Below are 72089 nucleotides of genomic sequence, written 5' to 3' on the forward strand. Positions count from 1 at the left end.
AGTAGGGAAATTCAAAGTCACGCTCACCATAGTTGCTTCTTACGTATATCAAAATAAAATCCAAAGCAAAGATTTACACATTAAAAAATATACCACAAAAGGATTAGAAGAAAATGTGATTGATTCTTTTAGTAGAGAATGAGGAAGGTCTTTTGTAAGATAGCCGGTCTACCCCTGCCCCATGCTGCAACATGGATAAACCCCGGGCACAGGAAGCTAAATGAAAGAAGATGGTCACAAAGGAGCACCTGATGTATGATGCCATTTATATGAAACACTCAGAATAGGCAAGTCTACAGAGATAGAAGGTAGGTTCATGGTTGCCTAGGACTGGGGTGGAGGTAGAAATTTGAGAGGTGAATGCTAAGAGGTACAGGATTTGTTTTTGGAGTAATAAAAATATTCTAAAATTGATTATGGGGATGGATACACAACTCTGAGAAAATACTAGAAGCATTTGAAGTGTACATCTTGAATGAGTCAACTTCATGTGAATTATATCTCAATAAAACTTTTTTTTTAAATGGAGGGATATAAGCCAAATTATCTATAGTGGTTACCTCTGGGTAGAGGGCCAATGGATGATTTTCACTTTCCTTTTACTTATCAGTATCTTCAGAATTTTTCTCCAATAAAGAGGTGTTTCTTTAGAAAGGAAGGAAGGTTCTTTTCCTAAGAAGCAAGAGGCAGAATCCATGATCTGAGTCTGCACATGGCTCTGATGACTACTTGCTTATTATAATGAAGAACATGTCTCTTCAACCATGTAAATAAAGAGCAGGGTTATTACATGATACTAGATTGGTTTCTGTATCAAATTGATAATATGATTTAAGAAGATGTTTGTCTGAATGAGTTACTACTTGTGGGAAGAGTAAGTGTGACCTCCTTGAGCGCACCTGCTCAGATCAAGTGGTGAAACTTTGGAATGATCCCCTGTTCAGTCCAAATCCTTTGGATTGTACTTAATCTCTCTTCTTCTAAGTGTAAGCTTCTGTTAGATCTTTTGTTAGACTCCAGAGAGAATGTCATTCCCTGCTTACAGAGATGTTCTTCCCATGTCTTGTGCTTAACTGTATTTACTTTCTACTGGTATCCCAACTGGGTTTCATAATGGAAATCGTGGTTGTATGGATGGCAATCTAGTCATATATGATCCCTGCCCTCAAGGACCTCACAGTGTGATGGAGAAGACATGAAAATGCAGGGCGGTGTGGGTTAGGGAGGCAGGAACCCAATCAACAAACACCACAAGTGCTAGGGTGAACATGTGGACTTCATCCTTTGCCAACAGGGCTGTGGAACCCCGTAGAAAGGGTTTCGAGCAGAGAAGACTTACTTATATTTGAAAAGACCACCTTGACTACTGGGTAGAGAGAGGGACTGGTGTGGGGGGAGCCTGGAGGCAGGGAAGAAGGGAGACCACTTGGGGGTTTCAGCACTGAGATCAGATTGCAAATTGCCAGGAAAACACCACATATTCAACAGCTGAAAGTTGTTGGTTCCTCTCCCCAGGAATATAGGACTCCACCAAGTGTTCTCATAGCACTTAGCACCTTCCAACATTCTCTGCCCCACTGCATTTATAACACCCTATTGGCTGAGGCCTGGGTTGCCTGCTTGACCCTGGCAGCTTGGGTAAAGCTCTATTTAGGCTTTTAGTTCTGAGAGTGGGTCAGGGCCTTATTGCCCAGAAAGAACTCTGGGTGCTGTTTCTGAAAAGGGGGCAATCACAGCTGGTTAACCAAAAAAAGATAAGTATTCACTATAGAGGACATAAGAAACTGCTATTCTGCCCTAAAACAAACCTTTTTTAAAATAAAATCCTGGAGCACCTGGGTCGCTCAGTCGGTTAAGTGTCTGACTCTTGGTTTCAGCTCAGGTCACGGTCTTGTGGTCGTGGGATCGGGCCCTGCATTGGGCTCCATGCTCAGTGTGGGGGTCTGCTCTGCTTCAGATTCTTCCTCCCTCCCTTCCTGCCCCTCCCCACTTGTGCTCTCTGTCCCCCCTCTAATAAATAAATAAAATCTTCTTTAAAAATAAAATAAAAAATAAAATCTTGTTGTCATCTGGTCTTCATGAGCCTCTCCCAAGTGGGGATGTCTTGGTTCCCATATATCCAGCCAGAGCTGTTGGAGGGCGTTACCCTCAGTGTCCCCCAGCCATCAGCCATTCCAGGGTTTCTTCAGAGAACTTCGAAAATTCTGGGGTTGGTCAAGTGGGCACTGGCCCTCTCTATGCCTCGCAGTACAGTTCTAGCCCTTGGTGGCCCCCTGAGGGAACTTAGAAAATCTCCCAAGGCTCAGACAGAGGTCCTCTGTGCTCATGTCTGTGGGCAATGGCTGTTCTCAGGCTCCTAAATTGACTTGGAAAAAAAATCTGGAGGCTCTGGTGGAGGGTAAAACCACCTTCTGGCATTCTAGGTAGAAAGGAGTGGTCCCAGGGCGCCTGGGTGGCTCAGTTGGTTAAGCGACTGCCTTCAGCTCAGGTCATGATCCCAGGGTCCTGGGATCGAGTCCCGCATCGGGCTCCCTGCTCTGCAGGGAGCCTGCTTCTCCCTCTCTCACTCCCCCTGCTTGTGTTCCCTCTCTCGCTGTGTCTCTCTCTGTCAAATAAATAAATAAAATCTTTAAAAAAAAAAAAAAAAGAAAGAAAGAAAGGAGTGGTGCCTCTGCCTTCAAGCTTATTTAGAAAAAATATAGAGTCTCAGGAGGGCCAAGGACACCATTCATGACCCCCTTGGGCTTGCAGGAATGGTTCCCAGGCCCCAAGTTGACTTAGAACACTGTGTGTGGGACAGGTTTCTGTCCTAGGAGGGCCTGGCTGTAACCTGCAGGCCTGCATATGTGGTTGGTAGGATGAGGAGGGGAGGCTTCGACATGTTTCCATAGGCTCAGGAAGGCCCAGGCACCCTCCCTAAGTGTCTTCTGCAAGCCTGGGCTGGTCTCCCTGCCTCTGGAGGGACCTGGAACATTTCAGAAGCCTCAGCCTTCAAAGAGGTATGTGAGGGTCACAGTGACAGCCAGCGATGGGTGATACGTACTTATGTCTTTAGGGGAACTCTCCGAACCCTCTTTGTTAAATCAGACACCATGTGTGAATAGAGAAACTCTATTCAGTGTTGCACCACAACAAATTTCATTGATGATCCACGATAAGAGTGATCATCGTAAAAACAATGATGAATAACAACAGTAATGATCGTGATGATCCTCATCACGACATAAGTAATAACAATCATCATGGCAATAATATTAGACCGTGGGGAGGAGATGGAAAATAAACAAGTGCCCAGTGGTAGCTCTCCCTGGGTATCAGGATTCCTTTGGTTGAGGAGTTATTCTTTGCCTGTGGGCTCTGTGACGATTTCTTCATTCTCTGCCTTGATCCGGCTTCGCACTAATTAAGGAGGAAACTTGTATTTTTAGAAACCATTTAAAATTGTTTGCCTCTGTATTGTATTATGTGGAAACCCGGATTGAGGCTAACAGACTCCAGAGGTCTGGCTGAGGCCTGCCGGGAAGCTGAGGGTCAGCCGGGTCGGGGAAGCTTCTGGTTTCGGAGCCAGGAGGGACAGGGGATCTGAGTTCTCCGGTCCTGACGAGGAAGCTGGCTTTTCACGAGGAACATCCTGAGGAAGTTGACAACTGAAGGCCGGGGGAGAGGACGAAAGCTGATAGCGGGGGGCTTTGCCAGCTGGAGGCAGGAGGCCGGGCAGCCAGCAGAGGCTGGGTCAGCCAGGGCCTGGCCGCCCCCCCAGGCCCTCGGTGACCCGGAACGGCTCCGTCCAAGCTGCCAAAGATGACATGAGGCCTGGGCCGCCGAGGTCCCGCCTGATCCTCCCGCAGATTCCAAACTGAGGAGCCTTAGCCTCTTGTGGGGGCTTTGGCGTAAACTGACTTCAGGGGACACTCGAATTTGGCTTTGGCTCAACAGGGAGCCCCCCGCTTTCACCAGCAGGCCTCCTGTGCCTCCCTTCTTCCATTGACGTGAACCTGTAAACTGGGGATTGGAAACACCAGGTGGCTCGGGTTTCAGTGGGTGGAGGTGTGGTCCTACCCACGGCACGGCCCTGGGAGCAACTGCTGGGGGTCCCTTGGCCTGCTTTCTGTGTGAGCAGGATCCCTCTGCGGTCCCGGGGGGCTGTGTCCATGGAGATCCCAACACGCCGGCATTCCCGATTGTCCCGAGCACTGGCCTGGCCCTTTCCTCTGGTACAGCTTGGACAGCTCGTGATAAAGAAGGAGTCCCTCTCAGAAACCTCCAGCAGATTTGCTCTCGAATCTTCATGGAATTGGGGCAGATGTCTATTGTTGAAGCCCAGGCGGGCAGAGTGGAATTCCCGTCTAATTTGGCTAACTAAGGACCACACCTGGGGGGCGACAGCGAGGCTCCGTCCCTCCTGACGCACAGTCACCTGATACTGGGAGGGGAGCAAATGGGTGTTGGATGGGTTCCCAATGGCATCTGCCCCACCTCGCTGCTAATCATCAGAGTTTCCAAAAAGATGAGTGTCCAGGGATAGCCAAAGCACCGGTATCTGAGCCCAATGGGGTGCATGGACTCCGAGGAGCTGTGAGCCCCCCCCCCACAATCAAAAGGAGAATAGATCCAGCAGTTGTTGGAGAAGAAAGTTCACAAATACCACGGGTTTCCCACGAAGTCCGGGCCTCTGCCAGGGGGCCTCCCGCACGTGTTCAGGACTATCTCAGCTTCCACACACATCACAGGCCGATTCCACGGGCCTCCGCGGGAAGATGGGGACCTCTTGGAAAGGGAGCAGGGTTTAGTGTTAGATGGACCTGAGTTTGAATCGTGGCTCTGCCGTTTCCTGCTTGCGTGACCTCAGAAACGCTATCAGCTTCTCTCAGCTTCAGTGTAAAAGTGCAGATGACAGGTTCTATTTCATACGATTGTTGTGAGGATTTTTTTCTAACCAGGATCGAGTCCCTAGCACATAATAGGTCTTGACTGATCAGTGACTCTTCAACTTTGGAATGCTTAAGAATCACTGGAGAGGCTAAGCTAAGCATGCAGATTCCCCGGGCCCCTCACCTCAGGCATTCCGATTGCCTGCATCTGAGCCCCGTAATCTGCATTCTCAACAGCCACCCCTTCCCACTGCAGTGATTCTGACGCCAGTGAATCACCAGCCACACATTGAGACACTCTGCATTACGCTGCTGCTGGTGTGTTATACTGTGCTGTTAACAGGCGAAATCGGAGGACGACAAATATTTCACGCAACAGGAAAATTCCTCTCGATTTTTATTATCTATCTATAATTAGCTGTGTTCCATTAAAAACAATGAAATCTGCAGTTTCTGCGGTATACGGCGGGATGCCGAATAATTCTGGTGGCATTCTCCTTCCACAGATGAACCAAATGCACCAACCTCAAGGCGAGGAAGGCCTCCCCCAGGGAAGGAAAGCACCCCCTCTACCTTCGCAGCCAAAATAAGGCTCTTACTAAAAATACCAAGTGTCACATTTCCAGCAGACAGCATCCTTCCAACCTCCAGCCTGGATTAGTGAAGAGTCAGGCCCCACCTGGCTCTAGAGCTCTGTCTGTTCACCTGACTTCCTGCCTCAGGAAAGGTAATACACCCAGAAGACCAAAGGTGAACCTCCCTCTTCCCCTCCTCCCTCTCCCAAACAATTTGGCCTCGCTGACTGGTCTCAGGAGGATCTAACACCGTTTATTTCCTGTTTCTGGTCTCTTGGCTTTTAGCAATTACAGCAGTCTCACCCGGAAATCCCTGCTACTGCCCGTTATTGCAAAACTGAAATAGAAAACATTTTGCAGCAACTGGGACTTGGAGCAAGAGAGCAAGGAAGACAAAGATGTTCCAGCCGGCATCTGAGAGTTCAGAAGGAAATTCAAGGACAGTGCAAAGAATGAGGCTTGGTAGGGGGTGGGGAGGAGGTGCTGGGACATGAGTTCTTACAGATGGGGAGAAGTTTGAGAAGGAAAGGGCTGAAGACGGAGCCATGTTTGATTGTGTTGTGAATGGCCTTGGGCTTATCCTGCCTGGCTAAGAAAGACTTGGCAGCAGTCAAGTTCATGAAGAAATGTGGTGGAGAGGAGGGTGATCCGCTGTTCTTTTCCAAGAAGGCGAACCAAGAGCAAAATGAAATGAGAGGAGATAGGAGGAGCTCTGATTATAGTCCAGTGGTTCCCAAATCTACCCAGCTGCCAGACTCACTTGGGGCGCTGGTTAGAAGACCCATTCTCAGGCACAACCCTGACGCTCTTCCCCGGCAATTTGAATGATCCAGTAGAATTCAGAAACACTGTTTAACCAGACATGCCTGGCTGGTGGCCTCTTGGGACAATGGCATTTGTTTTAGATATTTTTCATAGTAGTTAATGCATTTTTCTGTAATTCACTAGTTACCTATATAAAGCCCTTAATCCAGGGGCATTTTAAGGTCTCCCTGAGTCCTCGGCCTCTGATTTTTGTGGCCCCCACATCACAGCAAACCCACTGAAATGTGCCCACATCTCACTTTAACTAGAATATTATTGTATTACTTTGAAATTTTTTGTTTTGTTCAAGTAACCAATTTAGGGTCAGCAGTCATGTCTTGGAGATAATCTAGATATTCAGGAATTTTTACAAAGTAAAAAGAAATTTAATTCACAAATCATTTTCTGACATAATGAAAGTTTCATAAACACTGAATTTAACAACTAAAAGAGTTTCAAACATTTGGTTAAATTCTTATTAATTTTGACTTTGAAGCTTCATAGAAGCCCTAAGCACTGTGCTAGTAATGTCTAATAGACCAAACACCATGCCAACAAAAGCTCTGTGAGGTAATATTACTTTCGAGGTGAAAAAAGCCACCATCCATGTAAGTGATTTCTCTACACACAGCAAAGAAACACCTCCAGGACCAAACATTAAGTCTTCGAATTCCCAGTGCCGTACTTATTCCACTGGCAACAGAGAATGTACTAGATGGCTCTGAGCACACTCACTTCCTTCGACAACTATTACTTCCTACATCGTAAAAGATTCATGGGAGTTGGTGTCAGAGGCCAAAGGCCTGGGCAAAAGGCAGGCTTGAAAATTGGAGAGAAGTCTAAGAGTCAGTAAAAACAGTAGCAGGCGAACTCAGAGCTCACTGATCTGGTGGTTTCAGCCAAAGTACATCATACACTGTTCACAATAGGAATTGATCTCACAGGATCCACAACCAAAGGTATGCACATTCAAAGTTTGTTAGAAATGGAAAAGTTACTATCCAACCAAGACACTCAAACAAAATAAAGCAAAATATAAAACAAGTAAGAAGGAAACACAACTTAGGAGCTACATTATGCCTTCCTTGGATGGGAATGGGATGCAGATGGTAGGAGTATGGATGGGGGCAATGTGAGAGTTTCAAGGAGGAGCCAGCCAAATTCTCCTTGAAAGGTCAGGAGAGGCTTCAGACCACACTGGAGCTCAGCCTTCATGGCTGAGAGTGGGTCCTCAGGCAGCCAGGAAGGGGGCAGCCTGAGTTCTGATAAGACACCTGCCCAGATCCCAAGAGACAGCCCTGTGGAGATGTCCAGTAGATAGTAGGTTATTAGTGCTGGGGTCTTCCCTCCAGGGTCATAGACTCCATGTTCTCCTATGTCACAGAGGAAACAGAGCAATCTAGTGTGTCCTTTTAGAATTTGACACCTGGCAACTGTCAGTGTCGTGGCCGTATGAGATGTAAAGTCCCAGGCTTGAGGTCCACGGAGACATCTGACTAAGGGTGACACACAGTAAGCATCCCCCTCTTTGCAACACCTTCACGGTTCTCTCCAGATTCAGCAAACCCCCACCATCACCCCCAAGTAACCCATCCCGTAATAAGTAAAAGGAGCCTTACTCTGCCAAACTTGCATATGAGAATTTCATCACCAGTTTGAAGGCGTTTGCCTTAGAAGTCACCTCCATAAGCACCATCCCATGAACCTCTGAAAAGTCTTAAGAGGGATCCAGGTGCATCTGAGATTTGGGGTTTGAGAATTTCACCTAAATCCTGTAAATCCCAGCTTGGACTTCTAACAAAATCTTGATTTCAAGAGGATACTGGAAAATGGTAGGCCTGGGATGGTTCTGCTCATGGATAGGGAGATGCCAGATGGTAGAGAGTCGTGGCAGCCCTGCCCGGGCACAGGGCAGAGGTACGATGAGGGAGTCATCAGCATAGGGATGGCAGCAAAGTCAGTGGGATGCGCGGGTTGCCCGAGGAGAGTAGGCACCCTGAGCAGCCAAGGTCCGACCCTGGGAACAGCAGCACTGTAGCAAGGGGAGGACAGTAGAGGATCCCTCCTCAGGGGAGACTCAAGACAGTCGCTCAGACAATAGGAAGAGGACATGGAGAGTTTTTTTAAAAGTCAAAGGAGTTAATGTTTCCAGGAAGATCTGTTTCTTACTCTCTCTATCTTTCTTCCACTGCAATTACATTTTTAACAAGGCACATTGCCACCCAGAATACAGAATGCATTTCCAAGCTTCTACTGCAGCTAAATGGTGCTTTGTAATTTACGATTGCTTTCTGGCCAGTGGGAAAGAAGCAATCGTGGTGGCATAGCAATCGGCAATATCTATCAAAATCAAAAATACATAAATCCACTGATCCTGTATATGTTTAATAATGTAAGATTAGGAACAATGTAAATATATGCATCGTTAGGGGACCAGATAAACAAATTATGGCACATCCATACAAAAACATACTTTGTGGCAATTTTTTTAAATGAAGTATATTTGTATGTACTAATGTGGAATGATTGCCAAGTGTTGACATTTAAATGAAAAAGCAAAGACCTGAGGAGAACGTATAGTATGCTACCATTTATATACAAATGTGTGTATACATGTACTTATGTACTTCGGAATGCATTAAAAATCTCTGAAAGGTGGGGCACCTGGGTGGCCCAGTCAGTTAAGCACCTGACTCTTGATTTCAGCTGGGGTCATGACCTCAGGGTCATGAGATCGAGCCCCTCATTGGGCTCTGCGCTGGGTGTGGAGCCTGCTTCGGATTCTCTCTCTCTCCCTCCCCCAACCCCACACGTGCGCTTGCGTGCTCTTTTTCTCTCTCTTAAAAAAAAAAAATCTCTGAAAGGACTCACAATAACATATGGGAGAGAGACACTTAGCAGCTGGGGGACAGGAATGGATGCAGACTTACCTTTTATTCTAAACGCTTTTGGGCTGTTTGGCTTCTTTCCTACCATGGACATGAATTACCTATTTTATTTCTTTCTCTTCATTTTATTTAATAGCAGGTTTATTAAGATACAATTTACATACCATAAAGCACACCCTTTAAAAATGTATATAATTCAGGGGCACTTGGGTGGCTCTGTTGGTTGGGCAACCAACTCTTGATTTCGGCTCAGGTCATGATCTTAGGGTTGTGGGATTGAGGCCCGCATCAGGCTCCGTGCTCAGCGTGGAGTCCGCTTGAGATTCTCTCTCTCTCCCTCTGCCCCTCCTGCTCGTGCTCACTCTCTCTCAAATAAATAAAATCTTTTTAAAATGTATATAATTCAGTGTCTTTAGTATATTAATGGGGTATGCAGCCATCACCACTGCCTGATTTCAGAACATTTTCATCATCCCAAGGAGTACCCCAATACCTCTTGGCAGTCGCTCCCATTACTCCTCACCCTTGGCCCCTGCCAACCAGTCACCTGCTTTCCGTCTCTATGGAGTTGCGTGCTCTGAGCATTTCACATGGAAGGAATCACACAATGTATGGTCTTCTGTGTCTGGCTTCTTTCACTTGGCATACTGTTTTCAAGGTCCATCCCCGCTGTTGCACATGTCAGTGCTCCGTTCCTGGTTACAGCTGAATAATATGCCGCCGTATGAATAGTTGCAAGTCTACGGATCCTCAAGGCTCCTGAGGAGCTAAGGGGAGAAGGGGCTGGAATCGGGCCAGTTGAAACTCCACAAAGATCACTGTTCTTACCAAGATCCAGACATTTTTCTTGAATGAAAGTTTCTGATATTGTTGTAAGCCTTTGGTTAGCTTTCAGAGCTCTGAAAGAGTGGATTTTGACCATTTTTGACTGTGTTTTTGTTGCTTTAATGGAGACTGGATTCTCAGAGGTTTTTACCCTGCCTGAAATACCTGTTTTAATCATAAGTAAATCTCTTTCTTTTAAGAGTGAGTTGGAGGAGGGGTCATGCGAATTAAATGATGGATTGTATATAAAACAACTAATATAACCCCTGCAATATGGTAAATGCTCCATATGGAAAACAGAAGCTATTCTTTTTATATTGTCATGATTACTCCTGGCTGGCCCTGAGTAGTTGAGAGGCGGAGCAGAGACTAGACCACCCATCTGACTCCCAGGCCAGGGCCTTTGTGCACACACACCCCACCTCTCCCTCTTCCCCACAAATGATCTATATATTTAAGAGGCTCTGATAGCCCCTCTACTATATTGCATTAGTCTCCAGGTATAATCTTTAATATAATTTTAGGACATGACTCATGGAATCTGTAAGAAAATGTGTAAGAAAATTTAATTCCACTGACCATTTGCAGATTGGTGGGGGGTAATAATTAGCAGAAAATTTATTTCTCCTGCTTCCAGGATTCTCTCAAATGCAATCAAATACCCCATGGGAGCAGTCCTGACATCCCAGTTCCTTATTCAGTCTCCCTACGCCACAGAAGATTCATGGCATCTCCCCACCACTTGGGACCGAGAAGGACCTGGAAGACCGTCCATCTGAGCACTTCATTCCATTGAATCCTCACTAGTGTCCCAATGGGGTAGCAATGGCACTTTCTTGGCTCCATCTGGATTGTCTTTCTTTGCAAGTTCAAGGAAAACAAGAGTCTCTGCAATAAGCAAAAACAGAATGCTAAATAGAGAGCAAGTTTTGCGGTGCCTGAGTGGGTCAGTTGGTTGGACGTCTGACTCTTGGATTCAGCTCGGGACATGGTCTCGGTGGCCTGAGATCAAGCCCTACATCAGGCTCTGCACTCAGCTGGGAGCCGCTTGTCCCTCTCCTTCTGCTCCCCTCCCCACTCTTGTTCGCTCGCTCTCGCTCTCTCCCAAATAAATAAATAATTTATCTTAAAAAAAAAAAGAAAGAGCAAGTTTTGAGTCAGGCAGAGGTAAGTTCAAAGCCCAATTTTCACTATTTACTGGTTTTATGATTTGGACACGTTCAAACTTCTCTGAGCCTCTGTCCCCCTCATCTATGAAGCGTTTATTTGAGGAATAGAAATTATATATGTCAAAGGCCAGGTATACAGTAGTTGCTCAATTAGTGGCAGCAATTATTATAGCTGCGGCCAGGTGTTTGTGAAGTCTGCAGCAGGCAGGTAAAGATGCCATTTTCCCAGGACCTAGATTTTTATATTTGGCTTTAGAAACTTTTCTTCCTTCTCTTCTCCCTTATCCAGCCTAGTAAAGTCCTCTGTGGGCACAGAAGCATTTCCCGTATATAAAATGATATTGTTGTTGCTCCCTCTATGATTTGTTGATCCAAGAAAAGAGGATTTGATCCTCCCCAGCCCCTGTTTGGTTCAGGAAAAGCTGACTTGGAAAGTTCCGTGTTTCCATTCTACCCGGTGGTGAGTTTAGCCTAAAGTAGGCGAGCTAAGAAAAGGCGAGTCACTGAAGGAGCAACCACTTCAGTGAATCCAAGAACAAGCATATGAAAGATGTGAGGGGGCAAGTGGAATTAAGAAATGTGTGACAAGTGGATCCCATGCTAGATGCTTGTCCCAGGTGGGGAATCAGGGAGGCTTTTTAACTACAAGAAAAACCTGTAATGAAAAGCTTTTCTTTTATTAATTCCAGCAGTAATTGTGTTCATTACTCATTGACAGCAAATTTCAATACCGCTGCAAACTTCAGCTTATCTTCAAATGACAAGGCTGTCTCATCTGATTGTGACACCTCATCCACTGTTACTTTCAACGACTGCTTGCTCACAGCGTTTGCTTAAATATAAAGCTTGTTCACCTTGACCTTGGACACAAAGTATGGAAATTATTAATCCCATTCAAATCACACTTACGGAGAATAGGAATCCTCTTAATTAGTGTAATTAGTGTTAATGAAGTAAAACAAGTAATATTAGGGGCGCCTGCATGGCGCAGTCCATTGAGCGCCTGACTCTTGGTTTTGGCTCAGGCCACGATCTCAGGGTCGTGAGATCAAGCCCCACATTGGGCTCCATGCTTGATGTGTAGTCTGCTTGAGATTCTCTCTCCCTCTCCTTCTGCCCCTCCAACTTGTGCTCTCTCTCTCTCTCTCAAATAAATAAAATAAATCTTAAAAAAAAAAAACAAGTAATATTAGTAGTAGCAGTACTACTTTTTTTGGCATACTAACATTTATTGAGCCCCTATTATGTCCTAGGCACTGTGCCAGCTAATTGACAGATAGTACCATCTTCCTAAAACTCCTTCTAGAACTCTCGAGATGAGTGCTATTATTATCTCCATTTTCCTATTAGGAAACCAAGTCTCAGAGAGGTTAACTAACTTGCCCACAGTCACACAGCCAGTAAGAGGCAGAGCTGGGATTTTAATCCTCAAACTGGAACCTGTAAGTAAAGGACCAAACAAGAGTTTCGCTCTATATATTATTAAACCCAACTTACTTTATTTCGACAAAACAGTATCACCCATCCTATTAAATTAATTTTACTAGTCTGAACTTTCTTGGTTTTGTCATTATGTTTTTATCTAATTTATAAATTTATCTTAGTTCTATAATGGTATTTGATCTATAAGGACTGGTAGACCATATTAATTTTAGTTTGTAAGTTGTACCTAGTCTTAGTTTGTTCATATTTAAATAACATAAAATATAATTTAGGTTGACATCAGATATCTGCAAGAAATTTTTCCTTGAAAAAAGGGCCCATTCTTTCCATGTTTTATAAACACCAACGTAAAATAGGAACAATGTCCCCTTACTTAACACAACCTTACCTTCTGTCCATTGTAAAATCTTGAGCATTAAAACATATTTGATGGGTAGCTGCCAATTCATCTGATTTCTCATGTATATTTCCACAAAGCCTTTTCTCCTCAGACTTTAAGGAGCAGTATGGAAAATTTTCAACAAATTATCATGTCCCATTGCACTATCAACACCCAGAGTTGGGAGGAATTATTAAAATCACATTAACAATGGCCTGGCTTTCGGTGTATTTTTCCTCGCAATATTGCAAAATGCTTTTAGATACATTATCATATGTATCTTCTCATATCCTGAGGAAGCAGCAGTGGAAAGTCTCTTTGTCATGAGCTCACAAATAGAGAATCTAAAGTACAGAGAGGTTAAATAAAACTCACAAGAGAATTCATGTCAAGCCGTGAGGTTTATATACTCCATTACCTTTAGAATCTAATTAGATTTCACCTCTCCCAGGGAACTCACGTATTGATTCTGAGACACCGTCAGGCAACGAGGTCTCTGCCCCATGTATATGTGCTGTTCCCGTGATGGTAGAGTTGCAAGGTCAGGGTGATGGGTAAGGGCGCGACCAGAGTCTGTCTTGACCCTTAGTTTCATCACTTGCTAGCTTTGAGACCTTGGGAAAACTACTTAAGTTTTGGGCCTTGGCTTTCTTACCTATCAAATGGAAATAACAAGAGTCCCCACTTCGTGGAGGCATTTCACAATGAAATAAGACAGTGTAGGCAAAGGGTTTGGTGCTGGCCTCACAGAGCGGATACTGAAGGGATGCGGGTGGTTACCATCAGCAATGAGTATTTCTGTCCTTCAAAGTGAGCTTCAGGCATGGAGAGCCTCCCCAGATCTTAGAAGGACTCCTGCTCAGATGGAGGGTAAAAGAACTGCTCTGGGGAGGAGGGGATACAGCACCCTGTGAACAGGGACAGTAGTTGGGTATGGATTATTGTTTAGGATGCTTTCAGATTAAACCCAACATGGTCTAAACAAGGGATTTAATCTGATGACAAGAAATTCCAGGGTAGAGCTGCTTCAGGGTTGATTCATTCAGCAACTCCAAAGTCTGCAAGGATCCAGGCAAGTTTATATTTCTTCAGTCTAGCGTGCTCAGTAAGTCAGTTTTGACCTTAGGCTAGTTCCCTTCATCATCACAAGATGGCTGCCACATCCCAAGATTACAAACAGCTATAACAAAGTCCAGAAGAGGATGAGGGGCTGTTCTCTTTCTTCTCTGTATTTTAAGAAACAAACCTTTCCCAGAAGCCTCAGATTCCCCCCACCATGTCTCATTGGCCAGAACTAGTCATATCTTCACTCTAAACCAGTCATCGGGACTACCAGTCCCAGAGTCATCAAGATTCTGCTTCTAGGGTTGGAAAGGAGAAACCCAGAGAGGACAGACACCTGCACAAAATCAGGGTTCTGTTAGCAAGGAAGATGTCCGAGTGCCTGTTGGGTAGACTACCAACAGTGTTTGCACTTACCGGATGCTACTGTGATTTGAGACATAAACATGCTTTCTTGAAACTGGGTCTACACATACATAACATTGTGTGAACTGGGCATGCATTTTCATAGTAAAAGTCGACATTAACACATCATAACTCTGCCTTACGCTTTTGGGTTTCCGCAGCAAATTTTCTGATTAAGAGCTCTCTCTTGTAACTACGCAGCTTTCAGAACCTCAAAGCATCCAATGTTATAGTCAGATAAAAGTGCAGGGGGGAAAGGGGATATGCAGCCATCCAGGAAGGTAGATATACTACTAGGGACATGTGTTAAAGGCTCATCCCTTAACAGATTGGAACCCAAGACCCCCAGAACTAAAAAGACCCAGAGACATAACTGAGGAGATCTCTTGCCTGTCTCCCCACTGGACACCTCACAAGCCTCACTTTTGCCCCAAAATTAAGCATCTCCCCTGGTCTGGCTGTTCTCCAGTTACAACTTCCAGGAAACTATTTCAGGATGCTAAGGTATTTCTGGAAAGAGCAACAATCTCAGGGAAAGGAAACTCTGCCCTGTACCTGTTGTTTCTGAACTTTAGGGACCCCGCTGGTCTCACAGGGAAGACAGATCCTAGAGAAAACAAACTCTAATTGTCCTGCATTCAGCGGCCAGCCCTCTGAAAGTAAGGTCAGAAGATCCATTTTACTTATAATGTTCTTCTGATTGCAAACCAGAAGACTTTAATTTTGGCTAACTGTATTTTCCCGGGGGTTGAGGTTATTTGGGCAATTTCACTGTGATTCCAGGGACTGCCCAGATGTCCTGAGGGGATCTCTCCACTGTCCTGGAGAGTCATGGAGAGACTCACATCATGGAGAGAGACCCAACAAACATCCCCTCCCCTGCTTGTTGATGGGACGGCTCCTGGAATTGAAGAATTTTTCCATGAGAACATAAGTTGTCTGCATGTACATAACAGGTATGCCCTGCTCTCCAAATTTTGAGTACAAATATAATTACATCTCTCTCTCTCTCTCTTTTTTTTTTTTTTTTTGCTTTCATTTAATCACTAAAGACCCTCTAAAGGAAGCAGCAAGGCCTCTGATCTGCCTTAAACCAGAGAACAGCTGGTCTGGCTATCAAATTTTCCAGAAACAGTATCCAAAGTGGTGGTTAACATCCCAATATCCATTCTACCTCCCCCGCCAAAGAATTGTCCAAACAAACTCCCTGGCCAGTGGGAGATGCAATCAACATGTGACCCAGCCCTGGCCACAGAAATGTGAGGGCAAGCTGGGAAAGATGCTTTGTCTCCTGAAAAAGAGTGTTTCACAATCTCCAGGGGGAAATTCTCTGATTTGTCTCTCTCTCTTTTAGTGGCTGCTCTTGGCACCATATTCCTGAGGGTTAGTCACTCCTCACTTCTTGGAGGGGAAAAGATTACATCTGGGATAGAAAAACACCAGCTCAACGTGTGTGGACGTTGAATGTTTGGAGCAATAGAGACTACTGATAGAGACTGTTCAGCATAATTTTGGAGATCCCTATCTTTTTTCTCAAAGATTAAAGGAAGAAAAGGACCCTTCGCCACTATTTGGTTTAACTCACTCAAATAGATTATGATGTGACAATGCCACTGTGATTTAAGCTTGAATGTGAGGGATTTTTTTTTTAAACCTTTTCTCCCTCTTTTTTTTTTAAAGATGTTATTTATTTATTTGACAGAGGGAGACACAGCAAGAGAGGGAACACAAGCAGGGGGAGTGAGAGTGGGAGAAGCAGGCATCCTGCCTAGCAGAGAGCCGGATGCGGGGCTCAATCCCAGGACCCTGGGATCATGACCTGAGCTGAAGGCAGACACTTAACGACTGAGCCACCCAGGCGCCCCTAATGTGAGGGATTTAAAAGCAATTGCTTGAGAGTTGTTTTGCATCTTTAAAAAACCTCATGACTTCAGAATAATTTTGATTTTCCATTCCTATGAATATATGAAGCTAAATGCTTTTAATATGGGGTGCCTGGGTGGCTCAGTCAGTTAAGCACCCGACTCTTAGTTTCAGCTCAGGTCATGATCTCATGGGTCATGAGATCCAGGCTCCGTGCTCAGTGGGGAGTCTGCTTAAAGATTCTCTCCCTCTGCCCCTCCCCCTGCTCATGCTCTCTCCCTCTCTCTCTCTCAAATAAATAAATAAATCTTTTTGAAAAAATAAATGCTTTTAATTCTAAAAGTGCCTTCTCATAATTTCTGAGATCACGGTTGCAAGGCAGAAATTGAAAATTATCCACGAAAGGCCTGTCCAGGCATCACATCTGTCTACCTCATGCTTTGATCTTTCCAGACGCTCCTGCAGACGCCAGAGGAGAAAGCTCAGGTACTACAGAAAAGTCATGTTGGTGAGTCATACTCATGGGGACTTTTTTTTCCCCTCTGAAACTACCCTTTTTTTCAAGTGTGACCTTTGCGATGAGACATAATATCGGTTGACTGTCTAGCAGTTGTCAGTAGTCACATCCAGGGCCAATGTGATGATATTAACTGTCGGTCTCCCAACAAAATGTTTATTTCATTAATACCATCGTCACTGGTGTGGTTGAAAGGGTCAAACAAGAAAATGCACGTCGCAGTTCCCTGTGAATTGCAAAGCTCTCTCTAAATACGATTGCTCGCCCTCGTTCATTGCAATCCCCGTCAGGGCACAATAACCCCTCTATTGTTGTACACAGAGTTCTTCAGCTTTCCAGTCCTGGCTGACGCTTTTCCAGATTTATCAAGGTGTCCAGTTCCTTGAAGGGAGGGGTCACTTCTGCACCCCTCTAGTTGCTGACACAGCACACAGATAGGCGAGCTCTAGCGAGCAAGTCAATCATCATTGAAAACTGGGCCTGATCCCTAGGGGGCAACATCGTCAAACACATCTGGGAGGTCGGACTCCAGCCGACTGTGGGCGGCGGCAGGAAGCGCACCTCCCACCCGGGAAGGCCGCGGAGCCAATATGCAAATGAGGCCAGCCTCCAAGCCCCGAGGCAGTTGGAATTGCCAGACAATCCGGAGGGTTCTGACAGCCCTTCCGTGGGGTTTTAGCTGGCATGGACGTGCGCTACCTTCGCTCCCACATCGCTCGTGGAGCCGAAATCCATCTCTCCCACCCACCCCCGCATCCCACCCCGCCCACTCCGACCCAAGAGCTGCCAGTCAAAAATACCTGTAACATCAGGATTATGCCGCTTCTCTAGTAAAAATCAGGAAGGTTAAAATAACAATAAAGCGATGGAGGGAGACCAGAAACGTGAACTGTAAAGCACAACAGAGAAGGAGCTTGGGCACCTGCAAATATTCCATCATTATAAGAGTTGCCAGTTCTTCGGTGTGTGCTGGCTGGAAGCTGGACAGCCACCCTCCTCCCTGAGGCCTCGCACTCATCACAGGAAGTGACTGCCCTGCGGAGTGACGAGCCCCAGCCGCATGACCGGGGAGAAGCAGCACTGGGTTTCGCTCGGGGGTCCGTGCCCTTGGCTACCCCTGTATTACGTTCACTCAACCAACATTTATGGACCATTTACTAGGGACCCTGCATACTCCTTGCTGTCAGGGATACAGACACGAAAGACCCCATCCCCTCCTTTAAGAGCTCGTTTTCCAAAGAACCTCCGGGACTAATCAACAGATGATTTCAGGATGGTATGACTCGGCCATGACTGACAAGAGCCTCCGAATGCGGATGGGGAGGCCCAGCAGACACTTCCCAGAGGACCTGACAGGAGCAGCCCTGTTGATGGTCTCAGTGGCACTCCGCACTTGACTACCATATACACTCGACTACCATATGCCTTAAAATTGTCCTGATGATCTGTGCCGACTACAGGTGTGCATGGCGCCCCTCCCTTGCTCTGCAAGGCCCCCTGCACAGCCATCCTGGCAGACTTGCATCAGAACAAGTTTTGAAAGATAAATGGGGAGCAGGGAGTCAAAGAAGGGAATGGGGTGGGGTGGGGTGGGAGGGTGGAGGGATTCTAGGCGAAGGGAATGGCCTGAGAAAGGTCTCTGTGACCAGAGCCTAAGTCCCAAGAAGAATGGGGACGAGAAGACCAAGAGGTAGACAGGAGCCGGGTAATACAGAAGACCCTTTCTATCATGCCAAGGGGCATAGATTTTGTTCTAAAGGTTAGGAGGGTGTTTAGGATAATGTTATACAGGGAAATAGCGATGTCATAAATGTGGTTTCTGAAGTCTCATTATGCCAGCATTATGGAGGATGGGCTGGGATGCAGCAGTCCCTGGATGAAAAGGCCAGTGAGGGGCTTCCTGCAGCATCCAGAAGAGAAAGTACAAGGACCTGAGAAAAGATGGTCATGGTGGGAGGAAGAGGAAGAAGGATTCCAGACTTGTTTCGGAAGTAGAAGAAGAGCTTAGACTTACTGACCAAATCATTGTAAATATGCAACGTGGGAGGATGACTCCAGGATTCTGGTTTAGGTCACCAAGTAGATGGTGACGCCATTTCTTTTAGGTGAGGCCTGGGACAGTGGCTTATTCAGGGCTGCATTATCAGCACAAGGCACAGTGACAAGCACACAGGAGGTAATAAATATTGATGGAATGAATGAGAGCATGAGTGCCTGAGTGTGGAATATTAATAAAGAACAATGGGAGGGTGGGGTCTGGCTGGTGGTATGTGTGGACTATGAGATGCTCATGATATGGTTGTACAGGAGACACTGGGGTTCAAAAGAGGGATCTGGGCCAAAGGTCTGGACTGGGGAAGCATCCATGTTCATATTCAGAGTAAGGAGAACGGCAGATAAAAGAAGTCACGGTCAGACCCTGGGAAACATGGACAGTTTCCCCAGAAGAACAAAGGCCCTTGGAAAGAGATAAAGGTAAGGCAAGAAGGAATGGTGGGGTAGAGTTCCAAGAAGGAGGGCCTGTCACAGGCCCCTGGACGCCCAATAGAATGCGAACTGGGATTTATGCATTGAACTTGGCAGCCCGGAGAATAGAGGCCCCATGGCCCTGGCTAGTAGGAATGCTGAGATCCTGCGCTGCTGGTGAAGTGAGCTGAACAGCAACCATGGGAGGCCGGGGCCCGGGGGTCACACCAGGCAGCAATGTGTGGGAGCGGCTTGGGCAGGCTCAAGAGAACCAACTGCTCAATGTTCAGGAATTTTGCAAGCTGGTGTTAAACACAGCCATTATTAAAAGTTAAACTATATAAACTTACACATTGAATATACCAAAAATAGAAGCAATAACCACCGGAAACTCATCACTTCCTCACTATTGACATTTTCGCTATGCTGTTGAGGTGATTTACATTGACTGTATTTGTTTAGCGCAAAGACTTTATCCCTGTGTGTCCCCACACATCTCTTCCCAACTCTGTGCTCAGCAATGTCAGGGGGACGGCTTGAGATAGGCCCCGGTGGGAATACGTACACTGCATAGCAAACCCTACAATTCAGGGCTCTTTTTTTCCAGAGAGTTGGTTGTTCACATTTACGCACCCCGCTGACTGCAGGCCCCCTCCTACCAGGGGAGGCCCCCTCCACGGTTGCCTATCAGGGAGCAGCATTGATCTCAGTCCGGTGAGGCTGGTGTAGGAAGAGAGGCCGACAGCAGAAGGTTTGCACAAGGACAGTTCTTAGCTTCAGGAAATGCCAGTGTCACTGTCCTAGGGAGTTCTGTCCAGGGTGATGCAGGGGTCAGCTAGTGAGGATACAGAGGACCAGGGGACAGGGAGAAAGTAGGTGGCAAGGACGGGGTAGGGGGGGGCACGGAAATGCCAATTTCCTGGCCTGACACTCAGTGCTGGATTTCAGGGCCAGAAAAAAACCAGGATTGGGGCAGAGGCCAACCTGGCAGACTGCTCAACCATACCGTGCTTGGGTGGGAGTGGGAGTAGCAGACGGACCCCAGTCCCCACCCCCTAATGGGGAGCGGGCGTTCGTTCTCACTGCCTCAAGCCTGGCTGATGGGAGCCTGCAGGCAGCTGAGGGGAACCAGGCTGGGGGAGGCAGGATCTGGCAACCAAGCAGAAGGAAGTAAAATGTATTTATTAAAAATAAAATAAAATAAAATAATTTTGAAAAACTCTGATCTGATGGGTAACATGAATCACTGGTTATACTTGGTGGTGTACTGAAGAGAGAGGAGGAAGCGAGTCACATGGTCTGTAGAGAATTTTCTTTTTTAAGATTTTATTTCTTTATTTGACAGAGAGAGAGAGCACAAGCAGGGGAAGTGGCAGGCAGAGGGAGAAGCAGGCTTCCCACGGAGCAGGGAGCCCGATGTGGGGCTCGATCCCAGGACCCTGGGATCATGACCTGAGCCGAAGGCAGACGTTTAACGCACTGAGCCACCCAGGCGCCCCTGGTCTGTAGAGAATTAAAACGTAAGAAGAAAACCAACCAGTCGGCCCCTTTTGTATTATCACCACACGTGGCAGTTCTAAGCGACAGTGGTGATAAGACGGTGCTTCAGGGCAGGCCACCGCCTCGGAAGCCCTCCGCACAGAGCGGCACTTTTGATGGGGTTCTAGGTAACCGGCTGATTGTGTTAGAACAGGTGACACGCTCTTCTTCCGTTCTTCTTTGTCGTTAGTTTCATAGAATCCCTTATTTTTAGAGCGTTGGAGGCATGTCTTGTTTTTCCTTTCGGACGACAACACGCATCAAGCGTCTGTGGGGTGCTGGCTGTGTGCGAGGAGTTTAAGAGCACTGTTAGAGATGTAATGTGTTCTCTGGAAAAAATTGGTAGACAGCCTTATTTTGTACACGTAACAAAAGAAGTCAGAAGTTAGCTATGAGTCACCACTTTCCTATTATTCTAGCGTTGAACCCTGCAGAGCAGAAAGAGGTTTGACGCATAAAAAAGGGCTCTTTAAAAAGAGATGAGCATGCAGATGTAGAAGCTTTGACCTAGAATCAAGTTCTGGGGCATATCAACTGTATGACCGTAGAACTATTCTACTTAACTGCTCTGAGCCTCGGTTTCTCCATTTGTAGAATGGGGCTAAGAACACCTGGCCAGCTACTTCCCAGGTTATTTCTAAAAGTCCAGTGAAACCAGGTATAGGAAGGGGTGATGCATATTATAAAGCATGGTGCTTTCCAGGATTCAAGAAGGGGAAACGTGGAGCCCAGAGCAAGCATATCTGTGGAGGTTAAATGTAGCTTTAGATCTGGAACTTTAATTTCCACTGCAAATACAGTGTGCTGAGCAAAGTTTGAGGACACCAAAGTGAACATGTGAAATCTGGACACTGGATAAACAGCTCAGTGTGAAAAGGAGCCAGGCCAGGCCTCTTCCGGTGTGGGGCTCACTCCAGGAAGCCAAGTGAAGAAGAAGATTCCAGAGAACAGGGATGCCGTGGCTGAGACTGCGCATCTCACAAGTTCAGAGTGGCTGTGTCTGGTTGAGAAGGAGAAGTCGGGTCCACAAGAAGCTCTTGGAGCAACATCTCCCATACCATTTGCCAACTGGCAGATTCGATCTGTAACCAGAAGCGTCTTCTCTTTCTGTTGGCTTTTTCTTTACTAGCTGGAAGTGGATGGAAAGTTGCTCCCAGAGGTTACTGATGTTGGCATCATGACGATGGGTGATGGGCTGTCAGCCCTCCCAGGCACGGTCCACCTGCCTTCTTTGGTGCGGAGTGGGGGCTGGGGCCCCTCTGCCAGAGCAGGGGAAGGGGGGAGGGCTGGGGAAGTGCTCTGTGCTTCTAGATCAGACCCTCCTGGAATGAAAGAAGCATTTCCACGCAGATCTCCAGGCCTTCCCCATGGAATTTACGTAACTAAAGGCAGAGACGGGTCACTGCAGAAAAGTGTCTGCTCCCCCTGCTAACTAGAGTAAGGCTGAGAACAGGACAGATTGGATTTGAAGGAACGAGCCATTGAGATGATCCTGGGGTTCAGATGTTGACCCAGGAGCAGGTCAGGCAGGGAGCCATGAATCTAGGGACTTGTTCTTCCTTCCTGTTGACACACCAAGTGAGTTTCCTTTCCAGGTGGAACCCTGCCTTTTCCATGAGTCACCCCCTCCCTGTGCATTTGCCCGATTCCAGCAGCCCAATCCACCATCTAATGAACCACTTATATTTTCCCAGCCTTCACAAGCTGTCTCATTGGCAACTCCTCAAAACCCCAAGGTGAAGGAGTGTGAATTTTATCCTGGAAAACTCTGCAGGTTAAGAAACATGGCCAGGGGCTCCCAATGAATTACTGGCGAGTCTAGAATCGGCCTCATTACGTTTCTAGCATGTTTCATGAACCGCCCAGCCATGCTGCTTCTTGTTCTTTAAATATAATATCTATGAAGAACCTCACCAGGCGGGATTTTTAGAGCAGAGGAAGAAAACAAAGCAGGTGTTGAGGTTCATTAACCTTACCTTCTTCCCTTTCTAAAAATGGACTCACTGAGATGTCCAGGCTGCCTATGATAGAAAATTATTCTTGCTTTGTATATGCATTTTCAGGTCTATTTTTGAGCCAGTTGGTACACTGAATCAAGAGAGTTTAAACTCTGATATTCTGGATCTCAAATAATCTGGTGCAGCGTTTCCCATCCCTGTGCCCCTCTCTGGATCTGTTTCCAACTGGTCACCCTGCTCGTGCTCATTGGCTTCCACATTGGACCGGCCAATGACTGCAGAGAAACACAACCTTCATGTCTAATTGAGACCAGGAAGGCCTTTTCCTTGTAAAACTGCGGGGAAAGTATGAATTGCAGAAGCAGTAACCAGCAAATAGACCTGCTCTCAGAAGCTAGCTCTCCCCCAGCGATGCGCCAAAGTCTCCACTATAAATATGCAGAGGAAGTAAACCTTAACCACACCGAGGCTAAAAAAAAAAAAGACTAGTTTCTGTATGTGGCTTTTGTAAATCAGTTTAATTGCGTCACACTTCCACCTCGAATGCATGACAATAAGGTCCTGGTTACCCAGTAGGAGGCAGAAAAACCCCCAAATGTATCACCGTACAGCACCTTCCTCCACAGTCTGTTTTTCCCTGGGAGCTGACAATGAATCACTTGTTGACAGCAGGGGGCGGTCACGTGGGGGGCGTGAAACACCTCCATGCAGGGAAGCCATGCCCAGCAGGAATGTTGCCGGAGCAGGATGCCCCCCCACTTCCTTGTGGAGGCCACAGATATGACTAAAGATATGACTAAGCCTCTCTGTACTGTATGGAATTAAATAACCATGTGGCAAAAAGTTACGGCTCCCGCCTTGCAACACGAAACTGTAAAATGTGTTGGCAGCGCCTAATACCTCTTGCAAAATATAATTACAGATCCTGATGCTTTGAGAGTTGGCGTGGAAATCATCCCAACCAACTTAAAATAGTAGCAAAGGCTGAGTGTGAACCTGTGGCGGAGATTCTCTGAAAAGAGACCAGGAGGAAGGCCAAGCTTTAAACAGCCTTTTAGGAGCAGAAGAAGATTGCCCCTGCTCCACGATAACCGTCACCCTCAGAGAGAGCTATCCCTCTGACTCGGACCCCATTCTCCTCCACAAGGAATTAGATCTGAAATCCTTACGGGCCAGCGTGGATGTGTCGATATTCCCAGTCCCACCGCATTTCGGGAATGAACTGGGGCACATAGCTAACAACCACCGGGGTTGCAGGTGTTGTGCTTTTTGTTTTATCATCTGAATATAGTTCAGTAACTTTCTGGAGAGAAAGGACCTGGGGTGGATTGGGCAGCATCCATCATCAAGAGCCAAATATTTCACATCTGCTAATTTTCCATCTTGACTCTCTTGCAAAAAGACCGTGATATTTATTCACAAGGGAACTTCAGGAACAAGGAGGATCTTAGCTGGGAAAATCTATCACAGCAGACTCCTTTGTTCCAGAAAACATATTAAAAGTCTTGGGCCCATCCACATGATTGGATGGAAGTTATATTAGCCCATTTCACCCACTAAGTTATCATTACACAAATATAAAATTAAAAAAAAAAAAAACAACTTTAAAAACAGTTGATCACAAAGACAATATTTATGGTACATACATGTTTTCTGGAAGATTTTAATGAGATAAATAGCTGGTTAAATATACATTCACTAATGTAAGCACTGTTTAATTGGACCATGGCTTTTGTCTAGATGTTTTTTCTACTGCTTCGTTCTGACTTGAGTTCTGACACCTGGACATACACACTGGGTCATATGCCCAGCTTACTATGTGATTCCCAGGTCTCTGGTAACCCTCGTTCCCCGGTCCCAAAGGGCTGGGCTGGCCTTGTTTGTGCTGTCACCTGCCTCCTGTCTACAGCTGTGGGGACAAGAGGCACATACTCTACCCAGACTTGGCCACTCACTGGTCCTTCTCCCGGAGAATGAAATGGAACAAAGAAACTTTTCCCAAGCTGGACTTAAAATGTGTAAATGTGGGTGTGGCCAGTGGCCATGTTCCACCCATTGCACTGGGGAGCAAGGGAAACTGGTCTACAGAAACCAGAGACAAAGCCCTGATTTCTTCCCAGGCTGAAGTCTGGTACCTCCCCAAGGCCCGGCTGCAAGCTCATTCCAGCTTCTATTTGACATTTTCTGAAAACTTACATTTTCCTTATTTGTTTAGCTCTGGTGATTTCTGCCCCGTGCAACCAAGAGATCACTAACTGGTACGAATTCCTATCTCAGAGGCACATCATTCCATGGAGTTATGGGCTCTGGGCTGATTCAACATCGAAAGCCTTTCAGTGTCTCACGGGCACCTGCTTGGTGTTCTCTGTGCAGAGGCTACTGGCCATTGGGTGTGAGCTCCAGCTCGGCGCCTTCAAAGCGTGAGAACTTAGCAAGTCCTTTAGCCTCCAAGCGTCTCTGTTTCCTCAGCTGTAAAATGAGATAAATAAGCTAAGAAATGACCATGTGATAAAGCACAAAAAGCTTGAACGTTGGGGTTAGCCTGGGACAAAATGCCAGTTCAGTCACCTCCCAGAGCCTCAGTGTCCTCATTGGCATGCGACGAGTCCTGCATTATGGGCACATTTATTAATACTATTGCTGTCATTACTGCTGCAGCTCTTCCTTGTCGTCTCAGTGAATGTGAAAGTTCTTCCTAATCAATAAAGAACAATTGAGGGGCTATAAGACGTGTAGGAAATAGAGTTCCCCACCCTTTGAAGAAAAGGAGACGTGGCCAGGTAGGGGTGGGAGACAACCAGACCTGGATGCCTGTCCTCAGGCCACTTACTCTCTCTGCGTCTCTCTCTGTAAAGTGGGATGCTGACGTCATCTACTTCCTGGGATACTGGACCCCTTCGGGGTGGTGTATATGAAGTGGGACACCACATTAAATATCTTAATGACAGCCCTCCCTTAGAAGCTGCCCTAACTTTCCTGTCTTCACCCCCTGCAGCAGAAATAGAATCATCACTCCGACAGCTATGAGTGTGTCTCTGTGTTAGCATGAACCCCGACGTGTTTTTCCTCGATCAGCAATTTTCCTACTAGGTCATCAGTTTAGGAAGAGATAAATCAAACCTCCTTCCCTTAACATTTATTACCTTATTTGGGTTTTTTAGGAACTGAAATTTGCATTGAGTGCAACTTAAAGGGAACGATTTTGACAGTTCGAATGTATCAAAATCTGAGTTCATACCAGGATCCTGTTTTCTCTGAAATCACAAACCATTTTAAAACTAAAGTTAAAGGGGTTTCATTTTAGAAAATGAAAAACTGAGGGTCACGCTAAAGATGAAATTATGGTCTGGGTTCCCAAGTTCAGGTCAGAGTCGATTCTCAAAACTGCCCTGGAAAATGGTGGTACTATGAGCTCTTCGTGGGGAGTGTTGGGGGCCAGAGGCTGAGCCAAGAGGCAACACGCGGGGGCGGGGCCCAGAAGAGGCGGGGCCCACAGGGGGCGGGGCCCAAGACAGGCACTGCCTGGAGCCCCGTCTGCTTTCTCAGGAGTCATCAGCTCACTCTGGTTTGTCCAGGATCATCTCAGTTTTAAGTCTGGGGTCCAGGTAACTCCTCGGTCCCAGGCAAACAGGGACAGTGGGTCACCCCATCTGGCGCTGGTATAAACTGCTTCATGTTCATCTAACCCCTTAGCCTTATTACACATTCTGATCCCCGTCTAGTCTATCCCATAGACTTGTCTTAAATTTGTTTCTTTTCCTTTCTTGCCTAAACAGCAGAAGACAAATATAACAGAAGGAAAAAAGTGTTTGAGGATCGATAATCCAGGAGGCTAGAAACCACTGCTCTGACAGCCATGGTCTTGGAGTTGAAGGCAATTGTCCCCCCTTTTCTCAAAGCTCAGGACCTCAAGAGCAGTAAACGCCATCCCTGGGGATCAGCAGCTTTATGGCTATGTTTGTTCTCTTACTTTCATATAATTTTTTATACGAATATTAATTGGTGCCATTGACACCATACTTAACTTCCTCTTCATACCCCTTCTTCTGCAGTGTGTGGAACAGGGGAGGAAAGATGTTTCCCCTTTCCAGCCAGAGGAAACACATTTGCAAAGAAAATGAACCCCTGTAGGAAATTCCTCTTGCCTGGTACTTTTTTTTTTTTTAAAGGAAATTTGCTGGGGAGGGGTGGTTCATCATGGTTATCAAAGTAGTATCTGCATATTGTCACAAACTAGAAGAATACAGAAGGAACCTTAAAAATCATACATAATCCCAGGATGGTAGCTTTTCAAACATACTGAGTAGCAACACAAGCAGTGGACTCTTCAGTGAGCAATACTCCTTCCAATGGGTTACACCGTCTTCCGCGGGAGCTGCTAGCTGATCAGAAGGTCTGTGTTCTACAGCCTTTTACAGAGAAACAGCCAGAGCATAAACAGCTCCCTTGTTACTAAATGACAATAGTTCTTTTTCTCCAGGATGCTGAATTTGAACCACAACCCATCCACCAACAAATCTCTGCAGTTTCTATGAGGGAGCAGGCACCCTGGGACCCCACCTTCGTGGGCAGGAGACACACTGGGTGAGCAGACTGAGTTGTATCAATGAGCGGAGAGGATGCCAGGGAGTGGGCAGCCAGGGGATCTGTCCTGGCCTGGGAGGCAGAGAAAGCTTCCCAAGGACATTATACTCACGCCAAGACCTGCCAGCTGACTAGGAGGGGCCAGGTGAAGACAGAGAGAAAGACCAGGGGGCAGCCCCGGAGAAGGCAAGGAGGCTGGAGGAGTGTTCCGTCAGAGAAGCTACACGGGAGAAGGCCAGGGTCACTAAGATACCGGCATGAGCCGAAGATGCTAGAGGAAGTGGGACAGAAAGGGTAAGGTATGAGGGTCTAGGTGCTTGTTTTTGGCTTTCCACCAAGGGCAATGGGAAGCCTCCCAAGGCTCATCCACAGGGCAGGACAGGACCTCTACAGTGAGCAAGCCAGGCTGCAGAGAGCAGGGTGGGTGTGGCAGAGAGTGACTGGAGGTAAGAGGCATCCGGAGAGGGAGAGGGAAAATGGGTATGTTTGCGATGGTCAGAATCAGCCTCAGTGACTGATGAAATATTGGGGTAGGAGGAAAGGTCCAGATGGCAGGTGGCAGAAGGAGGGGTCTGAAAGCTGGAAGGACAGCCCCCCACAGGTGTGTGGCTCGTGCAATTGCCCAAGCCCATCCTCAGAGGGCCCAGTCCTCGGCTTACTGCTCTGTTGTTGCTGTCTCAAAATGCTTCATCATTTTTGAACAAGGGGCATTTTCATTTTGCAAGAGGCCTGCAAATTACATAGCTGGTCCTGCCCAGAGCCAACTGTCTTTTGCATGTTGGTGCAGAATCTTCGCTCCGCTAATGGCATTTGGACTCCATCCATGAAATTGTTGATTTATCCTGTCAGGCAGGACATGCGTGTAAAGAAGGGTCACTGGACCCCGTTCCGTGCAGTGTGTGTCTGTGAGCATATCAAGGATGGCCTGTGATTAAAGTTCCCGAGAGCAAGGAGACAGAAGACCATTTACTGGCTTTGGAGACAGAAGACTGAGGGCATTTTAGTAACACGAGCTTCGAATTTGCTGCTTGAGTAAAAGAGGGATTTCCCTCACCCCAGTTTCATTTAGTTTAGTAATTAAAGCTAAAAAACTTCATTTAAGCCGAAGCTAACTGGATATTGTTTGGCAGAAAAGACTTTGAAAAAATGAGTAATTTATTATTTTATTTGGCTAAGAATTTCATAGGATGCCTGAAGCTCATGCAACACCAGATTTGCGTTGAAAGAGAATTATTATTCAAGGGTTTAAAAGAAAATATATGAATATGTCTGTACTTGAACTTCAGGGAAGAAAAAAGAGACAGTCCTTTACCAAAGCTATAACACAATGCACTGATTATTCAGGGAACTCTCTATAAATTTACCAGAATTGCTATACAGGCTTGTAGGCTCCAGACCAACTAATAACTGTTACTTTTACTACTAAGTGAGAAAATAAACTGTCAAGAATAACTGAGATATAGATCACCATTCTGAATTTCTTTAGGTATCTTATATCCACTTACAGCAGCAAATGTCTATAAAATACTAAAATTACAGAAAGAATAGGGAAAATTTGGCAAGCCCTTCCGAATATTTACAAGGCTATTATCTTTTGAAGTCGATTTAGTAATATAGTTTAAAGGAAGGGCTTTGAAGTCAGATCGTTTCAGATTCAATGCCTGGATCCATCTTGGGCAAGTTGCTTACCCAGCTAAGCTTCAGTTTCCCCATATGCAAATGGAGGTGATCCTTACTTTCTGTTTGTAATCTGCATGTTGTAATTATTCAATAATTTATATTTTTTTCAAGCTGTACTTTTTGAATAACTGCTCAAGGGCAATTGAGTGCACAGTTATCTGTGTGAATCTTCATCAATTTCCTTCAAAATGAGCCTCCACTCCTTGGATAAGTCGCTCAAGTGGCTCTGAGAGCAGGCCCAGTTGCTGCTGGTCTAAACTGACCTGCAGATGACAAGAAGGTGAAGGAATTGGTGTTTTTCCCTCAGAGAAGTTGTAAGCAAAGGGACGGAGGTGGGGAGGATGAGGGAGAGGCAGGTGAGCTGGTGCGCTGGTTTCACCAGAGGGGTAACTGGGACCTGAGGACATCAGCCCATCCTACACCAGTATGACTTCGTCTTAACTAATTACATCTGTAAAGACCGTATTTCCAAATACGGTTACAGCTATGGGGGTTAGGACTTGAACTTGTCTTTTTAGGGGATACGATTCAACCCACCACCGGCATAGACACAGTGCAGCTAGAGGTGACCAGCCAGGGGACTCTGCTGTCCCCGAGGGACATCACATCCGGAACCCATTCTCAGCACATCACTTTGGAAAGCTCTGGGGTAAACACGCCTCTATCCCACTCCCACCTCTCCCCTATCTCTGGTAAAGTTTATACTAAACGCACACCTCATACAGCCACACGGCCTGTGACCCGATCCAAGGTGCAGGACCCATTCAGGCACCTCCGGTGAGGACCGATCCTGCCCAAAACTCACCTGTCCAGGCGGCACGGCAGGTACGTCTGCAGGATGCAGAAGGACATCCAAGGCTGTTCGGCCTGGTACCACTCAACGTGGAAATCGTGAAACAGATTCTCCTTGTCTGACTCCAGGCTCACAGGATCTTCTGACACCTTACCTTTCCAGGTGGCAGGACCAGGAGAGTGTGGGTTGGCTGGAGGACCCTGGTGTCTAGCACTTCAGCTCCTACTTAGATCAATAAAGTAGCTTTCCTGCTACAAATGATCAAAGCATGAGCCTGGCTAATAAGTCTGTCCCTGAAAGATGTGTTCTCTCTCTCTCTCTCTCTCTCTCTCTCCCCCCACCATTAACTCTGCACCGAGTTAACTCCACCTTGTAAGGCTGTTTGGGAGATGGCCAGCCCCCGCCATACCTGGCCAGTGCCCACCTTCCTGACCTCATTTCCTGGGGCCTGATTTCCTGTGGCAGATCCCTTCTACTAGAATCGGGGTCTCTAGAGGCACAAATGAAAGTCAACTAACTCAGCCCAGGGGTGGGAGGGAGTGGGAAGCATCCACGAGGAGGCAAATGAGCAAGAGAGCAGAGGCCGGGGGATTGTGGGCAGAGGGAACAATGCTTGTGAAGCGTAGGAACTTGAAGGTGTGGGGGGCTTTGGGGGGTACCCTGGTACTCCTGAGACCACTGCAAATGAAGACAGGCCCGGAGGTTAGCCCGCAGGGGAAATCAGGCTCCCGATTTGATCCCAAAGACTGTGGGAGCCATTTGGAATTCTAGGCAGCAGATGCCATGACAAAATTCACATTGCACCAGGCTCCCTGAGGCAGCTGGCTGAAAGAGAAACCCACAGGACAAAGAGGAAGAGAGAGGGGGCCCCTGGGGTCATCCAGCTCACTTAGGGACAGAATCAAGACAATGGGATGGAGGAGAGATGTTTAAGAAATGCAGCAAATGGCCTGGGATGTAGAAAGTGAAGGAGAGGGAAGGGAAGAGACAAGAAGATAGTGGGACTCAAGTGGGTAGAACTGTGTTCCCCAAAAAGATACCCTCAAATGCTAACCCCCAGCACCTGTGACCTTATTTGGAAAGAGGGTCCTTCTAGACACAATCAAGCTAAGATGAGGTCATACTTGAGTAGATCCTAAGTGAGTCCAATGACCGGTGTCCCTGTATGAAGAGAGAAATCTAGGCACAAACAGTAAGACACACGGGGAGAAGCATGGGACGCCGGAGGCGGAGCGAGGGTGCTGCGTCTTCAAGCCAAGGACACCAAGGTTTGCCAGCAGTCGCCAGAAGCTGGGCTGAGGCAAGGAAGGATCTTTCCCTAGAGCCTTCTGGGAGAGCTTCGGTGTGCTGGATGTTTTCTGGGTGTGGGTGGAAGAGTTTATGCAGAAAATGGTGCATGCACTTGAGTCAGGCCAGGCCCGCTTTGAAGGCCTCCTCCTCTCTTCACAGCTGTGGGTGTTCCAGAAGTCTCTCTTACCCTCTGAGTTACGCTTGCCTGTCAGCAAAGTGGGGACAGTCGGAGCGTGTGGGCTGGTTGTGGAGATTAAATTCAATCCGATATGTAAACTCCTTGGTACAGGAGATAGTCAGTGTCGACTGCTGTTATTACAGGTGGAACGATTCTGCTGCTCTTACTGTCTTCCTTTTCCAGGCACTGACAAGAACATTCACCTGTGCTTGGAGAGAAACAAAGGCTGGAGAAGCTAGTCCCGCCTTTGGGGAAAATCATCTGTTTTCAATAGTTTCCTTTCTACACGTATTTGTTCTGGAGCTGTTTCATTTACCAACAATGGAGCTGTTCTGAACGGGAGTTTTCAGACAGCTCAGAGCATTTTCTTTATTCCTTTCGTCAGTTTTATTTGGGCCTTTAGGTTGCTAGGACCAGCCCTAGGGCAAGCTCACCTGCAAACCCATAGCACAGGACGTGAGGCCACACCCGACTCTCCTCTCCTGGCCTGCTGGGCTGCCCTGTGAGTCAGCCTCCTCCTCTGTCGCTGTTTACTTCATTGCAAAATGAAAGTAGTAGAAGTATTTACCAACCTCAACAGGATGCTGTAGCAATTAACAAATGAATGATTACAGAGCATACTCACATACAAAGCTCCTGATAAAGCTAATTATTATTTTTATAGGAGCTCTCAAAAGGAAGATTTTCTTTATGAGCGTCCACTCTCCGGGTGCCTTGTGAACTTGGCCTCCCAGCCGGGGATGCCTGCTATCTCCCAGAGATGGAATCACATGAACATCCCAACTGGAGGCCCATTTCCCTAACAGCGTAGATTTCCAGGGCCAGAACTCTGTCCTCTTTGGCAGCACCTAATGGAGACCATGGAGTTGCCAGGTAAATTTGCAGGTAAGTTTGAATTACAGATCAATGGCAAATAATTTTTAGTATAACTATGTTTCAGGCAATAATTGTAAAAGAAGCAAAACATACACAAAAAGTTTCTGTTGTTTATCTGAAATTCTAATTTAACTGGGCATCCTGTTTGTATTTATCTGGGTTTTTGTTTTTGCTAAAACCTGGCAACACTAAATCCACATTGTTTTTTTCTGGGTTTTTTTTTAGCTTATAAACAACAAAAATGTATTTCTCACAGTTCTGGATGCTGGAAGTCCTAGATTAGGGAGCCAGCATGGTCAGGTGAGGGCCCCCTTTCAGGTAACAGATTTCTTTTTTTTTTATGTTAATCACCATACATTACATCATTAGTTTTTGATGTAGTGTTCCATGATTCATTGTTTGCGTATAACACCCAGTGCTCCATTCAGTACATGCCCTCCTTAGTACCCATCACCAGGCTAACCCATCCCCCAACCCACTCACCTCTAGAACCCTCAGTTTGTTTCTCAGAGTCCATAGTCTCTCATCGTTCATCTCCCCCTCCGATTTCCCCCCTTCATTCTTCCCCTCCTGCTATCTTCTTCTTCTTTTTTTTTTTTTAACATATAATGTATTATTTGTTTCAGAGGTACAGGTCTGTGATTCATCAGTCTTATACAACTAACAGTGCTCACCATAACACATACCCTCCCCAGTGTCTATCACCCAACCACCCCATCCCTCCCACCCCCCACCACTCCAGCAACCTTCAGTTTGTTTCCTGAGATTAAGAATTCCTCATATCAGTGAGGTCATATGATACATGTCTTTCTCTGTTTGACTTATTTCGCTCAGCATAACACCCTCCAGTTCCATCCACGTTGTTGCAAATGGCAAGATTTCATTCCTTTTGATGGCTGCATAATATTCTATTGTATATCTATACCACATCTTCTTTATCCATTCATCTGTCCATGGACATCTTGGCTCTTTCCACAGTTTGACTATTGTGGACATTGCTGCTATAAACATCGGGCTGCACGTACCCCTTCAGATCACTACATTTGTATCTTTGGGGTAAATACCCAGTAGTGCAATTGCTAGTTCATAAGGTAGCTCTATTTTCAACTTTTTGAGGAACCTCCATACAGTTTTCCAGGGTGGCTGCACCAGCTTGCATTCTCACCAGCAGTGTAGGAGGGTTCCCCTTTCTCCACATCCCCACCAACATCTATCGTTTCCTGACTTGTTAATTTTAGCCATTCTGACTGGTGTGAGGTGGTATCTCATTGAGGTTTTGATTTGGATTTCCCTAATGCCAAGTGATGTTGAGCACTTTTTCATGTGTCTGTTGGCCATTTGGATGTCTTCTTTGGAAAAATGTCTGTTCATGTCTTCTGCCCATTTCTTGATTGGATCATTTGTTCTTTGGGTGTTGAGTTTGATAAGTACTTTATAGATTTTGGATACTAGCCCTTTATCTGATATGTCATTTGCAAATATCTTCTCCCATTCTGTCAGTTGTCTTTTGGTTTTGTTGACTGTTTCTTTTGCTGTGCAGAAGCTTTTTATCTTGATGAAGTCCCAATAGTTCATTTTTGCCCTTGCTTCCCTTGCCTTTGGCGATGTTTCTAGGAAGAAGTTGCTGCGGCTGAGGTCAAAGAGGTTGCTGCCTGTGTTCTCCTTTAGGATTTTGATGGACTCCTGTCTCACATTGAGGTCTTTCAACCATTTTGAGTCTATTTTTGTGTGTGGCATAAGGAAATGGTCCAGTTTCATTCTTCTGCATGTGGCTGTCCAATTTTCCCAACACCATTTGTTGAAGAGACTGTCTTTTTTCCATTGAACATTCTTTCCTGCTTTGTCGAAGATTAGTTGACCATAGAGTTGAGGGTCCATTTCTGGGCTCTCTATTCTGTTCCATTGATCTATGTGTCTGTTTTTGTGCCAGTACCATACTGTCTTGATGATGACAGCTTTGTAAGAGAACTTGAAGTCTGGAATTGTGATGCCGCCAGCTTTGCTTTTCTTTTTCAACATTCCTTTGGCTACTCGGGGTCTTTTCTGGTTCCATACAAATTTTAGGATTATTTGTTCCATTTCTTTGAAAAAAAGTTGATGGTATTTTTTTTTTATTCTTATGTTAATCCCCATACATTACATCATTAGTTTTAGATGAAGTGTTCCATGATTCATTGTTTGTGCACAACACCCAGTGCTCCATGCAGAATGTGCCCTCCTCAATACCCACCACCAGGCTAACCCATCCTCCCACCCCCCTCCCCTCTAGAACCCTCAGTTTGTTTTTCAGAGTCTATTGTCTCTCATGGTTCGTCTACCCCTCCGATTTCCCCCACTTCATTCTTCCCCTCCCGCTACCTTCTTCTTCTTCTTCTTCTTTTTTTTTTTTCTTAACATATATTGCATTATTTGTTTCAGAGGTACAGATCTGAGATTCAACAGTCTTGCACAATTCACAGTGCTTACCAGAGCACACACCCTCCCCAGTGTCCATCACCCAGTCACCCCATCCCTCCCACCCCACCCCCACTCCAACAACACTCAGTTTCTTTCCTGCGATTAAGAATTCCTCATATCAGTGAGATCATATGATACATGTCTTTCTCTGTTTGACTTATTTCACTCAACATAATACCCTCCAGTTCCATCCACGTCATTGCAAATGGCAAGATCTCATTCCTTTTGATGGCTGCATAATATTCCATTGTATATATATACCACATCTTCTTTATCCACTCATCTGTCGATGGACATCTTGGCTCTTTCCACAGTTTGGCTATTGTGGACATTGCTGCTATAAACATCGGGGTGCACGTAGCCCTTCGGATCCCTACTTTTGTATCTTTGGGGTAAATACCCAGTAGTGCAATTGCTGGATCATATGGTAGCTCTATTTTCAACTTTTTGAGGAACCTCCATACAGTTTTCCAGAGTGGCTGCACCAGCTTGCATTCCCACCAACAGTGTAGGAGGGTTCCCCTTTCTCCGCATCCCCGCCAACATCTGTCGTTTCCTGACTTGTTAATTTTAGCCATTCTGACTGGTGTGAGGTGGTATCTCATTGAGGTTTTGATTTGGATTTCCCTGATGCTGAGCGATATTGAGCACTTTTTCATGTGTCTGTTGGCCATTTGGATGTCTTCTTTGGAAAAATGTCTGTTCATGTCTTCTGCCCATTTCTTGATTGGATTCTTTGTTCTTTGGGTGTTGAGTTTGATGAGTTCTTTATAGATTTTGGATACTAGCCCTTTATCTGATATGTCATTTGCAAATATCTTCTCCCATTCCGTCGGTTGTCTTTTGGTTTTGTTGACTGTTTCCTTTGCTGTGCAGAAGCTTTTTATCTTGATGAAGTCCCAATAGTTCATTTTTGTCCTTGCTTCCCTTGCCTTTGGCGATGTTTCTAGGAAGAAGTTGCTGCGGCTGAGGTCAAAGAGGTTGCTGCCTGTGTTCTCCTTTAGGATTTTGATGGACTCCTGTCTCACATTGAGGTCTTTCAACCATTTGGAGTCTATTTTTATGTGTGGTGTAAGGAAATGGTCCAGTTTCATTCTTCTGCATGTGGCTATCCAATTTTCCCAACACCATTTGTTGAAGAGACTGTCTTTGTTCCATTGAACATTCTTTCCTGCTTTGTCGAAGATTAGTTGACCATAGAGTTGAGGGTCCATTTCTGGGCTCTCTATTCTGTTCCACTGATCTATGTGTCTGTTTTTGTGCCAGTACCATGCTGTCTTGATGATGATAGCTTTGTAATAGAGCTTGAAGTCCGGAATTGTGATGCCGCCGGCTTTGCTTTTCTTTTTCAACATTCCTCTGGCTATGCGGGGTCTTTTCTGGTTCCATACAAATTTTAGGATTATTTGTTCCATTTCTTTGAAAAAAGTGGATGGTATTTTGATGGGGATTGCATTGAATGTGTAGATTGCTCTAGGTAACATTGACATCTTCACAATATTTGTTCTTCCAATCCATGAGCATGGAACGTTTTTCCATTTCTTTGTGTCTTCCTCAATTTCTTTCATGAGTATTTTATAGTTTTCTGAGTACAGACCCTTTGTCTCTTTGGTTAGATTTATTCCTAGGTATCTTATGGTTTTGGGTGCAATTGTAAATGGGATCGACTCCTTAATTTCTCTTTCTTCTGTCTTGTTGTTGGTGTATAGGAATGCCACTGACTTCTGTGCACTGATTTTATATCCTGCCACTTGACTGAATTCCTGTATGAGTTCTAGCAGTTTTGGGGTGGAGTCTTTTGGGTTTTCCACATAAAGTATCATATCATCTGCAAAGAGTGAGAGTTTGACTTCTTCTTTGCCAATTTGGATGCCTTTGATTTCTTTTTGTTGTCTGATTGCTGTGGCTAGGACTTCCAATACTATGTTGAATAGCAGTGGTGATAGTGGACATCCCTGCCGCGTTCCTGACCTTAGGGGGAAAGCTCTCAGTTTTTCCCCATTGAGAATAATATTTGCTGTAGGTTTTTCATAGATGGCTTTTATGATATTGAGGTAGGTACCCTCTATCCCTATACTCTGAAGAGTTTTGATCAAGAAAGGATGCTGTACTTTGTCAAAAGCTTTTTCTGCATCTATTGAGAGGATCATATGATTCTTGTTCTTTCTTTTGTTAATGTATTGTATCACATTGATTGATTTGCGGATGTTGAACCAACCTTGCAGCCCAGGGATAAATCCCACTTGGTCATGGTGAATAATCCTTTTAATGTACTGTTGGACCCTACTGGCTAGTATTTTGGTGAGAATTTTTGCATCCATGTTCATCAGGGATATTGGTCTGTAATTCTCCTTTTTGATGGGGTCTTTGTCTGGTTTTGGGATCAAGGTAATGCTGGCCTCATGAGTTTGGAAGTTTTCCTTCCGTTTCTATTTTTTGGAACAGTTTCAGAAGAATAGGTATTAATTCTTCTTGAAATGTTTGGTAGAATTCCCCTGGGAAGCCATCTGGCCCTGGGCTTTTGTTTTTTGGGAGATTTTTGATGACTGCTTCAATTTCCTTAGTGGTTATAGGTCTGTTCAGGTTTTCTATTTCATCCTGGTTCAGTTTTGGTAGTTGATACATCTCTAGGAATGCATCCATCTCTTCCAGGTTATCTAATTTGCTGGCATAGAGTTGCTCATAATATGTTCTTATAATTGTTTGTATTTCTTTGGTGTTGGTTGTGATCTCTCCTCTTTCATTCATGATTTTGTTGATTTGGGTCATTTCTCTTCTCTTTTTGATAAGTCTGGCCAGGGGTTTATCAATCTTGTTAATTCTTTCAAAGAACCAGCTCCTAGTTTCGTTGATCTGTTCTACTGTTCTTTTAGTTTCTATTTCATTGATTTCTGCTCTGATCTTTATTATTTCTCTTCTCCTGCTGGGTTTAGGCTTTATTTGCTGTTCTTTCTCCAGCTCCTTTGGGTGTAGGGTTAGGTTGTGTACTTGAGACCTTTCTTGTTTCTTGAGAAAGGCTTGTATTGCTATATACTTTCCTCTTAGGACTGCCTTTGCTGCATCCCAAAGATTTTGAATAGTTGTGTTTTCATTTTCATTGGTTTCCATGTATTTTTTTAATTCTTCTTTAATTTCCTGGTTGACCCATTCATTCTTCAGTAGGATGCTCTTTAGCCTCCATGGATTTGAGTTCTTTCCGACTTTCCTCTTGTGATTGAGTTCTAGTTTCAAAGCATTGTGGTCTGAAAATAGGCAGGGAATGATCCCAATCTTTTGGTACCGGTTGAGACCTGATTTATGACCTAGGATGTGATCTATTCTGGAGAATGTTCCATGGGCACTAGAGAAGAATGTGTATTCCGTTGCTTTGGGGTGGAATGTTCTGAATATGTCTGTGAAGTCCATTTGGTCCAGTGTGTCATTTAAAGTCTTTATTTCCTTGTTGATCTTTTGCTTAGACGATCTGTCCATTTCAGTGAGGGGGGTGTTAAAGTCCCCCACTATTATTGTATTGTTGTCGATGTGTTTCTTTGCTTTTGTTATTAATTGCCTTATATAACTGGCTGCTCCCATGTTAGGGGCATAGATATTTACAATTGTTAGATCTTCTTGTTGGATAGATCCTTTAAGTATGATATAGTGTCCTTCCTCATCTCTTACTACAGTCTTTGGTTTAAAATCTAATTTGTCTGATATAAGGATTGCCACCCCAGCTTTCTTTTGGTGTCCATTAGCATGGTAAATGGTTTTCCACCCCCTCACTTTCAATCTGGGGGTGTCTTTGGTTCTAAAATGAGTCTCTTGCAGACAGCATATCAATGGGTCTTGTTTTTTAATCCAGTCTGTTAGCCTGTGTCTTTTGATTGGGGCATTTAGCCCATTTACATTCAGGGTAACTATTGAAAGATAGGAATTTAGTGCCATTGTATTGCCTGTAAGGTGACTGTTACCGTATATTGTCTGTGTTCCTTTCTGGTCTATGTTGCTTTTAGGCTCTCTCTTTGCTTAGAGGACCCCTTTCAAGATTTCCTGTAGGGCTGGTTTTGTGTTTGCAAATTCCTTTAGTTTTTGTTTGTCCTGGAAGCTTTTTATCTCTCCTTCAATTTTCAATGACAGCCTAGCTGGATAGAGTATTCTTGGCTGCATATTTTTCTCATTTAGTGCTCTGAATATATCCTGCCAGTCCTTTCTGGCCTGCCAGGTCTCTGTGGATAGGTCTGTTGCCAATCTAATGTTTCTACCCTTGTAGGTTACATATCTCTTCTCCCGAGCTGCTTTCAGGATTTTCTCTTTGCCTCTGAGACTCGTAAGTTTTACTATTAGATGTCAGGGAGTTGACCTATTTTTATTGATTTTGAGAGGGGTTCTCTGTGCTTCCTGGATTTTCATGCCTGTTTCTTTCCCCAAATTAGGGAAATTCTCTGCTATAATTTGCTCCATTATACCTTCTGCCTCTCTCTCTCTTTCTTCTTCTTCTGGGATCCCAATTATTCTAATGTTGTTTCGTCTTATGGTATCGCTTATGTCTCGAATTCTGCCCTCGTGATCCAGTAGTTGTTTATCTCTCTTTTTCTCAGCTTCTTTATTTTCCATCATTTCATCTTCTATATTACTGATTCTCTCTTCTGCCTCATTTATTCTAGCAGTTAGCGCCCCCATTTTTGATTGCACCTCATTAATAGCCTTTTTGATTTCTACTTGGTTGGATTCTAGCTCTTTTACTTCTCCAGAAAGGGTTTCTCTAATAACTTCCATATTTTTTTCAAGCCCAGCTAGTATCTTTAAAGTGATGATTCTGAACTCTAGATCTGACATCGTACTAATGTCCGTATTGAGTAGGTCCCTGGCAGTCGGTACTACCTCTTGTTCTTTTTGTTGAGGTGATTTTTTCCGTCTCGTCATTTTGTGCAGAGGAGAATAGATTAATGAGAGAACAAAATGCTAGCAGAGTAACCACGTCCCCAGAAAATATACTTTAAACAAATCAGAAAAGACCTGAAGCAGTGGGATAAGAAAGGGAAAGAGAGAAAAAAGGAAAGAAAAAAAAGAAAAAGATAAAGATAAAAACAAAAACAAACAAAACAAAACAACAACAACAAAAGAAAAACCAGAATGTGATCAAATATGATCTATATGGTATATAGATCAGTGCCACATACTAGATTTGGGGTGTATTTTGGTCTTTTAGAAGAAAGTGCCTCCCAAAATTTTAAAGAAAGAAAAACTTATATATGTACAAAAATAAGGGTTGATATGATGAAGGGATGGAATATGACTGTAAAAATGGAAATTATAAAAAATTTTATAAAAGGAATTGATAAGAAGTTGTTTGAAAAAAGAAAGAAGAGGATTTAAAAAAAGGAAAAAGAAAAAGAGAAAAAAAAGGGAGAGGATGTGATCAGGCAGGCGAATAGAAAACACAATATACTAGAGATTTAGGGTATATTTTAATCTGTTAGAAGAAACTATCTCAAAATTTTAAAGAGAGAACAACTTATATATATAAGATAAAAATATGGGTAACTACTATGAAGGGATAGAATATGACTCTAAAAATGAAAAATAAAAAAAATTTTTTTTTAAAAAGGGATTGATAAGTTGTTGGTTGAAAAAGGGAAAAAGAAAAATTCAAAAAGAAATAAAAAGACAAAAAAGACAGTTAAAAAAAATTAACTTTAAAAGACTAAAGAATCATGGTAAAAAAGCTGTGACTTCTATGTGCAGTAGTCCCCTAGTGCTGGAGTTCTGCCGTTCTCATTGATCGGTAAACTTGGTCTTGGCCGGCTGTTCTCGCTGATCTTCTGGGGAGGGGCCTGTTGCCGTGGTTTCCAAATGTCTCTGCCGGAGGCGGAATTGCCCCACCCTTGCCGGGTCCGGGCTAAGTCATCTGCTCGGGTTTGCTCTCCGGGCTTTTGTTCCCTGCGAGCTTTCCGTCCAGCTTTGGAGGCGGAGAGTGAAAATGGCGGCCTCCCAATCTCCGCCCCGGAGGAGCCGGGAACTCGGGGCCCCGCTCCTCAGTGAGCCCCCAGAGAAAAGCCGTCAGTCACTCCCGTCTCCCGGTCTCCGGCCGCCCTCCGTGCTCCCCCGGCCTGTGACCGCGCGCCTCTGTCTCTGGCACCGACCCCGGGTGGAGTCTCCAAACCCAGCAGATCCCTGCGGTGCCCTCCCACGCGGCTCCTCCCGGGGAGGAAGGTGAGTCTCCCCGGATCTGCCGCTTGTTGGGTCCCTGCTGGAGGAGCAGGGGCCCGACTGGGCCGCGGATCACGGTTTATGGCGACCCCGAGCTGAGAGCCCGCGCCTCGGCTCCGCCTCTGCAGCCGGCTTCCCTGCTCCGTTACCTGGGAGCTCTGCCGCACTCAGGCACCCCCGGTCTTTCTGTGACCCCGAGGGTCCCGAGACCACACTGTCCCGGAGGGTTCCACCCCCCGCTTAGCCACCAGAGTGACGTCCCTCGGCGGAGCAGACTTTTAAAAGTTCCGATTTTGTGCTCCGTGGTTCTATCACTCGCCAGAAGCGGCCGACGGAGGCCCCTCCCCCGCCGTCTATCCTCCTGAATATCGCCTCGGATTCACTTCTCCGCACGTCCTACCTTCCAGAAAGTGGTCGCTTTTCCTATGAGAGTTGTTGCTCTTCTTTTCTTCGATCTCCTGTTGGGTTTGTAGGTGTTCAGAATGGTTTGATCCCTATCCAGCTGAATTCCTGAGAGGAGACGAAATCCAGGTCTCCTACTCCTCCGCCATCTTGCTCCGCCCCAAGTTGATGGTATTTTGATAGGGATTGCGTTGAATGTGTAGATTGCTCTAGGTAGCATTGACATCTTCACAATATTTGTTCTTCCAATCCACGAGCATAGAACGTTTTTCCATTTCTTTGTCTCTTTTATTTCTTTCATGAGTATTTTATAGTTTTCTGAGTACAGATTCTTTGCCTCTTTGGTTAGATTTATTCCTAGCTATCTTATGGTTTGGGGTCCAATTGTAAATGGGATCGACTCCTTAATTTCTCTTTCTTCTGTCTTGTTGTTGGTGTATAGGAATGCCACTGATTTCTGTGCACTGATTTTATATCCTGCCACTTTACTGAATTCCTGTATGAGTTCTAGTAGTCTTGGGGTGGAGTCTTTTGGGTTTTCCACATAAAGTATCGTATCATCTGCAAAGAGTGAAAGTTTGACTTCTTTGCTGATTTGGATGCCTTTTATTTCTTTTTGTTGTCTGATTGCTGTGGCTAGGACTTCTAGTACTATGTTGAATAGCAGTGGTGATAGTGGACATCCCTGCCGTGTTCCTGACATTAGGGGGAAAGCTCTCAGTTTTTCCTCATTGAGAATGATAGTCACTGTGGATTTTTCATAGATGGCTTTTATGATTTTGAGGTATGTACCCTCTATCCCTATACTCTGAAGAGTTTTGATCAAGAAAGGATGCTGTACTTTGTCAAATGCTTTTTCTACATCTATTGAGAGGATCATATGGTTCTTGTTCTTCTTTCTTTTATTGATGTATTGTATCACATTGATTGATTTGCAGATGTTGAACCAACCTTGCAGCCCAGGGATAAATCCCACTTGGTCGTGGTGAATAATCCTTTTAATGTACTGTTGGATCCTATTGGCTAGTATTTTGGTGAGAATTTTTGCATCCATGTTCATCAGGGATATTGGTCTGTAATTCTCCTTTGTGATGGGGTCTTTGTCTGGTTTGGGGATCAAGGTAATGGTGGCCTCATAAAACGAGTTTGGAAGTTTTCCTTCCATTTCTATTTTTTGGAATAGTTTCAGAAGAATACATATTAATTCTTCTTTAAATGTTTGGTAGAGTTCCCCTGGGAAGCCATCTGGCCCTGTGCTTTTGTTTGTTGGGAGATTTTTGATGACTGCTTCAATTTCCTTAGTGGTTATAGGTCTGGTCAGGTTTTCTATTTCTTCCTGGTTCAGTTTTGGCAGTTGATACATCTCTAGGAATGCATCCATTTCTTCCAGATTATCTAATTTGAATCCATGTTGTTTTATGAAGACCATCTCAGGATGAGGATATTCAGACATCACAATGATCAACTCCTCCCTTCCAGAAAGCACAGCTCCCAGTAATTGGTGTTACTGTTGATGCCTGACATGTCAGCCCACCACCACATCAGGTGACACTCCTTGTTAAGGCAGAATGCTTTCCATGGGGCTGCTCGCCTAGCTTTGCCTCCTAGACTTGTGACTCTCATAGGTGGTGTTCCTCCTCTCTATATAAAATAATGTAGAGAGTGTTTCTTTAGCTCTAAGACTTTGTAAAGATGAGAAAATATCCAAGGAGGATTGAAACCCACATTCTATAAGAGACCATTTGGTTGAATTTACAACATTTGTGGTTTTTAAGGTCAAAAACCAGTCAACAGTGGCCATTTCACATGGTTCAACATCTAGGCTACCATTCAAGAAACCATCAAGGATCTAAAGCGGGCTCTGCATGAGGTGCCAGTGACTCCTCAGTAATCCAATTCAGATTCACTTCTGTGTGACCACATGGTCTGTCTCCATGAGGGTATATGCTTATTGCATTAAGGCCCTGAAGGCAAAGTCTCAGCCTACACTTGCACATTTTCCCACAGTAGTGAGTGTTTGCTAATTGATTTCTTTTTTTTTTTTTAAGATTTTATTTATTTATTTATTTATTTATTTATTTATTTATTTAAGAGAGAGCACAAGCAGGGGGAGCTTCAGACAGAGGAAGAAGCATATTCCCCACTGAGCAAGGAGCCCGATGGTGGGATTCAACCCCAGGACCCTGAGATCATGACCCGAGCTGAAGGCAGACACTTAACCGACTGAGCCACCCAGATGTCCCTTGCTAATTGATTTCAATGGAGGGCTTTAATTTCCTACAAAATTCTCTGAAAAAGGTTTGCTGTGGCGATTAGGTTCTGGTAATGACAAAGTAGTTTAGTGAAAATAAGCCTTGAGATAATAAGGGAAAAATTTTTCTTTCATATTTGAAAGCAATGGAGAGTGAGTAAAAGGAGGCAGAAACTGGAGTGGACTTTACCCTTGAAAGAAGGAAACTGCACCAGTGATATTTGGAAGCTTGCAGCTTCTTTTTCTTTTCTTTGCGGAAACTTCCTGAATCGCCACACTCCTTGTAGGCAGAAAACATCAGCCTTACTGGCTTGAGGTAGATGTAATGTACACAGAACACTAAGTGTGTGCACATGTATATGTGGCCCATGGAGCTCTACTGCTGTAAGCTTCCCATGAGCTCTGTGAAGCAGGACAATATTACCTGTAAGTGGTACAGGCATGTGCCTTTACTTTATCACAGTAAAGTAACTACAGCAACTACTAAATGCAAAGAGGCATAGCTAAAGGGTCAGTAGAGGATTAAAATGGGATGTCAGAAATAGTAATGCAAAAGAAAGTCGGGAAAGATAAATAAGAAAAAGAAAAACATGTGACAGTTACAACAAATATGAAGATGGTAGACTTACACTCAACCATATCAGACAAGCAAGACCTAATTATATGCTGCCTTCAAGAGAGGCACTTGAAACAGAGCTGCCTGAATAGGATGAAAGAAACAAAGATGAAAAAATTACTATGAAAATAAGAAGGATAAGAAAGCTGAGGTAGCTATATTAATTTTGGACAAAATAGACTCAAAGTTCAAGGCAAAAAGTATTACTGAAAAAAGAGTTATTTCATAACTACACAAGAATCAATATATCAGGAAGACATAACAATATACAGTGCTTCAAACCGTATGCAGCCGAAAAATGACAGAAATAAAGGAGAAGCAGACAGATTTCCAACCGCGGTTTGAGATTTTAACACCCTTCTCTGAGAAATTGATAGACAAAAAAATATTTTTTTTAATCATTGAGGATATAGATTTGAAGGACACATCAACCACTTTGACTTAATAGACATTTATAAAATACCATGCCCAAGAGCTACAGGATACCTATTTGCAGCAAGTACACATAAAACATTCACCAAAGTATGTGGGGGGAGGGATAATGGGGTGATGGGCATTAAGGAGGGCACTTGATGCAAAGAGCACTGGGTGTTATATGCAACTGATGAATCACTAAATTCTACCTCCAAAACTAATTTTAAAAAATTCACCAAGGTAGATTATACATTGAATCATAACGTCTCAATAATTTTTTTTAAATTGAATTTTTAAGGTATGTTCTCTGTCTACACATGAATTAAATTAGAAATCAATATCTATAGAAAATCCTCAGCTATTTGGAAATTAAACAACATTCTTCTAAATAACTCCTAGGTCAAAGAAAAAAATCAAAAGGTAAACTAAAAAATATTTCAAACTGAATGATAATGAAAATATGAGATATCAAAATTTGGGGACTGTAGCTAAAGCAGTGATTAGAGGAAAATTTATAACTTCATAGGTTTATATTAGAAAAAAGGCTTAAACTCAATTATCCAAGTATCAAGTATCCACTTAAAGAAGTTAGAAAAGGTGGGGGCTCCTGGTTGGCTCAGTTGGTTAAGCATCTGCCTTTGGGTCAGGTCATGATCTCAGGGTTCTGGGATAGAGCCCCGAGTCAGGCTCCCTGCTCAAGGGGGAGCCTATTTCTCCCTCTCCCTCTGTCCTCTGCTATGCTTTCTCTCCCAAATAAATAAATAAAATCTTTAAAAAAAAAAAAAAGAAGTTAGAAAAGGTGAGCAAGATAATCCAAATAAACAAAGAGAAAGAAATAAAAATCAGAGCAGAAATCCATGAAATTGAAAATAAACAAAGAATAGAAAAATTTACAAAACCAAAAATTGATTATTTGAAAATATTGATCAAATTGATAAACTCTAACAAGATTAATTAAAAGATAATTTTTTATATCAGAAATGAAAGAGTTATCAAAGGGTATATTATGAACAGTTTTATGTCAATAAATTTGACAACTTAGATGAAATTAACAGATTCCTTGAAAAAAATAATTTGTGAAAACTGATACAGGATGAAATAGAAAACATGAATAGTCCTATGTCTATGAAAGAAATTGAATTCACACTCAAAAACTTCCCGTATGGTTTCTCTCGGGAATTCTATTAAACATTTAAGAAATAACACTTATTTTATGCAAACTCTCAGAAAATAGAAGAAGAAAGCACACTTCCCAATGTATTTTAGGCAGCCAACATAATCCTGATAGAAAAACCTGTCAGAGAACTTACCAAAGAAATTATAGACCAAGATACCTTAAGATGCTTAACAAAATATTAGCAAATCAAATCCAACAATATATAAAAAAGATAATATATCATGACCAAGTGGGGTTTATTCCAGGATTGAAAGGTCAGTTTAACATTCAGAAATCAAACAATGGGGATACCGGGGTGGCTCAGTCAATTAAGCATCTGTCTTCAGCTTGGCTCATGATTTTGGGGTCCTGGGATAGAGCCCCAAATAGGGCTCCCGGCTCAGTGGAAAGTCTGCTTCCCCCTCTGCCTCTTTCCCTCCCCCTTGCATGCTCTCTCTCTCTCTCAAATGAATAGATAAAATCTTAAAAAAAAAAAAATCAAACAACGAAATCAATCATATTAACAGAATAAAGGATAAAAAGGCTAATGTATGATCATTTCATAGATATAAAAAAGGCATTCAACAAAAATCAATACCCATTCATAAATTTTTTTAAAAATGCTCAGTAAACTAGAAATAGAAGATTACATTCTCAAACAGATGCAGAGATATAAAACCTCTTTTCTATAGAAAACCTACAGCCTACACCATACTTAATGATGAAATACTGAACACTTTCCCCATAAGGTCATGAAAAAAGTAAAGATGTCCACTCTTACCACTTCTATTAAACATTGTACTAGAGTTCTGTGGTGGTCATAAGAATATACTTTGTAGACCTTTCACTAAAGAAACTGTAATTGACTGAGGACCCCAGTCACTGAGCTCTAAAATCTATCACAGTCACAGGACTCTGACGGCTGACTTGGGATAAACTTAACGAAATATGTGCAAAGACCTCTACCCTGAAAACTATAAAACATTACTGAGAGAAATGTTAACTGTGGCTGTTGAGTCTACAGTCCCCTGTCTTTCTACCCTGAGTTCTGTGCCATGTAACAAAGAGAGAGGCTTAAAGAACCCCTACTTGATTGAATCTAAAAAAAATGACTCTCCCATTCCATTAACACATGGCTACCCTGATGCTTCCCATGAAACATCATTAAATATCCCCTATCCTGCCCTCCAAGGTCAGAAGCAGCTCAGGGGATTATGCCATCACTTTCTGCCCAAGATTGTATAGTACATAATATATATACTATATTACTATAGTATACATAATATACATATAATGTATATCCACATTAGTCACTAACAGCATCTTCGGGAATCCTGAAAATAGGGAAATATTTTATATTTAATTTCTTTTTTTTTTTTAAGATTTTATTTATTTATTTGAGAGAGAGAGAATGAGAGACAGAGAGCATGAGAGGGAGGAGGGTCAGAGGGAGAAGCAGACTCCCCGCTGAGCAGGGAGCCCGATGCGGGACTCGATCCCGGGACTCCAGGATCATGACCTGAGCCGAAGGCAGTCGCTTAACCAACTGAGCCACCCAGGCACCCCTTATATTTAATTTCTAAAAGGTTCAATTTCATTAATAGAATACTAATTATCATTTCTATAAAATTTTTATAAATTATTATTTCCTTATATATTCTTAAGAAGTCACAAATTCTATAGCATAACTGAATGACCACTGGTTTTATGAGATTTTGATATCACCTACAAATCCTAGCACAGTGCCAGACATAAGCAGTGGCCAATGAGGCCTCATCAATTGGAACCAAGCCTTGTTTGTAACATTATAAAGCTAGGAAACAAAACAGATAAACCAACTCTAATAACCACAGCTAATATTTATTGAATGCTTATGTGACAGACATATGCTCAACACTTTGTGGATTATCTTAGTCTTCACAGTAAACTTGTAAATACTGTTGTTACTCATACTATACAGTTGAAAAAATTATTGCCTACTAAGTTTAAGTAATTTGTCCAAAGTCCTCTTGTTAATAATAGAAGATACTAGAGATAACACAGAAGCTCTTAACTTGGGGGCCGAGGGACTCTGGGATGTTGTCCACAATATTCCAAAGGTCTTGGAAAACTTTTAAGTATGTGTATTAATTTTTCCAAGGGAAAACATCTAGAGGTCCTCTTAGAGGTGTATAATCCTTAGAAGATTAAAAGCCATTGCCTGGTTAGCGATCAATGAATCATTGCCTGGCTAAGGCATCGACAGTGAACTGGGGCTTGTCTGGACTGGCTTATCTGGAAAGATTGCCATGTCTTGTTTTTCTCAATAAAAGGCCTTCTACTTGAAGTGCAGTTCTAGAAATAGCTAATTCCTTTTACAACCCAGGAAAATCAGAATTCTAGAATGATATTCTATGAACAATTTTCTCAGAGTTTCTAGGTTGGCATATATTAGATCAAAACCACCAGAGACCAGTTTGATATGAAATCATCACCCTATAATGAAGGCTTAAATAATTCTCTATTAAATTTTGCTAAACAAATTTATAGGAGGGTTTATAACATACTGGAAAAGCCCATTTTTCTATAAATCAAATTATATTTTAAATATTTTAAGTGGGATGGCATGATATAGTAACTGAAGACTATAGGATTAAAATTTAAAACTTGGGCTCAAATCCTAGCTTGGCCATTTAATAGCTGTGAAACTGAGGGCAAGTTACTTAATTCTCTAGGTCTCAGTTTTCTCATCTTCAAAATGGGGATAAGAACCCTTCTAGGGTGATTATAAAGAATTTAAAAAACTCATTTTGTAAAGGGCCTAATGCCATTCCTGATACAGAAGATGTCACCAAAATTGTTGTTTCCCTTAGCATTTAGGCAATTCTATTGTCAACTATTTTCTAAAGTGAAAAATCACCCCTGGTTTATCTTTTATATAAGTTCATGTTTTTCCAAATCAGGTGTAGAGGTGGTATAATCATAGAACAGGGATCAGAAATCTTTTTCCATAAAGGGGCAAATAATAAATATTTTAGACTTTGGGGTCAACTGGTCTCTGTTGAAACTACTCAACTCTGCCCTTACAGGGTGAAAGCAGCCATAGACAATCCATAAACAAATGAGCATGGCTGTGTTCCAATAAAACTTTATTGACAAAAAGAGGGATCATCAGGCTGGATTTTCCCACCGGCCCTAGTTAGTTTGCCAACCTCTGTTGTAGAAGGTAAGACTGCACACGTTTGGGAATCATACTGCCTGGGTTCAAGTTCTGACTCTGCCATTTACTTGTGTGACCTTGAGCAAGTGACTTAGCATCCCTGTTTTTCCCTCATCCGTAAAATGAGGATGGATAATAACAGTACTTTTTCGTAGGGTTGTTGTATTAAATGAGTTAATAAGCCTAAAACTGTTAAAACATTGCCTAGAACAGAGTAAGTGCTCAAACGATGGTATCGTTTCAGCTTAAAGCAGTTTACAACTCCTACATCAGTTAAGATTAAGTCTGAGTAACAAGAAACTCAGGATAACAAAGGCTTGAATGAGAGATTTTATTTGACCCTCTGCTCAGTTATATGGTAGGGTTACTAGGGCAGCCCACAAATGGCAGGAACACAGGCACCTTCCAGCTTGTTGCTCCACCAACCTCGACGACCTGTGGCTCCCATGACCCTCGACGATGTGTGGGACTTCCCTGCAGCGGGCTGGGAAATAGAGTCACTATTCCGGGTTTCCCTTGGGAATTCTGTTACTAAGGAGGAAAAACAGATATGGGAGGAAATCAGCAGCGTCTCACACAGCTCGGCTTTCCAAAACATGCTATGTGAAAATAAAAGCTGTTAATTGAGGAAAGTCTATTGACAGCAAGTGTGAAGAAGAGTGGCTGATAGAGAAGGGGAATTTGAAACAGGAAGAGCACGAAGGGAAAAGAGGGAGAGAGGCCACTCAAGAGGTTTCTTGGATCTTGTTCATTCATGGTCAGCTTGGGAGGTTGACAAGGAAGGTCAGGGCACAGGAATCATGCCCAATGGCCCTTCTTCTCTGTCACCATTTACAAAGGACTGCAGGCATATTCCCCTCCCGGTTCTCTCCTCTCAAGCTGAGCAGGACAGCGATAGATCAGCAGGAGTAGGTGTGGCCCCTTGGAGAATTAAGGCCTAGCACTGCTTCTCAGCTCAGTTTAGACTGTGCAATTGGGGCTTGTCTCTGGAACCACACCCTGCCTCCAGCCAATTGTGCCCTCTACCCCTGAGAACCTCGCCCTCCACCTCCTCTGTTCTCAGCAAGTGGGGGTGAGGAATGGGGAGGAAGCTGCCTTTCTGGACCTGTTGGGTCTAGCTCCTAACCCTTTGGATAATCATGGGTGGATCATTTTGGGAAACCATAGAATGAGAACAAATTTTATCTGAGTCACTTTCATGCATTTTAGGTCTGTGTTGTGGGGTTTTTTTAGTAAGGCTGTTTTTACTGTTTCCTTTTGTTTGTTTTGTCTATAAACAGACTGTGTTAAGAGGATTCTTAAATGGGCATCTATCAGACTCCTGCAGTTCTAGCTTACGCTGCTGAATTGCTTTGACGTCATCGATAATTCTTCACCTTCCCAAACTGCAGATGCAGGTTAAATGAATTCAGTGAGTCTAAATTACTGATGATAATCTTCTATTACTATTGTCTGTTGCATTCGGAAGCGATTTTTGTGGCCTTAATACATACAATGGAAATTACCTTTCCTAATAGCAAAGCCAAGAATGAATTTAGTCTGTTTTTGAATGTCAACCAGTCCCTTCTGGGACAATACAGTCGGTCTCCTGACTGAGAACTTGATGTAACCATACACCGTAGCACCCAGGCCTGGTCCCTGGTAGGTTTTTAATAACTATTTCTTGAATAAATACATGAGAATCATGATTTTAAGCTAAGTGACGTTTTTGAAAAGCCAGGCTCATCTTCCTCAACAAACACACCTTCAGCGCTTGGCAAGGTGACACCTTTCTTCCTGGCACCAACCACGGGGGTTACACCAGCAATGTGACAAGCACGGGTCAGTCCACTTCAAGAAACGCTTGGTACATCTAATAGGACAAGCTCCTGGCTTGCGTGGGCGTTAACAGTGGCTTTTCTCTGACCAGTTTTGTAGCTGGAAGTCAGCACCAAGTAACATCAATGAGTGGCTAACTACTAAAATTTCTGGTCAACATTAAGAGATACCTACTGGTATGATTATGAAGAAATCATTTAACATGTTGGGGAAAACTAACCCAGCAGAAATCAAATCCCATTGAAAACACCTGCACCCAGGGGCGCCTGGGTGCCTCAGTTGGTTAAGCGTCTGCCTTCGGCTCAGGTTAGGATCCCAGGGTCCTGGGATCGAGCCCCGCATCGGGCTCCCTGCTCTGCGGAGAGCCTGCTTCTCCTTCTCTCTCTGCTGCTCCCCCTGCTTGTGCTTTCTCTGTGTCTGTCTTTCTCTGTCAAATAAATAAATAAATAATCTTAAAAAAGAAAGAAAAAGAAAACGCCTGTACCCTAAAATACTCAACTGCGGTTAACTGGGATTAAAAATAGTGAAATTCCCTCACAGTGTTATAAACCCTTAAATGTCCTTACATTTATTTATCGGTTATTTAAATTAGTGAGGGTATAGTATGTTTTCTTTGGCTTCAACCTTGCTGAAAGGATGCTCTGAATTTTTTAACTTTTAAACCGATAATGATTGTTCATATCTCCCCCCCTTGCCACTAATGCTAGTGATTACACTAAAATCACTTTTTTTTTAAAGATTTTATTTATTTATTTATTCGATAGAGAGAATGAGATAGAGCATTAGAGAGGGGAGGGTCAGAGGGAGAAGCAGACTCCCTGCTGAGCAGGGAGCCCGATGCGGGACTCGATCCTGGGACTCCAGGATCATGACCTGAGCCGAAGGCAGTTGCTTAACCAACTGAGCCACACAGGCACCCCTAAAATCACTTTTTTAAGATTTTTTTTTAAAGATGTTTTATTTATTTGAGAGAGACAGAGATAGCAAGAGAGAGCACGCAAGTGGGGAGGAGAGAGAAGCAGGCTCCCCGCCGAGCAGGGAGCCCGATGCCACGCGGGGCTCGATCCCAGGACCCTGGGATCATGACGTGAGCTGAAGGCAGACACTTAACCAACTTTATCAGCCTCAAAATATAAAGTTATATAAGGATCTTGGCTTTGGAGATATTAATGCAATGCAGAAAATATTCCCCGTCCCTCAAAGATTTTATTCATTCCCTTTGGTTGTGTCCTGCATGTACCCATCTCCCCACTCCAATCAGATTGCCAATTCTTTAGCAGGTAGGGACTTGGTCTTATTCATCTCTGCGCCCACCTCTGCCTTGGTGACCTCAGCACCTAGCACAGCTCATCTCAGTAGCAAACCTGCAATGAATGCTTATTAAATCAAACAGGAGATGTGGCCATCAAGTAATAGTACTTATTTTCTTGTGTGGCCTGTAACCTGAGTCTGGATGTATTTACTAAAATGTTTTGAGGGGTAGCAGCCTCAGGGAAATTAGTTCCCAGTACCAAAGGGCCTGCTTTGAAGAACAGCCCTCATATGGAAGCCTAAGACCTTGGTATATTTGCTGGGGAGACAAAAAGGATTTCATTGGTCTTTTTAGGTCACATATCATTATGAAATTTTAGAATGTTGCAGGTATATCTTTATCAATTAGACCAACCTTTCTCATGAAAAAAAAAAAAACAAAAAAACAAGGCTCAGACAAGGTACAGGCCTTACTCTAATCATTAGTTTAACATAAAGGCAGAACTAAACCCAGGTATCTAACTCCCTAAAGCTCTAGCTAGTATTTTTTCCTACTACTGTATCATATTGTCTTTAGAGACTGCTAAAAACAAATAAACATGTTTTTATCCTTCTTTTGACTAGAAAACTTCTTTAAGGAATGAGTAAGATAAGTCTTAATTCTAAGAGAAGGCCATCACACTTAAAGATTTGTAAAAAAAGAGAGCTTCTTTTTCTGACCCAGATAAACTTTGCAAACTCAAACATGAAACTTAAGTCATATCATCCAAAGAAGTTTTTCTCTTACTCTCCAGCACCTTACTAGCTAGATATTTTTAATGATTTACTTTTTAAAAGCACTTGGCCAATATGTATTTTATATTTAGGAGATGCTTCTTAAAAATACTAGATTTCCCCAGATACAAGGTGAGAGTCTTGCTCAGACTTACCTTGCAAAAAAAAAAAAAAAGAAAGAAAGAAAACATTTGGAAAAGTAGAAATTTTTAAAAATGGGGGGGTAGAAAAAGGGAACACATCGAGGTGAATTTTAAAATAAGTTGATTAACAGAGAGTAGAAACTGAACAATGAACCGTAATATGTGACCTTGTTTAGATCCCAAATCAAACTAAGTATAAAAATAAAAGAAAACTGCATTTTTGAGATCATTTAAATATGGACTGGGTTTCAAATGTTCTGAGAAATATATTGTTAATTCTGTTAGGCGTGATGACGGTACTATGATTACGTAAGAAAAGATCCTTATTTTGGGGGTATGTGCAGTGAAGCATTTAAGGGTGAAATGTTGGGGGGACAAAAGTTTTCCTTGTTTTTCCATCTGAGATTTAAAACACTTCAGCAAAGGGAAAAAAATAAATAAGGGATATATGACAAAATGTTAATTTACAAAATTGAAATGATATTTTTATGAGAATTCATTATATTATTCTCTCTATACATAAAATTGTTATAAGTTCTCATGAGAATAACCTTGAAAAGCACATTAGGTGAAGGAATAATCTTCCTAATTTCGTCTTAAATACTACTTCTTTGTTGAAGTGATGGTTGTACAAGTGTAACAGTAAAATTATCTTTGATGAGGAAGTACTAAGCTAGCCAGACGCTGGACGAAATTGTACTTCTCACCTTCCTATAGCAAAAAAGTGTCAGAACCTCAAAAAAAACAACTCTATGAACAAAATCGGTATTTTCTTTCTTTAAAGAGAAAGTGTGACAAAAAGTTGGCTTTCTAGGGATCAGGGAAGTTAGAACCTGAAGTCATTCTCGGGAATGATTTACGTGAGATGACAAGGCAGGTAGCTCTGTCGGTCCTCCTTCTATTCCAGGAGTTTGGGCATTTTTTTTCTTTTCTTTTATTAATGTTCCTGCACTCTGCAACATTTCCTTTTTACATGAATATCCTGCAATGCTGTTTCTATTATAGATCTCACAACCGACATTTGCTCACCTTACAATTCAATTGTGTTTGGACTTTGCATAGTGAATGTAACTTTTTTCTGTTTAAATCATATCTCTGAGACTAGAGAAGAAGGATGGGAGTCAGGATAGGCGAGGTTATGCTGCAGAAACAAGATAACCTCAAAATCTCTTTGAGGATTCATGTCTCACAAAAGTAAAATCAGGGTGTGCGAAGCAGTGGGTGGGATGGGGGAGATAGATTGGGTAGGGCACCAGGCTGCCAGAGGCTTCCCCCCTTGTAGCTGCACCATCTGGGACTTGCCCCTGCGGGACAAGAGGGACTAGGGCATACTACAGGGGCTTCTCACCAGTCACCGCTGCTCTACATTTCTTTGACAAGAACTGATCCTGAAATCCCATCTAACTGCAAGGGAGCAGAGAAGTGAAGGAAAAGTAACCATGTTTTGGTGAGCACTCTTTCTACCTCATTACCATCACTTGCTTTGTAGATGCCTAGATCATTCACTCATCCATGTGCAAAACTACTGCTGGAGTACCCACTATGTGCAAGCACTATCCTGGGCAGTGACGACACGCAGAGACTTAATTCAATGGCTGCGTTTCATAGAGGAGCTCTGTCATCCTGAGGAGATAGTGAGTCCTGCCTTTGTACTGCTCACCAGAACGTAAAATATAAACTCAAAAACAGAGGTGAAAATGTGTTTGCTGATGTATAGATGACATATATCTAGAAGGTGTTCCATATTGGAAATACTTAAATTTTTAAAAATTAATATCGAGGGTGATCTTTGGACAAAAACGCAATGGGTTCCTGTCTTAGCGGTGTCACCTACCATGGAAACTAAGGCTCAGATGTCTCCCTTGTAAGATGAATTAAAGAATAATATCATGTACCTCAGTGGACGATTAAATGCGATGATGCGTGTAAAGCGCACACAGTATCCAGACAGCAGGTGCTCTGTAGTGTGAAACACATAATTTCTAATTAAAGTCAAATAATTTAAAATAACACAAAAATGGGATCCAACTGGTTAGGAAGTTCCTGCCTCCCTACCTCCCTGCCACCCTTCCTTCCTGAATGGTTTGGTTCGAGAGCCACTAAGTGAGGGAGCAAGTAAGGCCACCGTCCACGTCTGGGGGCCTGGGAAAGGGTGTCATAACCCAGGCAGGGTGCGGAAGGCGTCTGGGAGAGGGGCGCAGTAGGCTGGTTACTTACAGAGGACACCGAAGCAATAAGGAAACATATTAAGAACAATGGGAGCCAGTTTTCTCACTGTCAGAGAAGGAAGTTACAAATATAGGAGACAAATAAACTAGAATGAACTTTGCGGCATTAGATTTGGAATTGGAAGTCTTGGTATGAATTCATGGCTTATAGTGTACAGAGATAAAGAAATAAATGTAAATGATCCATACATGATGTGTGTGGTGTGTATGGAGACATAGATTGGTAGATAGGTGGATGGATGGATGATAGATAGATAGATAGATAGATAGATGATAGAGTGAGCCCTAAGTTTATCTGAAATCAGTGATATGCTATTAACCATATGCACTCTTAGAGTCTTGATCTTGGTTTCTAATTATTCTCTACTAAAAAATAATTAGGGATTTTTGTAGAAATGGGTGATCCTGGGACTGGGACAGGGAAAGTACAAGATGGGCTTAGAACATCTTGTGCCAGAATGTTGGGAGATCTCGGTGCATGATAGGGATATGTTCAAAGGACACTGAAGCCAGTTCAAGGGGCCCACACACTGGACAAATCCAGGGCAAAATAAATAATGTGGTATCAAAACAAATAATTATAGTAAGAGATCATAGCCCACTGAACAAAATAGCAATCTATGAGTCTATACTGACACAGTGAAATGGCATAATACCTAATGGGGAGAAAAGAAAGCTTTCCTTCCAGTGAAATGCCGACTCATAAATGTACAAGGAAGGCTGGAATTAGAAAATCACTCTTTGACAACATAGTCATTATTGGCGTAGCCAGCAAACATTAATAGATGCTAAAACTAGCTAGCGGGTGAAATTTGATAAGGAATAGAGTATTTACATGGTCTCAGAGTCTTATTGATCACAAAAGAAAAAGAACAACCTGACAGTGGAGACACCCGGAAGATAGCACTTAATCAAATGATCAAAGTTAATACCACCTATAACGAACCAAATTTATACCACTTGAGTGGGTACAGCGAGAAAAATTCACCATGACTGCCAAAAAGCATAACCTGAAGTAATTGGAGGAAACACCCAGCAGATCCAAACTGAGAGACATTCTAGAAAATAATCTGCTTGTAGTCTTTGAAAGTGCAGAGAGGGTGAAAGTCAAGAACAAACTGAGGAACTGATCGACAAAGACCAAAGACAGATGGGAAAGTAAGTAGCCATCTAACCTGGCCCATGATGCCCTCGGCCTGGCCTGTCCTTTCCCGGCCCCAGCTAAACATGGCACCTCATCCTAGCCTGGGTCTTTTCCAGAAGGGACAGTGTGGAGACCACTGGCGAGCCTTAAATGGGGTCTGAGGGCCAGACGGTAGTACTTTATCAGCATTGATTTCCTGATTTTGATGGCTGTGTTGGGGTTATTTAAGGGAATGTCCTTGTTCTTAGAATTTCACGATAAAGCATTCAGGATTAAAATAATATGACAACAGCAAGCTTCTCTTTCACGAGCTTGTGGGAAAAATTTCTTTGTACTATCTTTACAACCTTTCTCTAAATGTGAATAAATGTCAAATATACAAAAGCTAGGGATGATGGTGGGGATGGTTGCACAACAATGAGTGTACTGAATACCACTGCATTGTACGCTTAAAAATGGTAAATTTATGGGAGTACCTGGGTGGCTCAGTTGGTTAAGCGTGGGACTCTTGGTTTCGGCTCAGGTCATGATCTTGGGGTCGTGAGATCGAGCCCCATGTCAAGGTCCACACTCAGGGGAGAGTCTGCTTGAGATTCTCTCTCCCTCTCCCCCTGCCCCTCCCCCTGCTCATGTGTGCTCTCTCTCTAAAATCAATAAATCTAAAAAAATGGTAAATGTATGTGTTTTTACCACAATTTTTTTAAAAACTAGGAAGATGGTAAATACAAATTAGAGAAGGAAACGGTTGCCTAGCAGACACATTTGAAACTGGTTTGTCCTCTAAACCAAAATTGCGAATGTGTGTGTGGAACGATCTGTGCGCCCCATGCTTGCCTGTGTCCTCGAGAAGAGACTCACATGGACTTCTCTACACAAGGGGTCTTCCAGGCAGCAGCCCCCTGAGGGCTATTGGGCACCTGGTGCGGACATTTTTCTATTGTGGCTGTGACGGGGGAGGGGTCTTGCTGGAACCTAGAGGGTGAGGGTGGGAGATGCCAGGCCTCCTGCAGTGGGTGGGCAGGACCGGGAGATAAAGAACTGCCCTCCAGCCATTTGTAAGGTGAAAAAGCTTTTTACAAATATCTCTGCCTAGAATGCCACTTTCCGTCTATAAATGCAAAATATTTCTTCTTACACTTTTCACATTCACTGAATTTTCCGGGAACACAACTACCATGTAAGTGGAGAGAAGATTCCTGTGTTGTGTTTGAAAGTCTACCAAGAAGCTGCTCACTATTGGGGAAAAATGAGGTCACCCCTCACAGGGCTCCCTGCCTGTGGTGTTCAAGGGGCTGGTAGACACACCTTGCTAGCTCTGCTTTTGCAATTTTCACACACAACTAGGCAACAGGGCTGTCTGGAGTCTCCTTGTAACTGCCTTCCAACCAGAAACTTATTAAATTGGCAGAGACGTGAATACAGAGATCGAGTTTAATTTCACTAAAAGGATTCTTTTAAAATACTTCCTATGATTGTTATCATATGTATATTGATTCTGTCGCTCAAGGATGAGACATGCATTGTGAAGTTGCATATTGGAATTCTTCTTTTGTGCCCATTTTATTTTCTAGTCTTTTCCTGACGCTGGGCCAGGGGTCTGCCCCAGGCCCTTTCGCCCCTGTTCCACTGTTTCTCTTTCTACTCTATCCTCTCTGCCCCGTGGCCCATCGAAGCCCACAGCCTCCAAAGTTTCATTGACTGCAGAGTGACTTTAAGGAAAACAGTGTAGCAGATAGGCTTTTGGCAACCCACTGTCCCATGTCAAAAGTCAGGAAATTATTTGACAGTATGCTTATAAGTGAATTCTTACAAGGTCACCTGTGAGAAAATCATACTTCCTCATTTTCAGAAGTCTATAATTTGTTTTTGACACATATCATGACTTTAAAGAAGGTTTTTTTCCTCTTTCTTTCATCATATATAAATAATTTTGGCCTGTTATTTCTCCTAATGCTTACTCATAACTTTACTCTTTCTTTTTCTATACTTTTTCTACAAAGAGCCACCTGATCTTCTTACTTGTTGTGACTACAGATATTTATTATAAGAAAGTGCAAATAACCACTTCCTGTGCCTTCCAGTGTAGCTCTGCATCAGCATTTACATATTAGTTTCTCATAAGTTACTTTCCCTTATTCTTCCTTAATTTCATAATTAGAACCTTATGTTTGTTTTTAAGTTATGTGTGTAGGGTAGCTACACCTGAGTATGACACAGATGAGCGGTGTCAACGCTGGAGATCTAAATCCTGTGTTTGCAACCTCCAAATGGGGTGGCAACTTAATTCCTATGTCTCGGCTTCCTCATCTGCACAGTGGAGATGCTAACGGATACCTTTCTGCAAGAGTCCTTGTGGCAAAGACTAAGTACTAAGTGGACATCAGCAATCTCTGTCTATCTCTATGAGTCAACTGCAGAGAGAAACAGAAATAAGAAGGGCGAGGTCCTAAGAACTTTCCACTTCCCTATTAAGACCCAATTACATTGTTTGCTCTTGGGTTCCATGAAGCTTTCCTGCATTCTTCTAAGATAGTTCCTTTTTTGCTTACACTAAGGTTAGTTTCAGCGAACATGAAACCACAGAAGCTTGACTAACAGAGATGAAAGAGGGCTGACTCTAAAGTGACTACTGCCAATGAAGCTAAGGACCTAAGAGGAGCTGACAAACACAGTGCCGGTATTTGGAGGTAATGTGATGGTAGATCTCAGGCCTTACTTCGTAGATCTTCTCCGAACCGTCCACTGGAATACCTGTGAAGGTATACAGAAATATGGGAACTTGTGACGTCACTGGATATTAGAGAGGGGAGAGCACGTGGGCCAGAATGGGGGGGGGGGCGGGATTTCCACTGACTTCAGAATGGATGAGGTTGGATTGAAAATTACCCTTTTGGGGGCGCTGGGTGGCTCAGTTGGTTAAGCGACTGCCTTCGGCTCAGGTCATGATCCTGGAGTCCTGGGATCGAGTCCCACATCGGGCTCCCAGCTTGGTGGGAAGCCTGCTTCTCCCTTTCCCACTCCCCCTGCTTGTGTTCCCTCTCTCGCTGTCTCTCTCTCTGTCAAATAAATAAATAAAATCTTTAAAAAAAAAAAAAGAAAATTACCCTTTTGAACCATCCCTCCCTGTCGATGTAATGGATGGCCAGTAAGACGGTAAGGAGGTCTGACTCACCTCTATTAAAAGTTTCTATTAATAGCTTGAGAACACTTCTCTGAGCAAGCCAACTTGTCATTCATGTGTGAAAGTAACAAAGATGATCTCAAATAGACAAGGGCTCAAAAAAATGCACTATTCTAATATCTTCCCGAAAGCACCATTTCCAAGAATAGGAATGCCATACAATAAGTATTAAAACCAATTGAACGTATACATAATTTGGGGGATACGGTTTCAAAATCGACAAAGCAAAAAACGATTCTTAAGAAAATATTTATATGAGCAAATATTTAACATATGTTAGGATATTACATGAAAACCAGGGAGAGGATATGGGGAAAGGAGATCTGTACATCTGTGCATCTGTTCTTAACTTTAGTAACTAGAGAAATTGATTTTAACCACGTGGCTCTTAAACTTAAAGGTAACCCCAAACAAATTTAAATGGGGTGTCTACTTCCAAAAATTTTGGAGCTAAATGCAAATAAAATACAGCATAAGTCCCAGATGGCAGGAAACAGACAAAGAAATTAAGAAGCCTAACAAACAGAAAGCATACATCAAGAAGACTGAAACAGGACCAAGAGTATCAGTAAGATAATCAGTAGTTAAGGGCACATCTAAATGCTTTAGTGATAATAGAATGCTCAGTGAATCAGCAGGATAAAATACCATACACATACGGATGCAACTGTGTAAAGCATGTATAGAAGAATCTGGAAGGAAACTGGGAAAATGTTTAAATTCATTGTATCAGGGTATATGTGAATTTTTTAGTCTTAGTTTAGTTTAGTTTTGTTTTCACCTTTTCTGGTGTTTGTGATTCGTCAACAATGAGCATGTATTATTGTATTAGGCAAGGCTCATTATTGCGAGCAGCAGAAACTGACTCTGGCTATCTTCCCTCTGCAGGGCAAGCAGACAAGCTGGAGGCTCAGGGGAGAACTGATATTGCAACTTGCAGAATTCCCTCTGCTTCCAGGGGAACATCAGTCTTCCCCTGCCCCCCCTTAAGGCCTTCAACTGATTGGGTGAGGCCCACCCACATTGTGGAGGGTGATCTGCTTTACTCAATGACTCCTGACTTCAATGTTAATCTCATCTAAAAATTCCTTCACAGCAACATCTAGACTAGTGTTCAACCAAATATCTGGGTACTGTGGCCTAGGCAAGTTGGAAATGGACAATTAACTATCACAGCATCCAATTGCTGAACCCGGGAGCTTGCTGGAATCCTGGCAGCCAGAATGTGGGGGGAGGGAGAAGCCCACCTTCACTCCTACACTGAGAAGTGGGGCTCTGTGCCTCACCAGTCCTCCCTAATGAGGGGTGCCCAGACATCAGAGGGGAAGCTAAAGCCTGCACAGCGTCAAAAATGACAAACATTTGGCGCAGTTATAAACAAAAAAATATCTTTTTCTCCTCACTAAGGGCTTTCAGGTCTAGCAGCAAGCTTTTAGTGAGATTCAAGGACCATGACTCACATTAGCAGGATTTTGTGACTTCACCCTCTAACCCAGCAGCTCCCGCACCCACAGTGATTCCCTCTTCCAGACTCTTCCATGTTGGGCAACCACATCACAAGCCCCTGGGCACCCACACCAGAAATCTGGACTTTATCTTCAATCCTTCCTCTGCCTCAGTGCCCACATTCCATCAGCCCCCAATCCTGTCATCTCAAATATCCCTCCTTTCTGTCCCTGTGGCCACCAGCCTGGCCCAGGTTTTCATCATGTCTCACCTGGACTAGAACCTGAATCTCCCAGTTGATCTTGCCTCCCATACTCCCTTCTCTGCCACCTCTAACCATCCTTCTAGGCCCTCAGAGCTGACTTCTGAGAAACGACACACACCCCGCTGTTCTGAGCCTTGCCCGTCTGCCTGTGGATCCCATCCCTAGAGTGTGGGTCCCCTCCCCGGAGTGTGGGTCCCCTCCCCGGAGTGTGGGTCCCATCCCCGGAGTGTGGGTCCCATCCCCATAGTGTGGGTCCCATCCCCAGAGTGTGGGTCCCATCCCCGGAGTGTGGGTCCCATGCTCAGAATATGGAGACAGGCAGCACCTGTTCCAATTTGCCAGATGTAGGGGACTCTTGACAGAATTTTCTGATGTTTTGAGACAGATAGAGGTGCTAGGCTGCATTGTGTCCCACCACAAATGAGAACAGAACACCTTGATGCCAATAAAAAGGTGGAAAGTACACAATTTTTTTAAATTTTACTTTTCCCACCTGAGGAGGTAAAATGAAGCTTAGAGTCACTCCACTTAGATGCACTTTCTGGATAAAATGTTCACTCAGTTAATAGCCCCTATTGTATATAACCTATTATCTAAATATATATTTATGGAACCCTATCTTGTGTTCATTTACACACATACTCAGTCACTCAGCGAAGCTTCATTGAGTGTCTCCCGTCCGTCTGGTACCATGTCAGGCACTGAATGTTCCCAGATGTGTCAGAAAAGGCCCGTCTGTTACGGTTTAGCACATACATCAGTTCTTCCTGGCCATGGGCCTGGTAGCCGGGTAGGACTATTAAGTGCCTGCCACGGTAATAGGCACCCTTCCTGCTGGGAGCCTGTGAGTCAAAAATTGTTATTTGAACATTTTATTGGAACTCCACACACACACACACAAATTAATAAAAATGTGTTTATCTCACTCACCAGTCTATTAAGAAAGATAAATGGCCAAAACAATTCTGGCCTAGAAGTAAGCCTCTCTGTAACTACTCATCATTTTAAAAAGAACAAAAAATAAAAAGTGTCTCTTTCTCTTGGCTTCTTTTTCTGCTCAGTATGGTAAATCCATCACCTAAGGTTTTTTCTGTCTCCTTATTTCCATTCTGATTTCTGCATAAGCCAGAGGTTACTGAGTGACTTATCTTTAACAGATGGAACCGTTACTCAAACTCTCCAAAATATTTGATAATTGTGGAAAGGAGCACATTTGTGAGACATTACTCCATGCATATAATTTTGGCTATGCCACTTTGAGTGGGAAAAATAAAACATCCTAAAGTTTCTCTCGAAACACCCACCCATCTCATTTTTAAAAAACACAAAGCAAATCAAACACCCATCTGTGTCCTGCTCTCTACTAAATAATCTTAAAATCAAGTGGAAAATGGCAGCAGGTAGCAACCAAACCAATACTTTGTTTTGATATAGTTGGAAGTGGATGATTTAAATCAATTGCCAAACATTTATTTTCTTAGATTCTCATGGCAACAGAACGTGTAGATGATCTGAAAATTGGGACAACTACATTTTGGGATCCAACTTCCTTCATATGTCAATCCAACCAAAATACCCTTTGTGGCTTCTGCACTGGCAAAACCCAGGACTGTGTTTCCAAAAATATTAGTAATCACCCACAAGGAGAATATCTATGGGGGATTAAACAGCTTCCCAATCAGGTTTCAGTGGTCATTCCAACTACATCCCATGGTCCCCCGTTTGGCCCTCCACTCTGGTCATGCTGTCCTACTCCCCAGTCCTTTACTATAAGCCATGTGCATTCCTACCATTTCCTTTCTTGGCCTCATCCTGGGCCTGTCCACCCTAAAAGAAGGCTCTTTACTCTTCTCACCATCCAAATAATTCCTCTCCCTTTTTCAAAGATGAAAACAGGGGTCACCTCCTCCTTGAATCGTCCCTCGACCATGCAAGTTCAGTCTTCCCTTCTTAAAGGACAAGGATTCTCCTTGAGTGAGGTGGGGGAAGGGAGACCCTTCACTATCTCATCATCTTTAAATCTGGGCTGTTGCAATAGTGTTCTAAAGGATCCTCCAGTCATGAATCACTTTCTTCTAAAATTCACTCTTAGATCTACCAGAGTGATCACTGTAAAACAAATTTGATCGTGTCCCTCTCCTCTTTAAAATCTTCAGCTGTAAATTCTAGAATGATGAAAGATCTAAAATTCCGGTTCCAGAAATATGGCATACTGAGTTAATGCAAACCTTACTGCCAACCTTATAACATTTTCACAATCACAGAGAAATATTAGGTAAAAGATAGCAGGAATTATTTTGAATGCATAAACGAGCTCAAAAGCTCCAGGTGTCAGAGTGAGTCACAAACTTACAACCTGATGTCTCAGATGTGGGGTGAGGGCAGGAATTAGATCTGGATGTGGGCCCCAAAGGCTAGGAATGGGATTTTAACACTCAAGCAAGGGCAGGAAATGTGTTCTTGGACCCACAGGAAGCAAGGAGCTGGAACCAAGATCCTTAAACAAACTGAAACCCTGAACGAGCTGTCCTTTCATTAAAAAGGGGCTAAAAAACTCTCCCTACTTTCCCAAGAAAGAAGCAATAAAGTGAACTCTGCCCAGGGTCCTGGAAAAACACCTCCTATGAAATATTGAGGTTCCAAACCTGCACCATGTAGGGGTGTGGAGTTGAAATTTATAGTACCCTCGTTATGGGGGAGTTTCCAAGCTAGATTTTAGCATGAAAATTAGTCTCAGGCTGGTGAAACTCCTAGTTGCCTAGAAGAAGAAAATATAAACTATTCTCCAGGGATATTTTCTTAGTTGAAAATACAAGTGACTTTCTCAGGGAAAAAAAAAAAAAATCCTAAAGAAATAAGCTCACAAACAAAAATTATAAACCACAAGAAAAAACTCACCAGAAATACATGAAACAGAAAGATTAGCAAGAACCTGAGATAATAGAAGAATTGGAAAGATATGATAAAATAAGGGTGTTTAAAATTGTATTTTAAAAGATGTAGAAATCATCATGAAAAAATAGGACTGTGACAAAATCCAAATAGCTCCTTAGAAATGAAAAAAGAAAATTCATTTTTGAAATTTAAAATCCAGTGGGTAGATTAACAACAGATGTTGGACAGAGCTGAAAAAAAAGTCTTGTATCTTAAAGAAATTTCCCAGACCGCAACACAGAGAAAGTTTTAGAAAAAGAGAAATCTAGACCCTTGGAAGATAAACCAAGAAGGTCTAACATATATGAGTTAGCTTTTGCTGCTTAACAAAGCACTCTGTGCTGCTTATCGACTTATGGCCTCTTGGCTCTAAATTCTACTTTTTGCCAGTTCTGTGAAAATGGATCTGGGCCCTTTATAGATTTAAGTAATATTTAAGTCTTATTTTTCCTTTGCCAGATGGCTTGATGTTAAGCTTTGTGAGCACTTGGCAAACATTGTAGAAAGGCAGAGTTATTCTTTCTGGTTCTGGCGTGCTTGCAGTGTGCATGGCTTCCCCATCCGAATCTTAGTTTTGGCTCAGGCCATGATCTCATAGGTCATGCGATTGAGTCCCGTGACTGGCTCCGTACTGAGCCGGGAGTCTGCTTGCAGATTCTCTCCCTCTGCCCCTCCCCCCCACTCGTGAGCTCTCTCTCTCAAATAAATAAATAAATGTGTTTTTTTACAACTCTTTCAAAAACAGTAATATGGGAATATTATTAACAATTTAATTTGATAATTTAGATGAAGTGGAAAAATTCCTTTAAAGATGCATATTACCAAAACTAACTCAAGGAAAAAAGAAAATATAAATAAATCTATATCAACTAAAAAATTGAATTTGTAATTTTTAATTTTCCCACAATGAAATTCCCAGGCTACATCTTTGACCCTACAATGAACTCTATCAAAACTTTAAAGAGGAAACAATACCAGGTCTACATAAAGTCTTCAAGAAAGTAAAGGTGGAGGGAACACTTCCTAACTCATCCTATGAGGTTAGTACCACCCTGCTCTTTTTTTTTTTTTTAAGATTTTATTTATTTATTTGAGAGAGAGAATGAGATAGAGAGAGCATGAGAGGGGGGAGGGTCAGAGGGAGAAGCAGACTCCCTGCTGAGCAGGGAGCCCGATGCGGGACTCGATCCCAGGACTCCAGGATCATGACCTGAGCCGAAGGCAGTCACTTAACCAACTGAGCCACCCAGGCGCCCAGTACCACCCTGCTCTTAAAGCCAGTCAACAACATTCCACGGAAAGATCTATACTAGTTATGATTAAAGATGCAAAGAAATCTTCATAAAATGTGATCACATCGAATGCAGTAATGTCTAAAAAGAATAACATATTCCTAATGAAGTGGGGTTTATCTCCACTTGCATTCCATGAATACAAGTTTGGTTGTATTTCAGTCTATTGATATAGTGCATTACACTAATTTGTAATAGTGTAATGCACTATATCAATAGACTGAAAAACTAAAAATGTGATCATATCAGTAGATGCAAAAAAACCACATTTGATATAATTTAATACCTATTTATGATTTAAAAAATCAATTTTCAGTACATGAGAAATAGAAGGGAACTGCCTCAACCTGATAAAGAGCATTTGTTTTTTTAAGATTTTTATTTATTTGACAGAGAGAGACACAGCAAGAGAGGGAACACGAGCAGGGGGAGTGGGAGAGGGAGAAGCAGGCTCCCCGCTGAGCAGGGAGCCCGATGTGGGGCTTGATCCCAGGACCCTGGGATCATGACCTGAGCCGAAGGCAGACACTTAATGACTGAGCCACCCAGGCAGCCCAATAAAGAGCATTTGTGAAAAAACTCTGGCTAACATCATACTTATGGTGAAAGAATGAAAGCTTCCTATCTAGGATTGTGAGCAAGGCACGTATATCTACACTCATCATTTCTAGTCATCATTGTTCTGAAGGGCCTACACAGTATGATAATGTAAGAGAAAAAACAAAAGACATATAGATTAGAAAGGAATAAATAAAACTGCCTTTTTCTCATGGACATCATTGTCTAATATAGAAAATGTTGAGGAATCTTTTAAAATATTCTAGAACTAACATGTGAATTTAGCAAGGCTGTAAGATATAAAGCTGGTCAACAAAAATCATTTGTATTTCTATATGAATGAATAATTCAAAGATAAAATCTAAAACGCTTATTTGCAATAGCATCACAAAATGTTGGAATGAACTTAAAAGACAACATGTAAGACCTAAGCACTGAACGTTATAAAACACTTCTTTTTTTTTTTTTTTCCGCTATAAAACACTTCTGAGAGAAATTAAAGAGAACCTGAATACATGGAAAGATTAATCATTCTTGTGTTGGCAGACTTAAGGTGGAGATGGCAATTCTATCTTATTGGATTGGTCCATGGATTTGAACAATCACAGTCACAATCCCAGAATTGTTTTTCGTAGAACTCAACTACAAATGATTCTCAAATTTATCTGAAAATGAGAACTTAGAATAGACAAGACAGTTTTTAAAAAGAAGAAAGTTAAAGGGCTTACATTACCTGATTTCAAAACTTTACATTCACTGACAATATACAAGACGATGTGCAGCACACAATAGAAAGCCCGGGAATTGCCCCACAATTCTTTGCTCAATTGATTTGCAACAAAGTTGCCAAGGCGATTCCCTGGAGGAGAGAAAGCCCCTTCTGCCAATGGGGCCTGAATCACTGGTTGTCCCGACAAGAAGTTTGAACCTCAACCTTTGTCTCATTCCATACATAAAAGTTAGCTCAAAATGGATCATGGATCTACATATAAGAGCTAAAGTCAGAAAACAAATGAGAGAATCTTTGTGCTCTTGTGGTAGGCAAAGACTTTTTTTAGATGGGACACAAACTATAAAAGAAAAATATAAGTTGGACTTTGAAACTAAAGTGTTTTGGTCTCTGAAAAATAACATTAAAAATGAAAATGAAGGGTGCCTGGGTGGCTCAATTGGTTAAGTGTCCAATTCTTGATTTCGGCTCAAGTAATGATCTCAGAGTCCTGGTATCTAGCCCTGCATCAGGCTCAACCGGGAGTCTGCTTGAGGATTTCTCTCTCCCTCTTCCTTTGCCCCTCCCCCCACTCACACACACATTCTCTCTCTCAAATAATGAATAAATCTTAAAAAAAAAAGGAAGAAAAAGAAAAAGGCGAAAAAAGTATGAAAAAGCAAAACACAGACTGGGAGAAAATATTTACAAAACATATATCTGATTAAAGAACTTGTTTCCAAAATAGATTAAGAATCTTGCCACTAAATGATGAGACAAATGACCAAATTTTAAAATGGATGAAAGATTTTAACAGACACTTCACACGAAAGAGTTATAGGATACTCAACATCACTAGTTATCAGGAACATGCAAGTTAGAATAATGAAATACAACTATCTCCCCTCTAGAATGATGAAAACAAAAAGGATTGACAACACTGTGTTGGTGAGGATGTGGAGCAACTGAAAGTCTCATGTATCTGTGTTGGGAATGGAAAATGATACAGTCATTATGGAAAAAGGTATGTCTGTTTCTTGTAAAATTAAGCATACACTAATCAGGGGCCCCTGGGTGGTGCAGTGAGTTGGGCGTCTGACTCTTGGTTTTGGCTCAAGTCATAATCTCGGGGTTGTGGGAATGAGCCCCGTGTTGGGCTCTGAGCTCAGTGAGGAGTCTGCTAGGGTTTCTCTCTCCTCCCTCTGCCCCACCCCACACTCGTGCACTCTCTCTATCTCTAAAATAAATAAATCTTTTTTAAAAAAATACACTGGTCACATGATTACTCAGTTCCATTTCTAGGTATCTATCCAAGAGAAATAAAAATGTATGTCTGGAAAAAAAAAAATAGGCTGCCATGTCCATCACAACACTACTCATTAGAGCCCCCAACTGGAAACAGCCCAAACATTTATCAACTAGAGAACAGATAAATAGTACCACGTCCGTGTAATGGAATACTACTTGGAAATAAAAAAGAATGACAGCTAACACGAATGAATTTCAAAAACTAGCATGCTAAGCTAGAAAAGCCAGCCACAAAAGACTATAACTATAGTATGGTTTCATTTATATGTCATTTTATAAATGGCAAAAATATGGTTACAAGGAGTGGGTTGCCTGGGACCGGGATTAGAGAGAGGAAATGTCACTGTAGCCAATCTGATACTGCTCCTTAATCCTTTACTTACTGTGTTACAATCATTTGCTTAGGGGTGCTTTCCCTCCACTGATTTATAAATTCTTCAACAGCACACAACCATGGCATTGTTCATCTTTTTTTTTAAAGACTTATTTATTTATTTATTTATTTATTTATTTATTTAAGAGAGAGCTCGAGCACAAGTTGGGGGGACAGGCAGAGGGAGAGGAAGAAGCAGACTCCCAGCTGAGCAGGGAGCTCCATGTGGGGCTGAATCCCAGGACCCTGAGATCATGACCTGAACTGAAGGCAGATGCTTAACCGACTGAGCCACCCAGGTGCCTCATGTTATTCATCTTTTTTTAATTCCTCAGCCCAACACACAGAAGGAATTCCATAAACGCTCACTGAATAGTGATTGATGTGAATCTGGCAATGCTCATTTAAAACTATAGCTTGATGCGGGGCACCTGGGTGGCTCAGTCAGTTAAGAGGCTGCGTTTGGCTCAGGTCATGATCCCAGGGTTGTGGGATCGAGCCCCCCCGTCAGGGTCCCTGCTCAGCTGGGAGTCTGCTTCTTCCTCTGCCCCTCCACCCCCTCGTGCACTCTCTCTCTCTCTTTCTCTCTGAAATAAGTAAATAAAATCTTTAAAAAACAAAAACAAAAACTATAGCTTGATACCACACTTAAGGAACGGCCCTTTACCGGTTCTTATCTTTCCTTGCTCCTTATTTATGAAATAAAAGAATCCTTTTCTTAAAGTGTTAAAGACGCAACTAACCTGAATGATAGCAATTTGCATCTGCATAATCTCGAGAGGGTCCTCCTGCATTCCCCAGATCTGCAGACTTGGAGTCACTATGCAGTCTATGCTAGAGCTACAATTGGGGGGGCCTCCCCACTCTGCCATCCAGAAGTTTAGAGTACTATAGTCCTGTATAAATTATATTTATATAACTCAATTAATTATAATAAATAAATGTAATAAGTAAAAGGCGTAACTGGAGTAATTAGAGATTAACTGCTACTAACGCAGGGTCAGACAATGAGGGAGGTAGAGGAAAGCACACCAGGAGAAGACAGGGAAGGATGGTAGGCTACGTCCCAAAGTGGACGCTAAAAATATGGGGTCAATCTGGACAACTGACGTTGGGACTCCCTGGGGCACCCATTTTTTAAAGTAAGAATTAGATTTCATACTTGGGAGGAGAGTATGGACGGTGACTCATTAATCAAGGTGTGCCTTATTAATTACTTTGTTCCCAGTTACTAGTACAAATTTGTGTTCATGACCTAATGCTACATAACTAATTACCCCACTATTTAATAGCTAAAAACAGCCAACATTCGTCTAGGGCACAACTTAGCTGGGGGTCTCCAGCTGGGGGTCGCCTGAGATTGAGTTCAGGCTGTCAGCCAGGGCAGAAGTCATCTCCAAGCTCACTCACGTGACTGTTGGCAGACCTCAGAAGAGCTCAGGAAAATCCCAGCTTATCCATGTTTTTGCAGGCAGATCCCAGCTCCTTGCCATGAGGAATTCTCTGGTGGCTGCCCAGATATCCTCATGACATGGCAGCTGGGATGAGAGAGAGTGAGAGAGAGAGAAAGAGCGAGTGCCAGAGCATCCGAGGTGGAAACCACAGTCTTTTTAGAACCACCTCAGTGGTGACATCCACGTCTTTGGCCCTATTCTATTCATTAAAAGCTCCTGTAAGTTCAGCCCATGCTCAAAGTGAGGGGGTTATACAAGGAAATAAATACTAGGAGCAGGGGATCACTGGAGACTATCTAGAGGCTGCCTACCATAAAAGTCCGGTGGACTCGCCACGAAAATGTGTTCAGTGAATGAAAGAGACCGGAGCAGACTGCCTTCAGGCTTGATCTGACATTCTTCCCTGAGTCTCCCCCCTGCTGGCCTACTCCATCGGATTTTGGCCTCACCAAGTCTCCACATTCCCTGGGTCAGTTCCTTAAAATAAATCTCTCTCTCTCTCTTTCTTTCCCTCTCTCTCTCTCTCTCCACACACACACCCTGTTGGTCCTGTTTCTCTGGAGAAACCTAACTAACATAGTAGGGGACAGGAGGCCTGGAACAGATTCTCCTGAGAGCCCTTAGAAGGAAGAAACCAACCCTGATGTCAGACTTCAAGCCTCCAGTACCCGAAGACAGTACACGTCTACCATGTAAGCCTCCCGGCCTGAGCTCACCAGACGCCGTCCTAACGCAGTAGGAGCTTCTTCCTCCCACAACAAAGGCCAGGATCTTTGAGTGGTATCGACTTTGTGATTCCTCACACTCCATTTTCTGTAGCATGAGAAAAAATTAGTCTCTTTTATGGAAATACTCATGATGCTGTCAAGAAATATGATACCATGTGAACGGTAGAGAAGCTTATAACCAACCCTGTAAAAACAGTTTTCAGAAGTCAGCAGAATCTTCCGGAGATGACCAAGGAAGGCCCCCGGAGCTGTGGCGATGCATCCAAGGACCTGACTGGGCGGATGACTGCTGGAAAGGGCTGGGTCGTTTGTTTCTCTTTTACTCATCCCAGAGGCTGAAATTTTTTTTTTTCTCGTGTGTCACTTAACATTTTGCTGAACATAAAAGGAAAAAAAAAAAAAAATTAAAACTCTTTGTTTATGCTAACTTTTCTCAAGTTTCATGTGATTTTAAGGAGTTGGTAATGACAAAAAAAAAAGCTAAAATAATGTTCAAGTGATCTGAACATTTTTTTTTAAAAGGTTTTATTTATTCATTTGAAAGCGAGAGAGTGAGCGAGAGAGAGCACAGCAGGGGGAGAGGCAGATGGAGAGAGAGAAGCAGACCCCCTGCTGAGCAGGGAGCCGGATGCAGGGCTCAATCCCAGGACCCTGGGATCATGACCTGAGCTGAAGGCAACGCTCAACTGACTGAGCCACCCAGGTGCCCCAATCGAAACATTTTTTTAAGTAATCTCTACACCCAGCGTGGGGCTGGAACTCACGACCCTGAGATCAAGAGTCGAGGGCTCTACCAACTGAGCCAGCCGGGGGTCCTGATCTGAACATTTCAATCAACACGTTATTAAATTATACTTCTAGGTTTAGTATCTGAAATACAATCATTTTGTGTTCAAATTGCAAGTCGATTCTGTTGCTGTCTAAGGGACTTTAGAGCTGGAAAAGACCCTTACAAATACAAATTTTTTTATTTCAATTAAAAATTTATAATTCAAAAAATTGGTTCTCATAGCATTAAAGTACACAAAGCTCCGCATCTTTAATGAAAGAGCTTGTTCCTGCACCACAGGACATATGGAAAAGCTGTGTTTCTCTCTCCACATCTTTCCTGACCTGCTAGGAATTCCTGTGTTCCTGGTCACACTACACAGAGCTTGGTCTTCGGCCCTGCTACAATGCTTCCACAGGAAATCCCTCCAACATCTCAGATCTTTGCTCTATCATCTCAAAATCTTCATTTTCAGGCCTAATTTCTCTGTAGAACCCCATTCCCCTTTCCAGACATCTCCTGAGTGTTTCCATCTTGATAACAGCTCTTAAGACGGAGTCAGGCTCAGCCCAGCCAACCGGGGGGATCTGGAGCCGAGAATTTGACCCCTCCTCCGGGTGAAGGAGACCTGGGATAGAACTGCAGGGGCTGCCCGCCCCAGGAGGAAGCCCGCTAATGCTCCGAGGCTAAAGGGAAAGCCACAGACAATAGCAGGCCAAGCAAATATCTAGCATCAGAGTAGAAGGGTCTTGTAGAAGGGTTTGCATATGGCCTCTGATAATCATTAAAATTGCACTCACTGCCATCACTGACCCTCATTTGCCATCACTGACCCTCACCCCCTTGTCACCCCCACCTCTGAGAC

General features: G+C 43.3%; 1 long non-coding RNA gene across 1 annotated transcript; it reads left to right on the plus strand.

The window, feature by feature from the left end:
* Positions 1 to 13954: 13954 nt before the first annotated feature.
* On the plus strand, positions 13955 to 59109 carry LOC118001934. The gene is made up of 4 exons (XR_004676884.1): positions 13955 to 15377; positions 16738 to 16770; positions 31954 to 32174; positions 58763 to 59109. It is a non-coding gene; the product is annotated as an uncharacterized LOC118001934 (long non-coding RNA).
* The last annotated feature ends 12980 nt before the right edge of the window (positions 59110 to 72089 follow it).

The sequence above is a fragment of the Mirounga leonina genome, unplaced genomic scaffold (genome assembly GCF_011800145.1).
Source record: "Mirounga leonina isolate KUSES-001 unplaced genomic scaffold, KU_Mleo_1.0 Mir_55, whole genome shotgun sequence".
NCBI classification, from domain to species: domain Eukaryota; kingdom Metazoa; phylum Chordata; class Mammalia; order Carnivora; family Phocidae; genus Mirounga; species Mirounga leonina.